The sequence below is a fragment of the Pecten maximus genome, chromosome 18 (genome assembly GCF_902652985.1).
Source record: "Pecten maximus chromosome 18, xPecMax1.1, whole genome shotgun sequence".
Lineage (NCBI taxonomy): Eukaryota > Metazoa > Mollusca > Bivalvia > Pectinida > Pectinidae > Pecten > Pecten maximus.
In genome coordinates this window covers 7772265-7833212 of record NC_047032.1, presented here as the reverse complement: position 1 = coordinate 7833212, position 60948 = coordinate 7772265, and the positions used below count along the sequence as shown (strand labels likewise).

The 60948-nt window shown below is 35.3% G+C and overlaps 2 protein-coding genes across 2 annotated transcripts in view; both read left to right on the top strand.

Moving 5' to 3' along the window:
- The first annotated feature begins 3820 nt into the window (after positions 1-3820).
- Positions 3821-30601, top strand: LOC117316810 (cadherin-23-like). The gene is given in 16 exon segments (XM_033871587.1): positions 3821-3994; positions 12768-12945; positions 14087-14245; positions 16281-16351; positions 16353-16422; positions 17104-17226; positions 17936-18118; positions 18860-19050; positions 20209-20306; positions 20877-21027; positions 21385-21524; positions 23377-23802; positions 24356-24394; positions 24793-24836; positions 27047-27089; positions 29283-30601. Coding segments are annotated over 16 exon segments (2109 nt in total). The 5' UTR covers positions 3821-3928; the 3' UTR covers positions 29410-30601.
- Positions 30602-54917: 24316 nt separating this feature from the next.
- The window catches only part of LOC117317006 (protocadherin Fat 4-like), a 7381-nt gene continuing 1350 nt past the window's right edge, over positions 54918-60948 (top strand). The window contains exons 1-6 of the mRNA XM_033871783.1: positions 54918-55309; positions 55513-55706; positions 57057-57305; positions 57727-57972; positions 59629-59936; positions 60452-60490. Of these exons, the coding sequence (XP_033727674.1) occupies positions 55036-55309; positions 55513-55706; positions 57057-57305; positions 57727-57972; positions 59629-59936; positions 60452-60490 (1310 nt within the window). The 5' untranslated portion in view covers positions 54918-55035. The remainder of the gene's footprint in view (positions 55310-55512; positions 55707-57056; positions 57306-57726; positions 57973-59628; positions 59937-60451; positions 60491-60948) is intronic.

Sequence of the window (60948 nt, the reverse complement as noted above, 5' to 3'; positions counted from 1 at the left end):
AGTACCCATAATTTCAGTTATTTTTTAAATCCTATAACGTGGAAAAACGTATACAGTATACAAAAATCAATTAACAAAACTCAGTAATATATACAAATAAAATATGACTGACTGGCTGATTTGTGATAATAGATATGATTATATTATTTGTGATTTAAGATTTGATTATATTTTTGTGACTTTAGATATGATTACATGTTTTGTGATTATAGATATGATTATACTTTTGGGATTAGGTAGGATTATACATTGTATTTGTGACTTTATATATGATTATATTTTCTGTTATTATAGATATGATTTTATGTTTTGAAATGGACAATTATCAACGTTTATAACCTCGAATAGATTAATTTTGAATCTAGAAGTACACACATTCCTTATAGAGATGGAGAGCCTATATCTGTCAGTGTTTCCTAACTATTTCCGTACTTTTGTGTTCTTTCCGGATTCCGTACCGGAAGTAGTTATAAGGCTTATTAGAAATTATGTCGTCTATACCCTAGTCAAAAACGGGAAAGGAGGAGCATAGTTTTATGTCGACTATAGTCGACAAGGGTACTAAAAGAGCTAAGGACCAGGTGATATGTACAAAACTGCTATCTTACTTAGTCACCGTCAGCCCAAACACACAGTGATCCGTTAAATACGCGTAAATATTTAAGAAATGTCGGTCGGAAATTGAATGTATGTATTTGCACAACTTTAGACAGAATTTGGCCTATTTCAACGACGCAAACTTATTGTTCAATGCCTTAAATGTGACTTTCAAACATTTCATTTCATAACACAAAAGCAGAAGTCGTACAGCGCGAAATTTGGCAACATATTGACGACATGTCGGTGCCTCCGAGAAAACATAATAGAGAATAATTGATTTTAATGCTGAATCATGCCATCATCATATTCAATATGCTGTGTATTATGCTGCTACGTATTTCAATAATATATATGTGAGATGTTTCATCCTGCAACTTTCCTATACGTGGAGCAGTTGCCAGGTACTGACCGTAGGCCGGTGGTTTTTCTCCGGGTACTCCAGCTTTCCTCCACCTCCAAAACAGACACGTCCTTAAATGACCCTGGCTGTTAATAAGACGTTAAACAAAACAAACCAAAATCAAACTATGGTTCTGGTTCCGGTTTCATGAACATTCTTTGACTCAAAGGAAATAACACAGACAGTCATTACTTGATTAGAAATAAACATCATAGTTCAGGAACTTTCCCTAAAGAGGCTTCACTGTCGACGGCGTATACACAGTTTGTCACAAAATGGATGATTTGAAACCAATGGTATATACCAAATTAACACCAAGAAGTGAAAAACAGATGATAAAAGCGTCCTACAATGGTCGTTTATAGAAGCCGAGACAATGGAATGCAGTTAATTATCAAATTACTTTGGAATTTAAAAGATCTAAAGATACAAAAAAAAATCAAAGGAGGGATGTCGAAGTGTGAATGTAATGTTGAAAACTGTATAAAAATTACATTTTCTTGTTTTCAATAGATTGTAACTATTCTTTGTCGGATATGCAGCACGTAAACTACTTATTTCCCTGGAAATGTTTAGGTTATTTTTTTGTTTAATTGATGAAAATTAATTGTAACCAACTATTTCATTGATTTTTCTTAATTATATTCGATTGATCAATCCCGATTTTCATGTTCAGTCAGTGGATATCGTTTATGACGTCATCGATTCGGCTGACAAATACGCGTCACAGATTGTTTTTTTATTTGTGTTCGTGTAATGGGAACACGTTGATTTACAATAAAAACAAAACAAAATCTCGTTATTAATCGTCGTCAAGCAGTATCCAACGTTTCAATCCTTATAATTAGATATTCGGAGTTAATGAAAAAGTTACAAATATTAAAATATTAAGAAAAACAAATCAATATATGAAATTGATAGAAATACTTCACTTGTTAAGAATATACACATTGTATCATGGACTTAATTTTTTTTTTTTTTTGTAATTTAGTAGCTACCTGAACAGTTTTCACCCTTTCAACAACTTAGGAATTATATCGGTCACTAAACCAAGATGATATTTTAATGGCATGCAAATTTGAACATGGCCAGAAAACAAAGAAGAGGTCAAAATTTGGCCCGAACTTAATTTCTTTTATGTTTTACAGTGTGAAGAGGCATGCAAATGGACCAATTCCACATAAGTGATTATCCATTATTACTTCTAAAGCCATATGGGACCTCCTTGTATAACACTAACTTGAGTGATGGGGGTACCCTAACAAAATTGTTAATAATTTTCACAGAGCCCCTCTCGATTTGCACTCTTCTCCTTCTAGAATATATCTTCCGGTCACTCGATTTGTAGCTCTTCTGCTTCTGGAAGATCTTCTATCTCTTCTGTCTCGAAGCTGGAAGATTTATCTTCCAAGATGGCGACGACCATGTTTTAAGTGTGCGAGTGATGAGTTTCAATAGAGAAGGATTTATGACACATACATGCACGTGTTTGTGTCATAGTGTTTGAGAAAACTCAAAAACTTGTTTATTTTGGGTTATATTCTCCCGGTTTACTCGATTTACATATAACGGAATGCGATCTTCTTAGAAGGCTTCTCTTATGAGAAAACATATGGTGAAAAATAATAAAAGAAATTGCAGTGTTGGCCAGTGCTAATATTAATCCTCCATAGGCGATGATCCCAACATTAGCACACTAGCCCTTCGGTGAGCATTTGTCGTGGCTCGGCGATCGCGGTCTGATCTTTAAGATCCTTCTTTTTAGGAATAGAGTTGGTCCATATTTTGTCCGGAGCATTCTTGGGTAAAATTATAATCATTATTTACCCACGGGTACCAGAGTCGTTCAGCCAAATAGAAGAAAGAAAGCGAATTCTTTAAAATCTTTCTTTTAAAAGAATAAAAGTATTTGTTTCACATTTAGTCTACGGAATCCATGAGAGAAGAGAGATCTTTTTTTTTTATAAAGATAGGTCTGGTCCTCTGCAGACCCGAGAGATGGAGCCCAATAGAAAATGTCGCAAATTATTTCAAATCTTTTCTATTTTTTACAGATGTAATGTATTTTCCAATAATCACTACAATATTCGGGTGACCGATAAAAATTATATGGGCCTCGTGTTTGTGTGATTTCAAATCTCTACCCGACACATTTTTTTTTCATATAATCACATTAACCCCATAACTGTGTTATCGGTTTTATTATACGAGAACCAATCTAGTAAAAAAGTTTATTCTGAAGGTATTCAGATGACCTTCAAAATTGAATGTGGGATATTAAGTTATTTAAAAGTTTAATTACACCGTACAACTCCATGATAGAAATGCATGTAATCATATACAGAATATGTTTACTACCTTATTCTAACCAACGAAGGCCATCTCATTCACACATACCTCTTCAAGTCCCCAGCTCCTAACATAAGTGCATTGTTAGGTTGTCAATCAAAATCTTTCAGGAAACTAACATATCACTTAATTATATTTTCCCCTCAGATTTAATGAATACGCAATTTCCATTTCGTATAAATAAAAGCAAAAAACCGTAGGTTTTAATTATATTCATCAAATTGGTTTTATTCTATCTACAACGTACTTCGTTAAGCTGCTGGATGTGTTTAATATCACTCAATGGAACACGTGAGGGAACTTCCCCTTATAATACAACATTTCTATTGCTCTGGACAAACCGTAGGAAGCTATTATTCGCTGAGAAAGGACATATTTTGTTAACAAGAATAAAAGCGCGCTTTATAGAGCCAACAGCTACCGTTTAAGGGGTGATTAGTTTCTATGTTATACACATCCTACTTAATCGTAATAGTTTATCATTAATACCGTATCGAGAACTTGTCTTGTTAAAGTGACTTTATAACAAAAGATGTGAAGAAGACATACCGTTAATAGAAATAAGTTTGTTACTGGAAAATGACCGAGTTCTGGATATATTTTACAATTGTTGTATTCCTTCATATCTCTCCGAGTCATGCTGTTGTAAGTATATCTTATAGTGTTATCAGTGATACGTTTTGCGGCCGATAGTTTCTCTAGTTCGCCCGCTATGATAAAACAATTATTTCATATCTATCTATCTATCTATCTATCTATCTATCTATCTGTCTAATGTATATTTCGTTCTTTTTACAGCCGCTGTTTCTGCTACTTTCAAAGTCAATTGTATATTACGAAACAATTATTCTTTGTCTATGATTTTGTTTTTCATTTTAATCACAGTCGATGTAAAGGGTTAATGTTACAAGCACACTTGAAATTACATACAATTGTATATCAATATATATAATACAAAATTACTTGTCCCAATATAGAAATAATTGATAAATGATCAAGTAGGCTTTAAAGGAATATATCTTTTTGCTAGGTCTTCTTAACTTTATATCTAGACGGTGAAATTTAAACCGATTTTCCTTTTTTGGTATTGTTTATATTTCTACAGCGAATAAATATCAAAATGCGTTAAACTTAGATAAATTTGAATAGTTTTATAGTTTTCATGACAATATAAAAGTATGTTAGTCCTATAAAGCATTGCTTTCTGGTTATTTCTCCAAAGAAATTGTGATCGGTTTATTAAAACGAGATATGATATCGTTAAAGCCAACTTAGAAGTTGTACGCTAATGTTTGGTGTTTCTAGTATAGCTTATGACGTAAATACAACGTCTTACGACATTGGATCCTTACGTGACTTGTTATCGAAAGCATGATAACAACAGACGAACATATTATAATTTTAATTTTCGAGGTGTCAAAAGTTGGAGATATAAACATTTTGATTTTAAAATGTAAAAGCGTTCTCTGAAATTAAACGCATTGTTATAATGTGGTATTTATTCATTCATAATGGCCAATCAATACTTTACAGGTCATTTGGACCAACAAATGGGGACCACAAAAGTTATCAAAAAAGGAATATCAAATAGAAATATGAAAATATATTTATATATATTTATACATAAAGTTATATATTTTTAAAAGATAAATGCGGCTGTGGTTATTCATATCTTGTGGTATAGGCTGACGGTTTCATGATTGATAATTTTGTTAACAGTTTCGAATATAAGTTTTAGACATATTAAACTATTATCATTTTGGAGAAGAGCATCAAGGGTGACAATGATTTGGTATACATAATAGAAACATTTTAGAAAATGCGTACATGTATATATATTGAAACAATGTTTAATGGCTAATAGAAATAAAGTATGTAGATACTTAGTAACTTATCATTGAAAACATTTCCATTACAAATAACAATTTGAAAATCGTATCAGGTGACAGGGTGGGGTGTCCTGCTGGGTGTCTTCGGCTGTATACTTCAGTGAGGTAGCACTATAAATCTGCAAAAAGTCCCGGCCTATCACAATGAGACATAACACAAACATACCGCAGCCTCCCAAAACACACATACGCACTCACCACACGCATATCGCACGCACGGGAGGCCGTCCTTAGATGACCTTAGCTGTTAATAGGACGTTAACAAATAAAACCAAACCAAATTGAAAATGGAATGAGCAACTGCAGCAATCTAAATCTGAATGTTACTAGTATGAGAAAATTGTGTAATCGTTCATTTCTAACGGCAATATAAGATTTTATTTGAATAGTCCCGTGTTTTTTTTCATTTTACAAAAAAAAAAGGGAAAAAAAGAAACGTCAGTGAAGGATTAAGTTCATAGTAATTTATTAATGTCATTTCCATGTTCTCAAAATGTGTTGTATATTCATGCAATATTGTTTTCCCATTTAAATGTATCTTATAATCCTTGCGAAATACATGTGAAGGTTCATTCCCCAGTCCAACAGCTATCCTCTATTGTACGTCAATGACATAAAAGATGGATGCCTACTCGATATTACTATTGTCTGCCAATATACAGAGTATACATATTTTTTTTAAAAAGTAGCCTACATATCATTGATTCCTGCTTTTGTAAAACATTGACATGATCTCTTTAAGTAATGTCCTTCTGACTGATTGCACAGATTTCCACACGAAACCTTGAATATAAGGAATTCTTCAAGTTTTCATTCCAAATTTGTTATGCATCATGTGGTTTAGTGATAATATTAAGTCAGTGTCCGTGCATAAAAATTGATAGAAGTTTTGTCAAAACAATAACATTGTCCCGTCTAAACGAATGTACACTCTTTTCAACGCCATCTAGAAGTGGCATGATATTTCAGGGGGAAGGATTGTCTCGTATTGTTTACTGTCAACATGTGTGGTATAACAGTTGATGTGTACGACGTTTTAAAGAAAGCTAAACATGGCAACAGCATATAAATATTGTATTATTATGCTAATGTGGTAATGCGTGTTCTAACTAGCACTAGCAGCAATCATTATACTGAACTTTGAAACATTCATCAGACTATACTCTGCCAGAATTTAGTCTGAATTTGTCAACTATGAGTTCATACAGTATAAGTCAAAATTAACACAATTGCTTCCACGTATGTCAGTTCTTCATTTGTCAATTCATTCAGCAAACAGAAATCCTCGCGGAAAGTGATTTGAAACATAGTGATATTTAATGAGGAAAATGAAATCCCAATGAAAAAAAATTGAAACATAAGGATAATTAAATGAGAAAAATGAAATCCCCGCGAAAGGCTTTGAAACATGGTCCGGAAAAACATCAGTAATCCTAATAATGACTTCATTGTTATAGCAATTCAGACATGATTTAAAAATTGCCAATGTTGTCATTTTGCTATCTGAAGAGAAAAGCGTCAAGAAGTATGACGAATATAAATGTTCATACGTTACAACCGCCATTGTGCAATGTAACTACAATGGCGTCGCTATGGAAATCGGACCTCAGTGGTTCTAAATAGCAACGAACCTTGTTCTTAATTAACACATACTTAATATGTGTATTTTTCCTTTTTTGTTTTAATAAAAACGCATAAAATCAATTCATACTCTTTTTCATTACATGACGCAAGATTTTTACGTCATAAAAGGCTGTCAAATGTCCTGCGAATTTTTATTATAATTAAAAACATGTGATGCCGTTATTTACACCAAGAGTTATTAAAGCTTAACTCCAATATCAATAATTCATTTACCCTAAGTACTATCCCATAAATTAAAATTCTTCGTGATAAATTTCAATCTAGAAGAGGACATTTAACCCGGACTGACATGTTGATAGGGTGTGAAACGTATTATTGTATAGAGTATGATCGATGTTCTACACAAGTGTCAAATGGTCCATGTTTTCTGAACACCGACATTTCAAACTCAAATGGTGTTAAGTGATATGCTATATAATTGGTATTTATGACATATCAATGCTATATTTCACACTTTCATAGATGAATTGAATATCTTAACAAGAGTTTTCGTGAGAACTTTTATACTGTTCTTTCATTAGTTTAGATATAATCAAATTTTGTAATTAAAGGGAAAAGAAAAAAGGGGGAATTGATTAAAAACATATCACGCACGTTGATATATGCTTAGGTTGGATTTAAGAAAAGAACTAGATAGCGTACATAAAATCATTATACATATACATCATACATCTATATATAGCACCTTCGGTGATATAATATCATATCTCAGAATCCAGTCAGTTAAGGGCCAATATCTTAAAACATAACATGAGTCTAGGAAAGTATATCTTCTTTAGATAAGCAATACCATTATGGGGGGTGTCATAGATTGCATGAATCTATGACAACATATATTTAATGATGTTTTGTTTATCGACCTTTTCCATTAAATGATTCGGACAGCAAAGTACTATAGTTTAACCCTTTGAGACTGGATAAGTATTGCCCTTTACGAAAAAGTAGTGATTTACACTGGAAATGTATCAATCAAATGATGGGAAATTCCTTCCACTACCTATAGGTACTTCAAAAATAAACAGGTACAAATACCGAGACACGCGTTGTATATGCAGAAACGTTAACACGTTTTGTTATCAAGCCAGAACGATGTTGATAGTATTATTTACCTATCGGCTAAACATTTGTGCGATATAATACGTCACGCGATTACGAATGTCACGTATGTCAGTAGATACACGTTTTCAAGTGTTTCCAAGATCGGAAATGTAGAATTTCTGCCCCTTATGATATAAAACTAGGCCCCAAATCTTATTATATAGATGTTATAAAGTATTCATAATGAAAAAATCAAAAACCCTTATTTTCACTATAATCACCAACATTCAGATTATTAGTAAAGAAATATTAAGACGGAGAGGAATCCAGGAATTTAAAACAGGTGTTTCGTATTCTTTATTAACTTCATCGACACACTGGCTGTGTCGAAGTCAAGTTATGTAACATTTCAGATGAAATTGGCATCCATACGAAGGATATAATCGTCAAAGAGTATTGAGTTGTTAATGATATGTATTAAAGGGGCATATATACAAGCAGTTCGCTATTCACATCATGTTATGTCGGATTGCTCAACACTTGATGAAAAGAAACCCTCATCCTATATACGTTTTATTTGATAAATGATCATTCATTAAGTTATGAAATATTTGTAAAATACATGTTTTCTTTTCTTTAGCCTTGTATTTACAATAAGCAGGCATATATTTACTTCGGCTTGTATTTTGTGAGGTGATAGGTCCTAATATTAATGGACTTGTATTATTCTCTTTTCTTTACTTTCATGTTAATTTCTTATGGTTATGTGGACACGGTGGTCTAGTGGTAGGATGCAGGGCTACGTGACCGATTGGTCGCTAGTTCGAGTCCCGGCACTGTGTTGCTTCCTTGTACAAGATCCTTCACTCCGTTGTGTAACGGTGACTCAGCTCTTAAATATAACAGAACAAGAGATGTCTTGTATAAGATGTTAGCGGAGAAATAGCAGTCCCGGCTGTATGTTCCCCAGGGAGTCGCGAAAGACATGGCCAGGTTGCTAAATGTCTAATAACCACAGATGGAAATTTGTGAACCGCTTCGTTCGTGTGATATTACGATATATAAAACTCCAAATTAACATTCTATATCATTATATACTGCATATTTTATGTGGTAATGGTATCAATGATACGGAATTCATTACAATACTCCGTAGGATTGATCCCAATCTAATTAAAATATAGATGGTCATTCTCACTGAACATTTTACGACATCGCATAGGGGTCACGTCAGGATGAACCTTTTTATTTTCCGATCAAATTACAACTTACAGAATCTTAGAAGTGGATTTCCTATGTGCGAAATAGAATAGCATGATTAGAGCGCAATCCTTGCACAATCTGTCAATCTGTTTCAAGTTATTTCGCCCAACGACGCATATAGCTATATACATGCTATACCGAAATGGTTCGCTTACGATGCATGGTGTAACAAATGGGTGAGATCAATGACATCGAAAAATTAACAATTCGATCTGAAAATAGAATATAGAGAAAACAAAGGTCACCCTGACGTTAGATACTTATGTAACGTAGTGAGAATGAACATCTATATTTTAATTTGATTGGAATGATCCCGCCTACCCCTTTAAATAATATCATGTTATCTAAAATTTATAATTTTCAGTTTTGAAATCTTTTTTATTCATCCTTTTACATATAGTATACATACAGGTACATTATATTGCATGGTATAATAATACAGACATATCATTACAGCAGTAAGATGTACAATACGTATTAAGTGATGAATAGAAAAAAAAGGATTTTTTTTTTTTTTTTGAATACAGAGACAAACAAACAAACAACCTTCCACTCACGCTTTCTCTCATTTTAATATATTGTGTTTAAAGGTATAAAAAAAGAAAAACTTTTGACTTACTTTTAAGTACATGTTATGATATGTGTGAAGAAGATCTGAAAAATTATTCACTTATATAGACCATTTTTCCACAAAACTATCATACTCCATGTTGTTTTTGTAAATTACCTCCTCTGTTTTTAGATACAAATCTAGTTCTTTTATGAATCCATTAATACAGGGGAGACAATTTTTATTTTTTTGTTTATAAATATGGAATTTTGCTATTAATACTAACGTATTGAGATATTTGACTTCTTGATCTTTATGTAACTTTCCCAAGATTACATCCGTAACATGTAATTGTAAATTAGTTAAAGTATCATCATATAGCCATACTTTGAAATCTTCCCAGAAGATTGCTACTAGTCTGCATTCCCAAAAAATGTGGACTATAGTTTCTGTATGACGGTTACAAAAAGTACATAATGGAGAGTCCTTTAGGTTTATCATATGTAGATATTTGTTTGTACTTATAATCCTGTGTATTATTCTATATTGAAACCATCTTAATTTACAGTCTATAGTGGATTTAAAAGGGATTATGTTTATTTTTTTCCACCTTACTGTACCTTCTACCAAATTCAGTTCTTCTGACCATTTTGTAATGTATTTATTGTTTGTTTTTAAGTTTTTAATAAATAAATTATAAACAGAAGGACCTCTTTGCTTGTTTGTGAGTATATAGTATATATGAATTGGACAATGTGGTAGAGAAAGGTGTGGTGTCTATTTTGAATAGCATACCAAGTTGCTCTGATGGCGTTACGTAAACCATAAAATTGAGTGATTGGAGGGTAAAAATTGTGTTTGGCACAAAACATGTCGTACGATTGAATTCGACTACCATTCTCATCTAGTAGATCATATACGTAAAAAATATCTCTATCTGCCCATCTCTTGAAGTAAATAGGTTTGCTATCTTCTTTTATGTTATTATTGTACCATAGGTGTTGATATATGTTGTCATCTTCATCGACACAATTTGAAAAGATGTATAGATCAGAAAGTACCTCCTTCCAAAAAATATTTTTAATTACATTTGCCTTTTTATTTAAAAATTCTTTTCCGAATTTAAATATGGAGTTAATATTACAACCAATAATACTTTCGAAGAGGGCTTTAAAATTTATAATGAAGTTAAGCAGTATTTCTTGCAGACGGAATAAACATATGTTATCATTCTAATGCTTCAGACTTTCGTTTATCAGAAATATATAAAACTGTACATGTATATACATTGTATGTTAAAAGTGAAATATATAGGTATAAGACATTTTTACCAGGATTTCTTGAAGTCTTTAGGTATTCGTTTATTGATCCTCGTTTATTTGCTTATATGCTTTAAAAAAAAACCTTTATAGAATCTGTAGAATTTCTTGTGAACAATTTGAAATTAAATGAAGCTGAATAACAGCGAATTACACCAGTTCATGTCACCTATCACCTTCCAACATAGAAACATCGATCTATCTGTCTTTTATCCCCACGTCTATCGAAGTATTCAAAGGCGCCATTTGGGAATAGATTAAGGAGAACTGTGATTTATGTGGTATATAAACTTCAATCCTATCTTTGTTAGCTCAATAGCCTTATTAAAAGAATATTTATATGATATTTGCATAACCAAACGTATTTCTAATGAAAAAAAAAATTCATTCGTTCGACAAATATATTTCCACTTTTAATATGTTCTATTGAAGAAATTTATTAAAATTTTCCAATAGTAAGTTCATTCTAACTTGACCGCAAAGACGATGTCTAGGTCACATACACAATTAAAAGTAATTATATATCATTGCGAAATACTTTTTTTTCTTTTGCGTTAAGAACTGTCGAAACGTGTCAATATAATCTGTAGTTCATTCGTCATCATTCATTTTCTATTTTGCTGTAAAAGTAGAAATTTTCTCTTCTGTATTACCATTTTTTTCTGGTGCGTTCTAGGGGTTTCGATGGAAATATATTTTCTTCATACTTTTACTTCGGCAATTTTGAGTTTTGTCGTTACGTTTTTGATGACATGTTGCTTTGCTTTGTCTTATTTCCCCGTCATTTTAAGACTTTGCTTTTTAATCATGTGGATTAAAAAACAGATTACTGTTTTAAACAAGATATATTTAGCAGATAACGAAAGATCATCAAATATGAATCATGGAGATGTTCATTGTAAGATAGCTCTTGTGATAGTGTGTCTCAGTTATGCAACTAGGAGTGTGTGTTGTTCGACTTCCACCTAGAGCGGCTGATATGTAGCAAGAAGCTGAACATGTGCTGCCGTGTGGTTGTGTTTAAGGACAATATATGTTTCTCCGGTTCCTTTAAATATCATGTTATGGACTTCCTGTATGTTGTTCAATGAAGACGTCATCAGCATCTAGACGGGTACTTCTAACTTAATTTCATTTTGGCTGTAAAACTCACGATAGATAATGTGGATCACCATAAAAATTATTCAAATATTACACCCCTAATGAAGCGCCTCCCTCAATCGAATTACATCTCTGAATGGAGATTTATAGGAGAGAATTTATATAGGCTTGTTATTTGATCCTAACATATACCATCAAAGTCAATACAATTTGTTGAAATGAAAAATGGAGATTTACCAACATCACTGCAGTTTCCCAAGTGGAGAATACCGCCCTGACGATAGTAATTATTACTAAGGGAAACATTAAATTCGGAATTAACCCTCTCTGAATGTTAAATTCGCAATAAACAGCTTATAAATGTTAATTTGGAAACAGAGGGGGGGGGGGGGGGGGGGGGGGGGGGGTGGGGGGTGGGGGGTGGGGTGATGGTATTGTCTTACGCCTTATCATTTAGGGACGGGGGGACTTCTCTGTGTGCGGTATGAGTGCGTTTAGTGTATGGTTGGTTTTTTATGCTACCGCGGTATGTTCGTGTTGTTTTCTTGTGATAGGGATGTCAGTATAAACACTAAATGGTATCACTATCTATGTTAATATTTTTTCAATTACAGGCGCCCGTTATATCTGGTCTTCCAACCTCTATCAGCGTCGGTGAGCTTGAGACGGCAAATAGACTTATATACACAATCACTGCGACTGATGCAGACAATGACGCCTTCGTTTGTGACGTCGGCAGCACCGTTCCGGCTAATGGACCTTTTGTGGGCATAAAAGATGCAGATACCAACAGTTAGTCATTCATAGGCACAACTAATTTGAATCTCTTTTATAATGGCATTTATATAAGTATATTTACCATTGTATGGCACTGCCACTATATAACCCTACCAATTCAGTTGCGAGTTCACCAGCTTATTAACTGCCAACTGAAATTTGAATTTGAAAATTTCAAAAAAAAATCGCACGACAAATAAAAAATCGCAGATGGTAAATATAACCATTGAACGGCTTTCAGTTGGCATTCATAGTCAATATGAATGACAACTGAAAGCCGTTCAATGCTTAAATGAACAGCAGGGCATTTTGGACTAAAGCAACCCGAGGTGTGTTGCTCTATTGGAGGTAAAAATGTGACATTTTCAGGTGAAATGTTACAACCAAGTTACATGAACTACTTGTTGATGCTGTTCTTTATTCAATATTCGTCATGATAATTTGAGGTGCAGTTCCCTTGACTTGTATACAGCCCGTCGAATGATAAAGAGCCTATTAAAACAATGTATTTATTTTTTGATTTCGTGTCTATGTTTTGAGAACAGTTTATACCCAAGTTAATTCAAATACATGTATGGTACAATAAAAACAACTGAAACAAAAATGGAAAGAGGTTTTCCTTCACAGTTAAGCGATATACATGTATGTATCTGTGTAGCTAATTTTAACTTGCATTATTGATACTGTGTAGCTAATTTTAACTTGCATTATTGATACTGTGTAGCTAATTTTAACTTGCATTATTGATACTGTGTAGCTAATTTTAACTTGCGTTATTGATACTGTGTAGCTAACTTTAACTTGCATTATTGACACTGTGTAGCTAATTTTAACTTGCATTATTGATACTGTGTAGCTAATTTTAACTTACATTATTGATAGAGATCTGATAATCGTGATAACGTGATCCGGTGTAACGTCACGAGCTTAGGATGGATTTATTGACACTCTCGGTGGAAATTTTAAAATCAATATCTATATAAGACGGGCAAATTTTGACTTTTGCGATATTCCTTCCTCTGCAGAAAAAATATGTGACGCCATATACTTATTGTATGTCATAAATACGTAATTTCGTTAAAATATTGTAACATGAAACTCTTATGATATTTATGATATGACCGTATCATATGGTGTTGTTTCATTCCTGTTACAGAGTACGGCATCTACACAAATAGTCCGACATTCAGTTATACCACTACTACAGTCCACACAGTTAACATTGATTGTAGCGACACCGGAGGATTGGTAGGGAATGGAGTTCTAAGTGTGGACATCATAGCAGGGGACGCGCTTACTTTCAATAATTTACCAGGTAAGTTTATATATACATGAAGTTGGTCGTAGGGGCGTGACAACCTATACCGACATATGTAGGATATTTGATCAAGTTTAAATGTAATCTGTACATTTTGACTTATACATATTTGGTTTGATTCCTTGATACGGCGTGATGTTTTATCAGCTAATCGAATTTCATTGGTCGGGTGGCACAGTCAGAACACACTTGTCTCTCACCAAGCAGGCCGGGGTTCGATTCCCTGATCGGACTAGAAAATGGGGTCGCATTCCATACCACGTTGATTTTCCCCGAATACTCCGGTTTCCTTCTAGAGAAACCGAAGGAGACCGGTTCACATCCATCCGGGCCAATATTAGTGATAAATACAATCTTATTAAAATCTTGATGGTCATTCTCACTACGTTACATGAACATCTAACAACATCCCATAAGGGGTCACGTTCCAATGACCTCTGAGATGTGTGTATTTCACTTTCAGGGCGAACTGGCATTTTGTCGATGTCATCGAAGCAAAACATTTCGTCACAGCATGCATCTGAAGCAAACCATTTCGGCACAGTATATAGCTATATGATTTATGGGACGAAATGACTTGAAACAAATTGACAGATTATATAAGCTATGCACTCTAGTCATGCTAATTCGGACATAAAATTCACTTCCAAGATTCTGGAAGTAGTCATTTGATTGGCTAATCCAAAAGGTCACCCTGACGTGACCCCTTATGGGATGTTGTTAGATGTACATGTAATAATGTATTGATAATGACCATCTAGATTTTAATTAGATTGTGATAAATATAAGTTGGTATAACTTCTTTCCCTTATTTTGTAAAACAATTTAAAACTATACATTAAAGGCAGTGTTATATTATTGACACTGTTGTACTATTGATTACGCTTAGTTAATTATATTAACCAGATTTTCTGATATTCGAAAGAAAACGTTAAGTGCTTAGAGTCTTAAGTTTAGTTTTGTAATTATTATACGAAAGAAAGTAAAATTCAATTTGACATCATAATTTGAAAAATGGGAACTGAGACCAATCAAACCGAATGAATAAAAGATGGGATGTGCCTGTACATTAAAATGATTATCTATTGAAACTACACAATTCACCTTTGAGTACGCAAAAGTAACTATACTATTATATGGCTTGTCCCAACACCGTAGGTATGTTGCTTCTATGACATTAGTGTAATGGTAAATACTGTTTCAGAAATTATATTATGTATTGAACTCATTATTAATTAATTCTGCTGTTGATAGAACTAGACTATTTTCTAGAATGATAGCACGATGGAAAGGAAGGTTAGGGTTTGTACAGTTTAGTGTCCTTTCAACAGATAAGATCAATTGAGGATGGTTGCATGATGGAAAGGAAGGTTAGGGTTTGTACAGTTTAGTGTCCTTTCAACAGATAAGATCAATTGAGGATGGTTGCATGATGGAAAGGAAGGTTTTGGTTTGTATAGTTTAGTGTCCTATAAACAGTTAAGATCATTTGTGGATGGTTAAATGATGTAAAGGAAGGTTTGGGTTTGTATAGTTTAGTGTCCTATCAACAACTAAGGTCATTTGCGGACGGCCTTTCCCTGTGTGCAAGATGCATGTGTGAGGTGAATGTTTGTGTGTTTTGGGAGTCTGCTGTATGTGTGTGTTTGTCTCCTTGTGATAACGCAGAGAGAGCTTATACTGACTATATAAAATAAGAACTAACAACTTATGCTGTGTTATTCTCGGTACCTGTCCTGCTGGGTGTCTTCGGCAGTATGCTTCAGTGAGGTAGCACTATAAATCGGCAAAAAGTTCCGACCTATCACAAGGAGACTTAACCCGAACATACCACAGCCTCCCAAAACACACATACGCACTCACCACACGCATGAATGTCGCACGCACGGGAGGCCGTCCTGAAATGACCCTAGCTGTTAATAGGACGTTAAACAAAATAAACCAAACCAAACCAATTCTCGGTACTATAAGACGTATTTCCATGTTAATCATTTTACATATTTGAACTGTATTCATTTTCTTTTTATCTCAGCATCCACCACTCACGACGCATCCACTACCCTGAATGGTGCTTCAATCTATAGCCTTACGACAACTGACGCGTTTGGGACATACTACAAAGACGTACACCATGACATCAACTCCCTCTACGACGAGCTTCACAATTGACACAGGTAACTTATGTATCCATGGCTATGGAGGAACCTGCTTTTAACAACCTGTTTTTCTTAAGAACTTGAACAAATTTCCCATCTGGATTTCCTAACAACCATCTTTTTTTCCCTCAAAAATGTTAACATCTTTCTCATCTGAATTTCTAATAATGGTAGTTTTGCAATATTCTGGTGGATTTTTTTATATACAGGTGTACAATTATTTGTATTATGTTAATGTAGATGAAATGAAACTGTTGTATTGAAAATACGTTACTAACAACTGAATAGGTATTAAACTGTTCAACGACTGTCTTCAAACGTGTCCTATATAACAGGTTCTCATTTTGAGGATTTGAACTAGATTTTCATGGCGGGTATTTTCGATGAAACAGAAGACTTTTTCTCTCCTGAGATACATGGTTTGATTCTTTTCTTAGTTATTCAACGCATATATATTTTGTGCTTGTATTTTACCCTCGGGATATCGATTTTGCTGATGATTAACATATAAAAATCATACTTCTTTCTTAATAATCTATCATTCAGGAGAAGTTGCACATTGATTTTGATTGATAAAGGGAAAATTAAGAAATTGAAAACGTTTTATAAATAATAAAATATCGAATAGATATAATAAAAAAGGAGGTCCATATATCATTTGTAAATTTGACACTTATGCATTTATAACTGTTTGTATAGGGTCAGGAGCAGTGACAGCCGCTAGGGACCTGACATATGAGATTTACACCAGTATTAAACTGTACATCACTGTATCTGATGGAAGTATTTCGGCAGTAGAGGTTCTAACGGTACAACTCACAAGTAAGTCCTATCTTGTTATCATATTGTTTAACGATATAATGATCTCGATATATCGTACTCAGAAGTAAGCCCCGAGTGTCTCATCATATTTAATAATATAACGATCTCGATATATATCGACCTCAGAAGCAAGTCCCGTTTCTCATCATTTTCAATAATATATATATCTCGATATGTTGTATTTCCGTTTAGAATCATATAAAAATACCATTAACTCGATATACCGTACCCCTCTCAAGTAATTCCCATTCTCATCTTGTCTCGATATACCGTACTTCCTAAATGCAAGGCCCGTTGACATCTTGTTTCCTAATAAAATTATATCGATATACCGTATTCCTCAAAAGCAAGGCCCGTTGACATCTTGTTTCATAATAAAACAGTTTCGATATACCGTGCTCCTCACAAGTCCCGTTCACATGACATGACATAATCTCGCATGCATATCGCAAACACGGGAGGGCGTCTTAAATGACCTTAGCTGTTAATAGGACGTTAAACAAATAGAACCAACCCAAACCGAACTATGCACTGACACTGGCCCTCCAACTTACTAGAACCATTGTCAATAAAACACGGCGGCACAAAGATTTGGCTATGCAGTGTTTATGATGTTTACTCCAGTCTTATATATTTGTATACCAATCAGAAGTGTGGTATTATGATTAGGTGTCCTTTCAGCATCTCACTGGTTGTTTTATCTCTACAGATGTTAACAATGTCCCCACGTTCCTTAATCTTCCGGCGTCTATAGATGTTTCGGAGTCGATTGCAGCTGGTACCGTCCTCATAACGTTGACTCCGGACGACGCTGACGCCGGCGCATCTCTCACCTACGCGATGGCAGTGAGTCCGATAGCGTATGCCGACCTGTTCGCCTACAATACAAACAGTACGTCAATTATTCAAGCTACTGTAAACACGTGTCTAAACTAGTGCAAATTTAGAGACAAACAATGACACATAGATTAGGATTAATGCTAGAAGATGCCTTTACTTGTATATAATTATCCCAAAGCACGATATCTATAAGGTTTTGAGTAGCAAGCATTAGTATACCCTGGCTGTTAATAGGACGTTAAACAAAAACAAACCAAAAAAAAATAGTATACATATAATGTTTCATGTAAAAACTGCAGATAGGTTAAGCATTGTAATTGTAATTGTAAATATTTTAGAACGACACTAGTGTCCTTATCCTGATAAAGCTAAAAGTCATCTTATCGAATTGTCTTCGGCAGTATGCTTCAGTGAGTGAGGTAGCACTAAAAATCAGCAAAAGTTCCGGCCTATCACAAGGAGACTTAACACGTACATACCGCAGCCTCCTAAAACACATATACACACTCACCACACGCATACATGTCGCACGCACGGGAGGCCGTACTTAAATGACCTTAGCTGTTAATAGGACGTTAAACAAATAAAACCAAACCAAATCAATGGTGTCGGTGTCGAAATATTCCGGAGATAATATATATCACACAATAGATAGCATACATTGTTCCCTTAAAATCGTGCTAGACTTTGATGGCATCAATAAATGTTTACGTCATCATGTTTTCGCTGTTTTGTGATCTGCACAAGGGTTTTGTCGTTGCATATTGACGACTACTTTATATTCTACTTTCAGCTCAACAGGTGACACTCGCTACTGGTAAAAACTTCAACTATGAGGCTGTGATCTACTTCAATGTAACTTTCACAGTATTTGACCAGTACGCTACTGGCGGTCCGTTTGTGTTGGACGTTCACATCAAGAACGATGATGAACCCTGCTATTTCGACAAGACTTTCTACTCATTAAGCACGAACGAGGGAGCGGTGAGTTATACAATTGATTACTTAGTTAGACTTCTCAACCGACATATATAAAGTTTGAATGTTTGTTTCGGTGTTATTTACGCTGTTCCATACGTTTACTTGGTGCAACACAATATCGCAGAAAAACTGTTTTTGTTTCCAAGATAGTCTGTACATCACACATTTTCTGTAAAATATATTGCAGCCTCTATTATTAAACCTGCGGTAAAAAAAAATTATAACATTATAATTGATGTGCTTTTACGTATAATATGCTTCGAAAATTCATAAAATTAGCTATTATCGAATTTTTCGCTGTCGCAAGGATGCAAACACGAATATACCGCAGCCTCTAATCATGCTGTTTATAGGACGTTAAACAATACAAAACCTACCTCACCTTCAGAATCTGTCATAACACTCAGCACTTAGTCATGCAATTTGGATACGCCTTAATTGTTTGATCGAATATACAAAAGTAAAAAAAAAATTTTAATTGATTGATTAAATATTTGATTTAAAAATTGTAATTGGTTAGTTTTTCTATTATAGGAGCTGCCTCGCACTATTGTTATAGTCAAAATATTGATGTCGTAAAGTAAATCTTAGTTATAGCATTTTGTATTCTTGTAAAAATAATGGTTTAAACCAAGTGTGAACCAAATCCTCTCATTCTCAGAGAGGAAGATGAAGAAAAGGAATGAATTAAAAATTAAATATTTTTTTATTATCAAGACAAAATTTCATCGAAATCCATTCAGTCGTTCAGGACTACTAGTATTAGTGATTTAAAGGATTTACCTCCATTTCCCCTATTTGGCCACGATCCTCCGTCCCCATGGGAGCTACACACCCCGTTATGTTATGTTAACTTTGCTCAATATTACTCCGGACTGAATTTCATCAAAACCTTTAGTCATTAAGGACAGGTAGGGATTTAAAGGATTTACCTCAATTTTCGGAGCTACACCTTTGGCTTATACCACATTGAATCTACCTTGCCCAAAAACGCTTCAGACAAAATTCATCATGATACATTAAGGCATTCAGGACAAGTAGCGATTGAAAGGAAAGATTGTCGGACGAAGGATGCTGCGCCATGTTATAAGTTTATCGGCCCTTCTGGCCATGTAAGCAAAAACATGTGAATTGAAATCAATTTGTTCCTTTTATTGGCAGAGCGGAAGCATCAGTATCAACCCAAATTTTATTATCAGTGACTATGATGGAATATCTGCCTACTCGCTGACCTTCACCACAGCAAACAACAGCGAGAGGTAAGTTTTTACATTTTCTCGCTCATCTAGCACACAGTGATGAAGTGGGCTTTTCCATTTTCCTTTCTTTCAGTCGGATATCTCACCATCGAAAGGTAGGTCCCGCATACCTATTCTCACACAACATCTCCATAGCAGTATTTACTGTAATCATCTAAATCATCCTAGGATATCCATGCAAAATACGTAATTATCTTCTTTCTTTTTAAATTGATCAAATTTTCGAAAGATACAAGATGATGAAAACCATAAAAAGCTTTTATGATCGACATCATGCTCTCATTTAGAATGGTTTTCGTGCAAAAGACAGACGCGTTTGATGTTTGTTGATACGCCTAGTGGATCAAATGACACCACACTAAGTCTCATTTGATATTGTGACTTTATCCGGTTGGCCTCGATGGAAACGCTTACTTTGCTGGATCTTCTGGTCTAGCATCCTTGTACTTTTTTCCGTGAGTCTCCATGCAAATCTGTTTCGTTTTTGTTAATGTTTTCTCCTTGTTTATTGTAGTTTGAGTTTAAATTATCGTATTGTTATTTTGTCGCTACTATTTGTTGTTTTAATAGATTCACTATTGATGGCTCTACAGGAGTGATAGGGTTTGCCGTGGACTATGATATAGACAACAATGCCATGTCGTCCACTGTCATTCTAACTGCTGTATGTACAGATGCTACTGGCCAGACGGGCACGACCAACGTCGAAATCGTTATAGCGGTCAGTTTTCTTTAGTGGCTCAGTTTTTAATAATCCATTAGTTCTTTCACCCTTTACTGTTAGAAACTGTCAGCAGTGTTACAGACACCAGCTTTGGTTTTTAAGCCATGTTGATTAAAGCCATGAGATAGGTGTGCGCATGTCCATGTAGGTAGTTCGAAGTGTACAAAGGAATGCTTGTTTCTGGATATGAAGCTGTGACTGTATCGATAAGGATTACTTTGTTAGTTGTTAAAAACATAAACGTCTGTCAATATATAGGCATGGACAGTCCACAATGAGTAATGGGTAATCAATTTTGAGTGGATTGTGTAAACATTTATATTAATTTTCCAATTACGTACTTTTGTTTTTTAGGACGTTAACGACAACGCGCCAACTTTTGGCAGTGCTAGCTATACCCTGAATGTTGATCAGTACACAAGTCCGGGGGCACTGATTGGCTCGATAACGCCAACTGACATCGACTCTGGTATTAATGCGGAGTTCACGTGCAGGTCATTATAACAATATTAAATCAAAACACTATATGTTATCAGTGTAATATCACTACCCTATTATCAGTGTATTATCACTACCCTATTATCTGTGTAATATCACTACCCTGTTATCTGTGTAATATCACTACCCTATTATCTGTGTAATATCACTACCCTGTTATCTGTGTAATATCACTACTCTGTTATCATTGTAATACCACTACCCTATTATCTGTGTAATATCACTACCCTGTTATCTGTGTAATATCACTACTCTGTTATCATTGTAATACCACTACCCTATTATCAGTGTAATATCACTACCCTGTTATCAGTGTAATATCACTACCCTATTATCTGTGTAATATCACTACCCTATTATCTGTGTAATATCACTACCCTATTATCTGTGTAATATCACTACCCTGTTATCAGTGTAATATCACTACCCTATTATCTGTGTAATATCACTACCCTGTTATCAGTGTAATATCACTACCCTATTATCTGTGTAATATCACTACCCTGTTATCAGTGTAATATCACTACCCTATTATCTGTGTAATATCACTACCCTGTTATCAGTGTAATATCACTACCCTATTATCTGTGTAATATCACTACCCTGTTATCTGTGTAATATCACTACCCTGTTATCTGTGTAATATCACTACCCTATTATCTGTGTAATATCACTACCCTGTTATCTGTGTAATATCACTACCGTATTATCTGTGTAATATCACTACCCTGTTATCTATGTAATATCTCTACCCTGTTATCAGTGTAATATCACTACCCTGTTATCAGTGTAATATCACTACCCTATTATCAGTGTAATATCACTACCCTGTTATCAGTGTAATATCACTACCCTGTTATCAGTGTAATATCACTACCCTGTTATCAGTGTAATATCACTACCCTATTATCAGTGTAATATCACTACCCTATTATCGATGTAATATCACTACCCTATTATCAGTGTAATATCACTACCCTATTATCTGTATAATATCACTACCCTATTATCAGTGTAATATCACTACCCTATTATCGATGTAATATCACTACCCTATTATCAGTGTAATATCACTACCCTATTATCTGTATAATATCACTACCCTGTTATCTGTGTAATATCACTACCCCATTATCTGTATAATATCACTACCCTGTTATCAGTGTAATATCACAACCCTGTTATCAGTGTAATATAACTATTGTGTTATCAATATAATAACTTCCAATACATATATATGTTCATTTTCTATATCAACACATATAAAGTAATTACCTGAGGAGTTTAAAGTAAGCTTTTCATATTTCAAACACGATTTTATAACCTAATTTGACCACGCAACAGAAAGGTATACAATTAATTTAGATATCACATCAGATGAGAATAATAAAGCAAATGTTTGTCAAGGTATACATTCTCAGTCACGTCTCATAAATGAATATGCAATGGCAGATTCTGCAAGCATTCCTATTTTCTCCATGTTAAGTAGGGTACTGCCACATCTGATCTGTAGACTGAGACTGTCACTCTAATTCTATTCCAATCGTAACGGATTTCCCAACCATCATCTTCACGGTGAAATATTATTACATATACAAGTGGGTTAGGCAAATTAGGCGATTAAAAACGAAACCTTCATTAGCAATATGCTCCACTGCTATTTTTCTAATGAAGGGTGACAGCGAAGTAATCAACACGTATAGCGTAAAATCAGTTATTGTGTATGGTATACCAAAATGTATTGATATACAACATATAAAACTGAAGAAAGTGAAACATTACAATCTGCTCTGAAATTCGACAGTTCTGGTAAAGAAAATGTTATAATTAGTTGTATGTCTCTTACAGCGCCACTACAACATCTACCACCGGGTCTACCTATTATAATATCGGGTCGGACTGCGGTGTATACTTGACAGCATCCCCAAGCGGAAACTTAGATTACGGGACTATGATTCGCTTTACCGTGACCGCCACGGACAAGGGATCTACGCCACTCAGCGGGACAACGTTCGTCGACATCATATACAAGGAAGCAACTACGACGACAACGACGACGACGGCAGCCACAACAACTGACTCCAACTTTTTTGATGACCCCGGAAGTCTTGCCGCTTTTATCATTGCGGTGGTGCTTGGAGCGATTTTGCTTGGACTGTTGTTGTATATGTGCCTGCGCTGGTATGTAACAGGCGCGTGTTGCGGCCCAAATCCCTGTGATTTCTGTAACTTCTGTCGGGGTGATGGACGTGATAACTGCTGTCGATATAAACAGTAAGATTTTTTAAGATTCAATTTAAGGTTATCTGCATTGAGGAAAACAAACTCAATGCAAAGTAGGAATCTCTATTAGATCATATCGAACACAATAAGATTTGTTAAGAATCAATTTATGGTTAATTGCATTGAAGAAAACAAAATCAATACAAAGTAGAAAACTCTATTAGATCATATCTAATACAACAATGTTTATTTAGTTATTTTACATTGGATCTGCATACATGTATTTAATTTCATACTTTATGCGGAATATAAGGAATATAAGGGATGTCGTGAATGTGTTGTCCATCTATATCATCTCTTGTGTATTATCTTTCATCCAATATTTCTAAAAGATCACAGATGAGCTACAATTTATGTTGCATCAATATTCACTTTCAGCAACAGTATATCAAATTCGGCACATAGTCCTCGATCAGTAATTCAAAGTGCTATGATTTATGGCCACATTATAAAAACACCTCAGGGTCATCATACATGTCGATGGAAATTCTAGGGATATGTGACATATAGGGACAGATTTCATACTTATTTTGTTTTTCTTCAGACGGCGACCAAAGAGAAGAGTGGTTACCCCAGAAACACCGTAAGTCAAATAATAGTATTAGTGTCGTTTTACTTGATACTCTACAGTGGCATTTTCAGCTTCCTTTCTTTAATCTTATATAAATAAACAAAATAATGTGTAACCTAACAGTTTAATCATTGATGTCATACATCTTCCAATACCACAAACTCTATGACGTCAACGACACTTAATACGACTTGGTTTTGATGGTCGTTCTTAAAGCATTGATTTAATAATCACAGCTTCAATATTTTAATCGGCTCTCATCAGTGCAGTTATAATCAATGGATTGTCTTTCATATCTGACTGTTATACTTCACTGTATGAAATGTCGTCATCATCGTTAAGAAAATGTCAATGTCTTCAAGCTGTTGCTCATATGGAAGTTTTACAAGGTTCTGTAATCTTCTTTTCAGACCAAAGAAAAGAAGCAAGGATGAGTTTGAGTATTGGAAAGAAGGTAGATATTAAAAACATACGTCAGGCATAATACCATAAAATATCAGCATATGTGATATCTTGCAATACAAGCCGCGATATCACTAGAGAGCCATATCCAAATTGATATCTTCCTATCACATGATTACCATGTAGTAAGTATGATATTTTCATGAACACGCGTACATCAATAGCTAGCGGAACTTTGAATGGCTTATAGAATTTGATGTGGGCCAATACCGAGGATATCTCAACCCGAGTTTGGCTGGCTAGTAGGCGGCTTGCCGGGTGCTGGCTAGCAGAATTCTTATACGTAGGCTGAGATATCGCTGTGAAGTATGTGCAAAAAAAGGGTTCCTATGGGTGCAAATGTGACACAGACACATAAAGATGGAGCGCAATAATTGAACTAATGTATAATTATTTCAATATATGATAAAAATAAAATTTCGATTTGTTCCCATTTCATTTGAAGTTGATGAATCTGTCCAGATTCCCGTTGAATGGAAATAAATATAACTTTTTAAATTTGCATACATGAGCTTACTTTTCTTCATATAAACTATTTAAAAGCTTTGTTTTGGCAAAATCATAACTTACCACTAAAGGCCCTGATGTTGACCGATATTGACTGTAAATCGAGAATAATGGGCTTAAAGTGAATGTTCTTTTAATATTAACTACTTACGTTACACTTCGTTATATGACAAGTTTTCTTCGGCTGAATTTCAAAGGCGGTAGTTACAAAAATATTTCCTCTATATGCCGTGCTATAGCCGGTGATACAATAAGGCTGATTATGACGCAAAGATATTAACTCGAAAAAAATAGGGAATGCGATAGTGAATTGGGACCTTGTTGCATTTAGTGTGTTGGGAGATGTTTTTCTTACTCTATATTATAGATGATGGGCCGTTAAGAAAATCGAAAATTATCCGCCACTATTATGATTAAAGGGAGGTAACAAGCATGTATGTATATATTTATTTTTGTAAGCATTCTACTGTATCTTCGATATGAATTCCATTATCGAACAATGTAATATTGTATTCATATTCTCGTAAGGTATCTGATAAACTGTATATCAGTTAATGAACGACTGTGACTGCCTGTGTTATTTTGAGACGGTATTTCTAAGTGTGATAATGTAATTCGTTAAGCTACGTCAACGTATCGTCTGAAGTAACACTAAGTTTCCTCAACGTCTTCTCACAAAAACTAGGAATACTTTTACTTAAAATGCACCACATTAACAATTTGAGACTTTATCTATTCAGTAAACATATTTTGAGTTCGTTTTGTTTGAGCTGTTACAAATAATTGATTTTATATGACTAAATATCATTTTAACCTTATGATTATAATGCCAATTATGGAACATTTTATAAATATTTATAAGTGATAAACGCATAACAAATAATGTATCAGTAAAATATGAAACAGTAGTTACAACAACATTACAAAATTTTGAAGCCAAACTGTTGTTTTTTGTCGGTAGCAATGCAGGATTTTAATTTATATTTTGCTGTATGGGCTTTTAAAATATGTACATAACAAGTGATTGTATGTTCCTAATATCAAACCGTATGGATCAGACAATATAACTGAGATTAAATTTAATTTTTTGATAACAAATTGTCGGATACCATTTATACGACACGAAATTATCGAGGGCTGTATTTTGCAGTCATACGATTTAAGTAAATGGTAATCTATCTTTTCGAACAAAGAAGCTTGATTTATTCTGTAATCGCGATTTAGATTTTTAATCCATTTATACAGAAAATATTTAATTGCATAGTCGAGATCTAGAGGGCGTACGCTTGTAACATATTGAACAAATGACACAGGTACATTGTATGAAAAAAGTCATAATACCTGGGCGTCCTATATGAAGTGCTATCATTGCAATTACTTGTCAGACTTGCTGTCGAATGCATTACCAAATATATTGTAACTGGAAATTGCTGGTGTCCAATCTCCTTATAAGATTGTTCGGAGTAACATGTATTGTATCTCTAATTTCATAATCATCCAGAAATAACAAAACGCATCCTAGATACATCGTGTATATGCTGTTACCCAATATAAGTTTACTTTGTACCCTGAGGTATTCACAAAATATCTCTCTACATTATCAGCCGTCCAAGAAACACCCGGTCCTTTTGTACATCATCGAAATGTTGATCATTAAAATCATACATCTTGTTTTCATATTTTTCTTTGATACAGATAGCGAATATGGGTCACAGAGCAGGGCTAAGCTGGGAAGAAGGTGTGTACACTTACTTATCAAAGAAAACATGTACTTTGTTTTCCCAATGCTGTTTTAAATGTATTGATTTTCTTTCATGTTGCATAAAAGGTTTGGATATAAGTTACATTGACGCATTTAGGTATATTTTCCCACTGGCAGTAAAAGCTTTATCTATATATGAATATGTAAATAGGCGATGTGGTATATTCCGTAAATGTGCACGGAGGTGTGACGACTTTGTCAGCTGAAGATAACATATGTATTCTTGTAGTGAATGTCTTATATGTTTCCTGATATTATGTATTCACATAATTCATGGCCTATCTGGCACTTTCTTCTAGCTGTCATGTCTTTCAGACGCGATATATAATTTTTCTATTCCTTATATAATCCAACTGGGTTTTTAGCTCTCCTGCCTGAAGGGCAAATGAGCTTATGTCTTGGTGCAGCGTCCGGCGTCAACTGTTTCCTTCAAACAACTTCTTCTCAAAATCAAAGAGGCCTAGAAACCTGATATTGGTCATGTGTCATTCTGGGATGAAGGGCTACCAAGTTTGTTCAAATGAATGACCTTGACCTATATTCAAGGTTACAGGGGTCAAATATGCTGAAATCTTTAAAAAAAAATCTTCTTAATAACCAAGAGGCCCGGGGACTTGATATTAGCCCTGAAGCATGCCAGGGTGAAGGACTACCAAGATTGTTCAAATGAATGACCTTGACCTTCATTCAAGATCACATTGGTCAAAATGACTAAAATATTTAAACAACTTTTTTTCAATAAACAAGAGCCCCTGGGCCTTAATATTAGGCATATAGCATGCTTTGGTGAAGGGCTACCAAGTTTGTTCAAATGATTTACCTTGACCTTCATTCAAGGTCACAGGGGTCAAAAATGCTGAAATCTTTAAACAACTTTTTCTTAAAAACCAAGAGGCCCAGGGACTTGATATTGGGCCTGTAGTATGCTGGGGTGAAGGGCTACCGAGTATGTCCAAATGAATGACATTGACTTACATTCAAGGGCACAAAGGTCAAATAGGCTGAATTCTTCAAACAATGATTTCTCGATAGCATAGAGACCTGATATTAGGCCAGTTGTGTACTGGAATGAAGAACTAGAAAATTTATTGACATGAAGAAACCTAGCCTCACTGATATTTGAATAAAGTGGTTATCAGCAGAAATAACCTAAATCAAGTTCATAGTTGATGAAGTGCCAGGTGAACGATGCAGGCCCATTGGGCCTTTTGTTTTATTTAATTTTTAGTAATTATAGCTGATGTATTTGGATATACATTCTTCTAAATTATAACTACGATGACGTCAATTTATTTTTATACAAAAATATCAAAAAAAAACAATCATTTACTTTATTATATCATAAAATAACCGAATTAGTATATGTAATAAAAAAACAAATGAAAATGATCAGGATAGTTCTGAAGGCCAAATACATATTTATTTACATAATTGTTACAAGAGGAACGCCTACAAATGTTCCTTTCGTCAACTTATTTTTCTTTCATTCCACAATATAACCTTCTTGTAAACAAATGAACCTTAAAAAATCATAACAGATACAACATTTAAATTCACATTACTTGTCAACACCCTAGTGTACTCGTTTGGAGGTCGGAGCATCTATATATAAATAGTTAATGTTCTTGATGAAGCAGTAGACGCTTATCATCAAAGAACACCTGGTCTTATTATTCTGTAGTTTTCAATGGTCTCCGTGTAAGTCTATACTTTGTTCATTTTTTGTTCTCGTGTCATCGGTGATTTTGTGATATTTGCGATATCCCTTTACAAATCGGCAAAAGTTCCGGCCTATCGCAAGGAGACTTAACACGAACATACTGCAGCCTCCCAAAACACACATACGCACTCACCACACGCATGCATGTCGCACGCAGCCACCCTAAACACACATACGCACTCACCACACGCATGTCGCACGCACGGGAGACCGTCGTCCTTAAATGACATTAGCTGTTAATAGGACGTTAAACAAAATAAACCAAACCAAACCAAACGATTCCGTTTACATGTTGTTATCTATTTTTTTAAACAAAGGCCAATAACGACGAGATACAATCAATGTATTATAACAATATTGAAGTTACTTCTAATGAGAAAGAAGACCTATCGTTATACGACAAGCATACATGCGAAGCCAGCTAATATGTTGTCTTTTGTTTCTTGTAGTTCTCACCTAAGTAGGCATCGCGACTACCCGGATTTTCCACAGGCTGTAAAGACAATTACGCCAACTGATATTGGTATAGGATACGGTCGGCCGGGTACAAGAGTTATTCGTAATGGATACTACTAGAGAAAACGGCCAGGTGTTCTGCAAGGACATAATTAGCTGGCTTGACTTTTTCGTGCTTCAATTACAGCTGATAAAACCGTGTGTTTTTCATCTGATGTCTTGAATTCCACCATTGCGTTACTGTCTGTTAATGAACCATGTGTCTTTCCACTGGTGTTTTCCATTATTTCATATCGATACTGATCAGAGATTGAACTGCTGTTATAATCGATCAAACAACAATGTATTACATTTTATCATTGTGTTATATCGTACTTTTTGTATCTGTAATTATTCCTCTTGGTACCTACCGACATGTTTTTTGTGGAGCGCATCATTATTTATTACACTAGTTAAGACTTATATATTGATAATGTAATTACGAGTAGTGACACACTTAAATTAATTTTCTATTGACGTCTGATATACAGGTAGTGACACTTACATTGGTTAACTATTGACGTCTGATATACAGGTAGTGACACTTACATTGGTTTACTACTGACGTCTGCTATACAGGTGATGACACTTACATTGGTTTAATATTGACGTCTGATATACAGGTAGTGACACTAACATTGGTTAACTACTGACGTCTGACATACAGGTAGTGACACACTTACATTGGCTAACTACTGATGTCTGATATACAGGTAGTGACACACGTACATTGGTTAACTACTGACGTCTGATATACAGGTAATGACATTTACATTGGTTAACTACTGACGTCTGATATACAGGTAGTGACACTAACATTGGTTAACTACTGACGTCTGATATACAGGTAGTGACACACTTACATTGGCTAACTACTGATGTCTGATATACAGGTAGTGACACACGTACATTGGTTAACTACTGACGTCTGATATACAGGTAATGACATTTACATTGGTTAACTACTGACGTCTGATATACAGGTAATGACACTTACATTGGTTAACTACTGACGTGTGATATACAGGTAGTGACACTTACATTGGTTTAATATTGACGTCTGATATACAGGTAGTGACACTTATATTGGTTAACTACTGACGTCTGATATACAGGTAGTGACACTTATATTGGTTAATTACTGACGTCTGATATACAGGTAGTGACACTTACATTGGTTAACTACTGACGTCTGATATACAGGTAGTGACACTTATATTGGTTAACTACTGACGTCTGATATACAGGTAATGACACTTACATTGGTTTAATATTGACGTGTGATATACAGGTAGCGACACTTGCATTGGTTAACTACTGACGTCTGATATACAGGTAGTGACACTTACATTAGTTAACTGCTGATGTATGATATACAGGTAGTGACACTTACATTGGTTTAATATTGACGTGTGATATACAGGTAGCGACACTTACATTGGTTAACTACTGACGTCTGATATACAGGTAGTGACACTTACATTGGTTAACTATTGACGTCTGATATACAGGTAGTGACACTTACATTGGTTAACTACTGACGTCTGATATACAGGTAGTGACACTTACATTGGTTAACTACTGACGTCTGATATACAGGTAGTGACACTTATATTGGTTAACTATTGACGTCTGATATACAGGTAGTGACACTTACATTGGTTAACTATTGACGTCTGATATACAGGTAGTGACACTTATATTGGTTAACTATTGACGTCTGATATACCGGTAGTGACACTTATATTGGTTAACTATTGACGTCTGATATACAGGTAGTGACACTTACATTGGTTAACTATTGACGTCTGATATACAGGTAATGACACTTACATTGGTTAACTACTGACGTCTGATATACAGGTAGTGACACTTACATTGGTTAACTATTGACGTCTGATATACAGGTAGTGACACTTACATTGGTTTACTATTGACGTCTGATATACAGGTAGTGACACTTACATTGGTTAACTACTGACGTCTGATATACAGGTAGTGACACTTACATTGGTTAACTACTGACGTCTGATATACAGGTAGTGACACTTACATTGGTTAACTACTGACGTGTGATATACAGGTAGTGACACTTACATTGGTTTAATATTGACGTCTGATATACAGGTAGTGACACTTATATTGGTTAACTACTGACGTCTGATATACAGGTAGTGACACTTATATTGGTTAATTACTGACGTCTGATATACAGGTAGTGACACTTACATTGGTTAACTACTGACGTCTGATATACAGGTAGTGACACTTATATTGGTTAACTACTGACGTCTGATATACAGGTAATGACACTTACATTGGTTTAATATTGACGTCTGATATACAGGTAGTGGCACTTACATTGGTTAACTACTGACGTCTGATATACAGGTAGTGACACTTACATTAGTTAACTGCTGATGTATGATATACAGGTAGTGACACTTACATTGGTTTAATATTGACGTGTGATATACAGGTAGCGACACTTACATTGGTTAACTACTGACGTCTGATATACAGGTAGTGACACTTACATTGGTTAACTACTGACGTCTGATATACAGGTAGTGACACTTACATTGGTTAACTACTGACGTCTGATATACAGGTAGTGACACTTACATTGGTTAACTACTGACGTCTGATATACAGGTAGTGACACTTATATTGGTTAACTATTGACGTCTGATATACAGGTAGTGACACTTACATTGGTTAACTATTGACGTCTGATATACAGGTAGTGACACTTATATTGGTTAACTATTGACGTCTGATATACCGGTAGTGACACTTATATTGGTTAACTATTGACGTCTGATATACAGGTAGTGACACTTACATTGGTTAACTATTGACGTCTGATATACAGGTAATGACACTTACATTGGTTAACTACTGACGTCTGATATACAGGTAGTGACACTTACATTGGTTAACTATTGACGTCTGATATACAGGTAGTGACACTTACATTGGTTTACTATTGACGTCTGATATACAGGTAGTGACACTTACATTGGTTAACTACTGACGTCTGATATACAGGTAGTGACACTTACATTGGTTAACTACTGACGTCTGATATACAGGTAGTGACACTTACATTGGTTTACTATTGACGTCTGATATACAGGTAGTGACACTTACATTGGTTAACTATTGACGTCTGATATACAGGTAGTGACACTTATATTGGTTTAATATTGACGTCTGATATACAGGTAGTGACACGCAATGGTAAACTACTTACGTTTTATATGCTAGTAGTGATACACTTACAACAGTGCTAATTAGTGATTGTCACACACGTATTTATGCAGATCATCTTGAAATATACAATGATTGTGTTCATCATGCAAGATAATAGCCAATATATTGAATGATGTTAATTATATTAATGTTAATTACTTAATTGGATTTTTCAATTACGATATCTCCTTATTTATTTTGGGTTTAAACCTGTTTATATTATCATTTATTTATACTCATGCCTCATGAAAAATTCAGGTAGTTAAATATAAAACAATAATTCTTCCTGGACATAGTTCTTTCTTTACAGAAAATACGAATGCCGTTCAAAATGTTCCAAAATACAAATTCCACGCACGTATATTTTTCCGAGTAAGGAAACATGTTTATCATGTCTTAATGTGTTCCGTTTCCTGGCTTTCAGGGTCTTTTCGACGTTTACTAATCTACGAACATTTGTACAACATATTCGAAAACAAATGTTACAAATACGTCCTCATTACACTCTGTTTTATTATATTGATGGTTTGTTTTTTATTTGTTTTATCTCTTAACAATATGCAATTGATCCGTTAATCTTAGTTAATGCACCTCTTTATATTAAAGCATTGAAGTAATTGCCAATTGTTTTCAAAATACTGAATTCAAAAGACGACTTCAGGACAAAAACGATTTCCTGTTAAAAAAATGAAAAGAAATCTCATTTATTTTTTAACCAAAAAATTGTAAGAAATTAACAACTTGATGAAAACTCATCATCACTGTGGCTATATAACCTCTATTTTGAACCAATCAGAATATAATTCATCGCATTAAAACCCTCTAATTTTTCGAAAGAAGAGTTTATCTTGCTGCAACATCCTCATTTAACAATTATTATGCAAGCAAAACATCCAATTATACTCAGTCGTGCGTATAATTAATGTTGTAGCCATGGTTTACGTACGGGAGGCTACATGTATAACACTGACAACAGGATAAAATGATATGTTTTATTTCATCAACATTAAACAAACCATCATGATATTAAATTTCGACATGAATATGCCCACTTCACATAGATAATCTCGCGTATAGTCCTATGCAGAACCTCTAAACATAACCTCAAATTAAAGGAACATTTAAACGATTACAATAAAAACCTCTGCAATGTCAAAGGAATTGGTTTTGATTTTTGTTTTACCTCCTATAAACAACTATGGTAATTTAAGAACGGTCTCCCCTTTGCGCGACACGCATATCCGTATCCAATCTAGTTAAAATATATATGGTCATTCTCACTACGTTACGTAGTGAGAATGACCATCTAGATTTTAATTATATTGATCCGTATCTGTCTCCTTATGGTAACGATAATCGATGTCGAATTTATAGGACAACCCTACTGAAGTATTCTGTTGAAAAAAAATATTATAATTGACAACGGGCAAAGCGGTCATCCTAATCCAACAATTTTGAGGGTTAAGCGAGAGCATTAAATGCCATTTTATAGACTCTAGTATGTCATGACCAGTGAATAGAACCCAAAGCCTTCCTCACAGTGGTCAACGCTCAACAAAAGGCAAAAAAATGAGGAAGTGTCAAGGAGGACAGGACGAAGAACGTTTTACAGAAAAAAAACAGAAATAATAAGATCCGAAATTAAGTAACCTAGCGTCAAAGGGATATACACTATGGTGTAAATTTAACCTTTTTTTGAAGACATCAGCGTACTTGTGTACTTATTTCATTAAGTTAATAACTGGAGACGGGATATCTCGACATTACACTTACTGAACAAATCGTATGGGTACACAATGCGATGAATAAATCACGCCGGGTTGTACTGAATGGCATCCGCCATGAGGAAATATCTTATCAGTGAACTATACCACCGGTATTATGTGTGTATTTCCATATTCTAAGCTATCTCTGATTACCCTGATTCTGTACTGGTGTATGAATAACCGACAGTAAAGGCAGGTCACTACACAGTAGTTCTACAATCGATTAATGACCCATATGTACCTAAGAGTTTGTCTCCTGTGTTAGGAGGGGGAGGTTCACAATTATTTCTATTACGGGTTTACAACCTCGTTTGGTTTTAGTGCAGTTTGTTTGTGAAAAAGAGGAGCAGAGAAACGTATTTAGGAATAACCATTTATTTGATTAATTGGAGGCAGTTGAAAGTTCATGTAATTATGAAAAAGATAGGAAGTTTTGTTTATTGAATGCTTCTATTCCTCCATACATAGCTAAGGTGAATGAACCTTTCTAGTCTCATGAGAAAGTGTTTTATCCTGGTTTTCCCAGTATTAATAGTTCCTTACAGTACACTTGATCATTAGCCATCCACCTCTGGGTTGCGAGATCGAAACCCGTGTGGGGCAGTTGCCCGATACTGACTGTAGGCCGGTGTTTTTTCTCCAGGTACTCCGGCTTTCCTCCACCTCTAAAACCTGGAATGCCCTTAAATGACCCTGGCTGTTAATAGGACGTTAAACAAAATAAACCAAATCACAAGTTAATATTGCAATTTTATCATTCGACTCTTACCTTATCAATAATTCAGTTCATATCTAATTCATCTATTTACTGGTGTATCTTCATTGAAGACCGTTACGACATAGAAAGTTATTATGTGGCTAATCGGATAAGTCTCTATTAACATGCGTGACTGTTTCTTGTCTTGTTGGTGTGTGCTTACATTTCTATAGTCAACGCACCTTGTACTCGTTCAATTCGGATAAAGGATATTTATATATGGAGGTAACATCCCGGACATGACATGCGATTCTAATCCATACTTTGGCAGATTCAAAAAATAAATATCTGAATCACATGCATTTGGCGCTTTACAGATACAAGTTTACAAGTTTCGAAACAAGTTGTGCAACCGCGCCTGTTTTCCTTTTTGGCAACAATAACGCTTGCATATCTAATTTATGAATTGGTATGTCGTGTTTTGAATTCCTAACGCAATGGCACGATTATAGAATATATAATTCATATTATTTTTGCTTGAAGTACTATTAAACTATTTATATATATATATATATATATATATATATATATATATTATGAATACAATGTAGGTAGTTTAACTATCGCTAGAAGGTGAATAACACATGAAAAACCTTTACATAGAAGGGCAGCATTTGGTATAAACTTATGTTTCAGATCCGTTGACAAAATGCACGAAACAATTCTTTTCTCTCTATTGATCAAACAGATTAGGAAAAGTCTCCATTTACGAGAGAATAGTGTACTTACTGTTTATGTTTGATGTATATTTTTCCATATTATAGTAGTCCACAAATTTTCTCTTTACACTTTTAAACATGAGGCGTTCCCCTTTAACACGGTGTATATAGATATATTGAAATATGAGTATATTTACCTTTTTCTCCATACAGTATTCGCTTTTTGGTAGATTAAAATACAAATAGAGTTTTTTTTCTTTCAAATATCCAATTTTCAAGTAATATCTATAGCCTCTCAACGTGTTCAGAATCATAATACATAGTTTGTTTGCGTAAGTGTGTGTGAACATTGTCTTAGTTTCTTACTGTATAATGTGAATAGTTACGTGGAAAATCTGTACATATATATATTAATCTATTTCTAATTTGTTTTTTTTTTTAATTTGTTTGGATTTTCCGTCCCTCGGGAATAATATGTTTTGTATTGTCTCTTGCGCATCAATGGAAAGGGAAAATAGGCTTTATGATGTTTATTCAATTTGCTTTCAGCTTGCTATTCTAGCAAATACCTAATTTATATTCAATGAGTGCTCCTATGTTGTGTCTTACTCAGATTAAACATCCGCCTATTTTCATTTCAAATCAGCAATATTGTACGATTTCAGTCGTAAAATAGAAACGCACCTTTTAAATAAACATTAGATGAGTATCATGGAACGTATGCCCATATTTTATCGTTAAATGATATTACAGTGACTATCTTCTCAAACCACGTCAGAGCTTAGGTCAACTGCCCTCAAAAATAACACTTGGTGATTTCTTTTATTTAAATCACTGCTGGATTCGTTTGAACATTTTCCTTATTGATATAAACAGTTTCACTACAAACAAATCTCCTGATCGAATGTATCATCCTGATCAGCTTACGTTTATACCAAGTCAATCAATTTTTTTCAAGAATAAAAACTTATTAAAACTTATTAGAAGTTTTTATTATATGATGAGGGTGCACTATCATGTCTTCGATATATATTGAAAACAACATATCATTACTAATTATCTAAAAATAGATATAATAAATAATAAGAATTCCAGTTAAGCACTCCTGATTTAGTGTTTCGTAGTGTAGATTATCGTGACCGGCTAACTTTGGTCAAACTATGTTCCTCTCCGCGTCAATCTAGTAATCCTTTCAGAGATATCAACATACTCCTTATGCTTGATACTCACATCATCAATGCAGTTTTGACGGAAATCAACAAGGTTCATATACACGTTTATGCTTCATTAATTACATTTGCTTTAACTAAATATTCTTTTGAAAGATGATCTTGTCAACATGTATTTCCCGTGTCAATATGTTTGCTGAAGATATACACTTCAATGTAGAACGTAGGTATACCTATCGACATCATCAAATAGTGTATATTATCACCACACGCCGAGAAGTGTCAAAAGATGTTCACCTGAGTGAAAATTGCTAATGAATAGATGCATTTCTTCTTCAGTAATAAATATTACACGATAGGAGTTCATGAAGTTTATAAACACATAAAATCCGGACATATCAAATTTCGCTCCGAAGCGACTAGTGAGGACGGAACCTGTGAAAACTACATACACAAAAGACGATTAAGATCATTCTACGCAGAAATATTGATAGTGTCGTATTTCATCCCATCTTCATCTTAAGTTATATGTTTATATATATGTAAATTCTAGAGACAGGGACGTAATATATTGATTGTACCGGATTCAGTGCTGATTGAATTACAAAGGTGAGATATAAGAGACGAATAACTCGGAGGGAAGGTTACGATATAAACAGAGATACTCATTCAAAAATAGAGCCCGGATATACCGTACAGGCTTATATTGACGATCAAGCTTTGAACAAAACTGCATATTTTTTACTCGAAACAAATTTGTGTGGATTGACCATGGAGCACTTACTTTGGTGGAAGATGGCTACAATTTTAATTTTAGGTTACCATTCTCGTCTATCAAACGTAGATGCTGCGGTGAGTATGTTATATATTTCTGATAATATTTAGTAGGTTTGAAAATTTAACAGCAGAGTAAAATCTTAATGCTAGATTATTTAAATTGTTTATTATTGTTTAATATAGAAAGAGTTAACCATTATGTTTCATTACATTTGTTTGTTGATACACAAATTGTTGTATCGAAGCAATGGTTTAAACAAAAAATATAACAAATAAATTAAACAGGTAGAAGGAAAATAGTCTTGGATACTATACTGTACCGTCGTAACATATTGTTGGAAGACTATAGTCTACATAATACCAAGCTCCCACTTCACCACTGTCGACTATATGACATATCGAAATGCGTTCAAAACCTTCGAAACAAACAATTTGGTTGATAAATTCATGTTTATTTCGTTTGGGTTACGTTTTTTTTCCGTTAGAGTATTAGGTGATAATTTCAGAATCAGATTTCAGATCAGAATTTAATCAGAATCTAGGACGTTTCAGAGTGTTCAATCTGACACGTTGATCTTATTTTATTTAATATTTCTTAATTAAATGTATGTACGAAAGATAACACTAACCTTTCTGTTACTATATGAAAAAACAACACATTAAAAATGCACATGTAGTCTGCCATTTTGTTTAAACTTCTGACGGCGAGCCTAATAACTACTTCCAGAAAGAACACAAAGAGTTATGCTATACTTATAAGGTGGATGTTGTCTATGAAGTAGAGGACGCTTACCCTTGAGGAATACCTGGTCATTTGGGCAAAAAAAAACGTGTAAAAAATGAAAATGAAATAGGTCAACACTGTAAAAGAATTGGTACACTCAAGTATATAGATTAAAATGAAAATGCGGCTATGGTTACTCATATATTGAGGTACAGGCCAACAGCTTTTAGATAGTTTATAGTCTTACATATAATAACTGTTTCGGATATAAGATTTTAACTTGTTACAGAAACTTTCTCTTGTAGGTTGTCGATAAAGGCAATCCAATAAAAAGTGTTTGACATATTTCTTAAGAATTTGTTTAATACTTTCCCATAGGTGACAGATTTTATGATAGAATACTGACTGTTTTATTATTTCAGTATTGCGTGTCTTTTTTCTGCTATTCTAATATTCTGACATAAATGTGTTATAAATAATGGCACTTTCTGAATAAAACGTAAATTGACTTATATGCGTTTACTGAGAAATAAGAATACAAACAGAAATTAGGTGTTAGTAATTTCGACTCATGCTATCTTCTTCGAATATGTTAAAACAAAATAATATGAAGAATGCTTTTGTGTTATATATTAATTTTGACGGCAATGCAACGAGTAAGATAGGATACACCACAATGAAATATAAAGGCAATATTTTATATCAAGGGATATTTCTCTTAAAAACTCGCCCTTTGTTTTGACCTGCTTTGTAGATGTGCTTTTCCTGAATGGGTTCATAACAACACCTAGTGTCGTTATAAGTGACTGTTATTTATCCGTATTTGTAACACCAACAACAACAACAACACCCCCTCCCCGTGATGTAACAGAAGCCAACATGGACATGTTTAAGTAATAAGATTTCCGGACTAATTGTTATTAATCCATCTAAACCTTCACCAAAATGAAACCTTTAATATTTCGGCTTAGATGAATATGATAATCAGCTATTATTTGGACAAACTAAAGATAGTTTGATCGGGACACTACATAAAAACATGTATCTGTCCAACTTCTTTGTTTATTTGAACGTTATCGCCCTCCCAATAGCTGAATTTAGAAAGATATTGCAAACGATAACAAGAAGTGTAAACGAACCCGTAATTCAGGCAGACCAGGTGTTCCGGAAGAGAAAAACACTTTTCCGTGCAAATAGATTTCAAATCTAAATAGCGTAACCAAGTTCGCTGACAACTAATCAACCAGGAAAGTGTCAGTATGTGTATTGATACAAAAATTAAGCGCGGAAATCAATTGTTAACCGGGAAAGTGGTTTTTTTTCTTGTTCTAGAGGTTTAACGTCCTAAAAACAGCCAGGGTATTATGAGGACGGGTGTCATTATGACACCTAGAGTAAGATAACGAACAGAAGGAGCAGTAAGGAAAGAAGGAAAGTTTTAAGATAGCATGTGATGTAATGTGTGCAGTAAAATCTATTTTTGTTTCTTCAATAAAACTATCACGCTTCAACATGTTATAATTGGGACTGTTGATCTATTTCGATCCTTCAATGTCCAAAAGAGAGGAAAACAAAACAAATTAAGAAACGATTCTGTAGGGGACATTATCTTTTGATTACATAACTGTTTTATTATTTTTGTTAAAATATTGTGCTTTAAAATTAGTGGACCGCTCCACTTCACTGTGTTTATTGGTAGTATTAATCTAAGATGCGGCGTGTAATTCTGAATCTTATATATGTTGTTTGGCATCTTTTGATTACCCTTAATTTTAGCTCTTTTGTTAAATTCTCGAATGAATATATTTCAAAACAGCCAGCTTGAGATAAAAGTGTTGATTATATATAGGTAAATATATCAAACCAAGCAGCCTGAATAAAACGTGGTGATTGTATATAAGTATATACCAAGCTAACAAGCCTGAGTAAAACATGATGACAAGTAAAAAGCAAATTGTTTATTTATTCGCTGTCTATAGTGACCCGTGTTGGTATTAAAAGTGTCAGAGGAAATCGTCTGAAATGACATTTGCCGCCGTTACACACACGAAAACGTGCCAGGGTACGGGGTATACATATTAATGTCATATTTTCTATGTTAGCTTATTAACCCAAATACACCCATCATTGAAGGAAGTCGTACCAATGCTATCGGGATTATACGATGATGAATAAGATTTTTCTTTCAAAAACATTCATACATTTTCACTGCTGATGCATGGTCTCCTTTAGCATCGGTAGTGTAAATAGGCTTGACATTTACAGTTTCATAGCAGACGTCCTTATATTTACGTCCACGTACTTGCAGTGCGTACGCGACACCGGCTTATTATAAGAAACTAGAAATCATACTGATTTTATCAGTTTATATGGGAAACCATAGCCATACGTTAGCTGGAAAGATATTTCTGAAACTTTGCGTTTGCTCCTCTGGCGGCTATCACCGATAGGTTTTATTTTTGTACCTATACATACCTTGAGGTGTCCTTCCTTATTTTGCCGTCAGATCAGGAAAACAAAATAACCCACAGGCGTTGATCTTGATTTGCAAATTCTTGAGGAGTTCTGAAAGGACTTTATATACATAGAGATTTCCATTATCCCATTGTCTTGTCTGCTTGATTCTAAGACTGACTAGGGCAACTTCATCGGGATTTATTGATGTTAGTTATTGTTGCTCAGAAATTCCTTTATATGAATTTTGATATGCTCTACGAAAATAATAATATGGTACATAACTTTGTCCGAAGATCTATCTCTAACTACATATATTTCGACCGATCTCTTTGATACTTGGAATTTCTGATAATAATATACCCAGTGGGCACACAACGTCTGGAGAACGTTGCAGTTACGTCAGGATGCAACGTTGCATTTAGGTTGTAGTAATGTTGCAAATGAAAGTTTGGGGAACGTTTTCATACAACGTTCCCACAACGTTACTGAGTTACGATGTGGCAACGTTTTATTTACGTTGTATAGACGTTGTCACAACGTCGTATTATTTTATTTTCTACTATTGTTTTTTAAACATTATTTTAATGTCTTTATTTCCATGTGTCCATGTGCTTGCACTCCTCCCATCACTCATATCTCTGATGTCTCCGATTACCTCGGTGCATCCAGTTATCACCATTTAATCTGTAAATAGAAAAATAATCAAACAATTATTATTGATATACCGTAAACTTTTCCGCAATATATCATAACGTGCTCGGTTAACAAATATGCGTGAAACTAAACTTATGCCCGGTGATACCAAAAACGTACATCCGTTGTACGTACGTACGTGAAGATAAATCATAGCATGCCTGATTTGTTTGTAAATAAACACAAGTCAATTTCAAACGCAGTGTAATTAACAAAATACGAATCATATAGAACTTACCTTGAATTACTGATCTGTATTCGGGAAGAAAGCTGATTCCATATGTTATTTTGAAAGCAAATACATAATCCAGTATAGCAAGTCAACAGTCCGATTGAAATGTGTGTGTGTACGGCCCACTTGTGTTTGCAGAACAAAGAACCGGAAGTTAAAATTACCGCGCAAATATCAATACTCTTTTTTCTTCTCTCTATTTCTTTTCCCGAAAATAATTGCAACGGTTTCAACCAAAACACGATATTTTCATGCAGTTAAAACTGAAATTAAAGTCGTTTAAAAAAAATGTTTTTGAAATGAATGCGAATGTTTGCATTGCCCCCTGGCGGATAAATATTGCAACATAAAGGGAGGTAACACCGATTTGTTATCGTAACCTTGTAAGTTCGTTTGATCACATTTATTTGTATAAAAGGAGGTCTTACAGCAAAATTGGATCAGGAAAGGATCAATGATCGATATTATATAATTAGGGCACATTATAGGCGACGTAGGTTGCTTTTAAACTAATCTAAACATATTCATTATTGAAAAATAAAATTTCGAGCAAATTAGATAATTAAATTTATCTTTATCATGAAATTTGATGTTTTCGTTCGGTATGTCTTTGGCATTTATGTAAAATTGCAAGCCGTTTAAAATTAACAACAAATACACAAAGTTTGCATTTAAACCTTATTACAACGTTGTCACAACGTCAAAAGCTAACGTTGCACTAACGTTTGACATAAAACGTTCTCACAACGTTGTAGAAAAGTCCCGGACGTTGTGACCTGAATAGGACGTTTTCCGGACGTTCTCCGAACATTTTGTGTCCACTGGGTATCTGTTTCCCTATACGGGATTTTGAGTCGAATATTTTGCCATTGTACTTGCCCTTTATTTTGACTAGTCAAATAATCTTGGATTTCAATATTTGTTTTCACTTAAAATAATGTACAACGTTTTGTATGTTACCGGCGTAAATTGTTTTGGCTCTCAGCACTCCTGCTTTCAGATTACAAATGTAAGTTACAATTGTCTTAAAACGATTAGGAGGAAAAGAGGAAAACGAGAATAGCAGAAAAAAAATCACATTTACATAAAGTCATTGCCAATAAAGTTAAAATGATGGTGGACGTCATTATTTTCATAACTATGTATTATTTATTCATACTTATCTGCTTAGTCTTTTGTACATTCATTTTTCCTTTGCAGAGGAGGGGGTCCTACTTTGCATGTGCACATATTCATGTAATATTTGGCTACCATTTACTCGTTTAAACTAACGTTCATATTTTCCTATTACTTGCATTTGTTAAGAAATCATTTCCCGTTGTCACTTTAATAGGTCTTTTAAACATTACAGAATATATTACAATAAATCAGTTCCAGACATTTTAAATAAAATCCATCGGAAATGTTTTATTGCAGCAATCTTAATTTACAACTCTATGGAATCTTCATCTTTTTACAATAGATATATTTCTGTATTTTGTAATCACATAGCAAGGAATTAATGGCCTGACTTGTTGAATAGACCGTTATGTACAGATGAAAGTTATTGCTTTAGCTGACGAATTAAAGGAACATTTAAGACAAAATGTATTGAAATGCATTATGACGAAATTTAAAAATGAGATCTACTGAATACCGAAATATATGGTAACTTTTGTCATGCAATTCATTTGAATGGCTCAATACATTACACCGTTTTACAAATTCACATTAATAATCATTTAATTATTATTCAAATTTTGCAATAAATTCAAATTAAGGAGGGTAATATATTTAAACTGCGAAGCTATTGATGAAAAGTAAACCTTGTTTTGTTCGCGTTATTGCAACATCACGTAAAACGTTGTTTGCGCTGAATTTACGGAATACCTGTAAAAAATAATAGAGTAACGACGTACATGAATAAAATATACTAAATTACCGACGTTAATATATGAATATACTAAATTAACGACGTAACTGTATAAATTTACTTAATTACCGAGGTACCTGTATAAAGTTACTAAATTACCGACGTACCTGTATAAACATGCTAAAATTACCGACGTACCTGTATAAACATACGTAATTACCGACGTACCTGTATAAACATACGTAATTACCGACGTACCTGTATAACCATACGTACTTACCGACGTACCTGTAGAAACATGCTAAAATTACCGACGTACCTGTATAAACATACGTAATTACCGACGTACCTGTATAAACATACGTAATTACCGACGTACCTGTATAAACATGCTAAAATTACCGACGTACCTGTATAAACATGCTAAAATTACCGACGTACCTGTATAAACATACGTAATTACCAACGTACCTGTATAAACATGCTAAAATTACCGACGTACCTGTATAAACATACGTAATTACCGACGTTTGGTTTGGTTTGGTTTCTTTTGTTTAACGTCCTATTAACAGCTAAGGTCATTTAAGGACGGCCTCCCGTGCGTGCGGTGAGTGCGTATGTGTGTTTTGGGAGGCTGCGGTATGTTTGTGTTAAGTCTCCTTGTGATAGGCCGGAACTTTTGCCTATTTATATTGCTACCTCACTGGAGCATACTGCCGAAGACACCCAGCAGCACACCCCACCCGGTCACATTATACTGACAACGGGCCAACCAGTCGTCCCACTCCCAATATGCTGAGCGCTAAGCAGGAGTAGCAACTACCATTTTTAATGACTCAACTAAAGGCCAAAAGTGAGGTATTGTCAAGGGAGACATTAGGAAGAAGAAAGTTGTTCAGAAAGAATAGAAAAGATAAGATTACCGACATACCTGTATAAACATACGTAATTACCGACGTACCGGTATAAACATACGTAATTACCGACGTACCTGTATAAACATTCTAAATTACCGACATTAGCAGTGTATATTAAAAATGCCCAATTCTGAAAAATATGGTACATGTTTAGATATGTAAACATTGCCAGTTAACCCTACATATTACCTCTAATAAAGTATATATATTTGTAATCTGTACAATATTTGCAATTTTAATACAGCTCTGAAGGATAAGTAAATTTATATTTTCTGTAATTTTTAGAGCTGTGAATACCATGGTAACAGCTTAAAAAATGCTCAAAAATTGGCAAAATAATTATGATATTTGACCCAAAATGACACAATTCTCTACACAATTTTTTTTCTGAAACCTATTTGAAATGAAATATCTCTATCGCAAAGACCGAATTAATCTGGTTTTGACGTATGTTGTAAATTAAGTTTTCCTGCTATCTTACCTTTTCGGTGGGCTTCCATTTTTCGCTGTAGGCAAAACTAAATTTCCTGTGTAAACACACTTTCGGAAAATCCAGCAATTTAAAATCCTGAACCATTTTATTAATTTTTGTTTTAACAAATGTGAAGCCTGTATGTACTACTTCATACTGAATATACCAATTATAGTGTACATTTATTTTTTTCATTTGTTATGCATATCATAATACAGGAGTTATTTGCTTAACAAAAAAAACGAACATGGCCAGGCTGTCCTACTATAGTGTGCTACCATAAACACACTATATATATATATTACCGACGTACATGTATAAACGCACACTATATATATATATTACCGACGTACATGTATAGACATACTGTGTATATATATATATTACTGACGTTCATGTATAAACATGCGAAATTACCGCGTACATGTATGTTAAACCCAAAGAGGGGGAAATAGGACAATGGATAGACTTATACGTTGTAAAAAGTGCATGATGAAAAAGACCCGGATCCGTTTAGTTAAGTATAGTTCATTATTTTATTAACAAATAAAGTATTTCAAGGAAAAACTCTTCCCAAGCCTCCGCGCGTGCAAGATGCATGCGTGATGTGAATATGTGTGTTTTGGGAAGCTGCAGAATGTTCCTGTTTGTCTTCTATGAAACTGTATTATGTTTCCTGCATGAATCATACAACTTTCAGATTTATCACCAAATCTATTAAAGCCTGGGAGGAAAATGTGTATTTGAGCACGAGTACGGTTTAATGAAAATATTGGTCCAGATGTTTCTGAAGAGTAAGCGTCTTCTGCTCCATAGATAATGGTAAACGTGCAGTTTCCCTCGACACCGATATTTCCTACGGAGTCTAAAATCTAGGTAAATCTTAACATGCTATTTATTGTATCTAGGCGCCACAATTCCAAAGCTTACCGACATCAGTGAATGTTGGCGAACAAGAATATGAAGGCCGACTAATCCACATTCTGACCGTCACGGACGCTGAATCCTTTGTTTGCACTCTCAATTCAGTAACAGAGATTAACTCCGACAAGTTTCGGGTGCTCATCGATCCTATCACTGGCTGTACGTATTACCTATTTCTACTATATATCCCTTCTGTGTGAAAGACATTAAATAACACTTTGTGGTGAAACGTTTGTATTTGACATTTCTCGGTCGTTATGTTGGTCTTACCTAGACTTGACACATATTTGGATAAACATTACTTAAGTATCAATTTTATCAAAATATTATTCAAGTATTAATTTTAATCTTTAGTTTCAACTTTATTAAAATTAACATATTTATAATACAGGAATACATAAACGTTTTAGAAATTATCGATAAACTTTACGTATGTGGAAAAATAATACAATATTTGTCCAGCAAAATCGAAATCCTTCAATATGAGGCTCACAATATATAAATCAGCCCTCGTAACTGTATATACATCTGTATGCAATGATCAGCGAAGCAGTGCTTCATATTTCCTCACTACTCGGAAGTGTATAACATAACATTTTCAGTAGTAAACTATTAACGATGATTAATAGCTCAAGCTATCATCTAATATTAGATTTAAGTTGGATAGGAACATCCCATATGCACACAAATCAGTTAACTTGTTTTCCGACAGATTACGGTGTGTATACCCACAATTCCGTCCCCGGAACTTTAGCCGCTCCTAATGTCCTGTTCGACTACGCAGCAAACAAATCCTGGACGGTTGACGTAGACTGTGAAGACAAGGGCAACCTAGTTAATACAGAGACTCTTACGGTCAATATTGTCGATAATGACCGCCTGTCTTTCACAAACCTTCCTGGTATGCAATTAACTAACACAACCTAGTATGAAATTTAAGATGAAAATCGGCAATCGTTATTTATATTGTCACGCCACATGCAAAAGTTAAATTGTGAAATTTTCTATCTTCTTGTAGCTTGGTTTGACCTAATTTATTGGCAAATCATTCATGAAAAATTGAAATGTCTGCTTTCTTGTTTTCGACACGCGAAGATTCGTTACTAACAACTGAATAAAACTTCTAATTGATATAAAGTATATAGTTTACCTTGAATTTACGATATAAATTTCTACACACAATATGTTCGGATTATATACTAAAAGGAAAAAGAAACGCAAAATGGGAGTTTAGCATGGCCTATGATATTCATTTGTATAGATATAGCATGCCATAAGCCCAATATCGGGTATCTAGGCCTCGAAATTATTAAGACGAAAACATGTTTTTTTAACGAACGGACGAGGCATATCAAATACTTTTAAATAGTATTATGTAATGGGAGGGATATAATGTTATATACTGTTTTGAGGTGTAGTTACAGGTATTAGTTTTTTTCAGATACGACAAGTCCTATAGACGCATTGAACACTGCATCTGGTGTACCGCTGTTCACAGTGGACGCCGGAGATTTGCTCAACCATCAACCATTGTCGTTTTCCTACACAACTATCCCGGCAACCACCAGTTTTTCATTAGATACCGGTATGTATTACACAACCACCAATTCCTAATCTGAAACCGGTATGTATTACACAACCACCATTTTGTCATTAGATACAGGTATGTATTACACAACCACCAGTTTGTCATTAGATACAGGTATGTATTACACAACCACCAGTTTGTCATTAGATACAGGTATGTATTACACAACTACCAGTTTGTCATTAGATACAGGTATGTATTACACAACTACCAGTTTGACATTATATACAGGTAATTATTAGACAACTACCAGTTTGTCATTAGATACAGGTATGTATTACACAACCACCATTTTGTCATTAGATACAGGTATGTATTACACAACCACCAGTTTGTCATTAGATACAGGTATGTATTACACAACTACCAGTTTGTCATTAGATACAGGTATGTATTACACAACTACCAGTTTGACATTATATACAGGTAATTATTAGACAACTACCAGTTTGTCATTAGATACAGGTATGTATTACACAACTACCAGTTTGTCATTAGATACAGGTATGTATTACACAACTACCAGTTTGTCATTAGATACAGGTATGTATTACACAACTACCAGTTTGACATTATATACAGGTAATTATTAGACAACTACCAGTTTGTCATTAGATACAGGTATGTATTACACAACCACCAGTTTGTCATTAGATACAGGTATGTATTACACAACCACCAGTTTGACATTATATACAGGTAATTATTAGACAACCACCAGTTTGTCATTAGATACAGGTATGTATTACACAACTACCAGTTTGACATTATATACAGGTAATTATTAGACAACTACCAGTTTGTAATCAGATACAGTTATGTATTACACAACTACCAGTTTCTCTTAATACTCCCTGTGGCATCAGTTAAATAGGTCCTGTCTATAGGCTCCCTCGGTTTAACTCTACTTTCTCTTTCTTCCTGCATGTATGGTTTTCATACAAAATGTATTAATAATAATCCACTACTTCATTTTTCTAAGGTTCTGGAATTGTGACTACTGCCCGGGCCCTGAAGCATGAGATTTACAGTTCTATCGATCTCTTGGTTACAGTCAGTGACGGCTACATCGCTGTCAGGGAGACGCTTAGGATAGATCTCACAAGTAAGATTGAACTCGCAAGTAAAATAAGCCGGTACATTTACATCACCCATATATGCCTGAAGTTACCTTACAAGTACCATATATCCAACATATTCCTGTATGTACCTCACAAACGACATATACCTCCACATATGCATGTAGGTACCTTACAAGTAACATAAACCTCCACATATGCCTGTATGTACCGCACAGATAACATATACCCCCACATATGACATATATATTAATATTTCATAAATATACATACATAATACGTGATAAATACAATTGACAAAAATGTATCGCTGCAATCTAACATGTGCTCTAACAGAAACTCTCCCATATTCAAAAAATGACCTCCCCATCTTAAACCATAAACCTGCCGCCAAGGAAAAACTGGAGCTGCCCCGGAAACCTATGTCATATTGCCGAGTTGCAATAATGAAGGCAGGAGATCTATTATAGTCACAAAAACATGCCACCCAGGAACAAGGGCCCAATGGGCCCGAATCGCTCACCTGCAATGCATTGATCTTTTCATATATGGATCCTGCAGTAATTTGAAAGCATGCTTCAGGACCAATATAATGTCTCTTGGCACTTAAGCTATTCACTAAAAGTCATTTTAAGATTTAAGCATACTTGATCGACGTGACTTTGAATGTGAGCCAGGGTCATTCATTTGAATAAACTTGGTAGCCCTTCACCCCAGCATGCTAAAGACCCAATATCAGCTCCATGGGACTCTTGGTTATTGAGAAGAAGTCGTTTAAATATTTCAGCCTTTTTGACCCCTTTGACCTTGAATAAAGATCAAGGTCATTCATTTAAACAAAGTTGGTAGCACTTCACCCCAGCATGCTACAGACCTAATATTAACTCCCTTGGACTCTTGGTTATTGAGAGGAAGTCGTTTAAAGATTTTAGCCTTTTTGACTCCTATGACCTTGAATGAAGGTCAAGGTCATTCATTTGAACAAACTTGGTAGCCCTTTACCCTAGCATTCTACAGACCCAATATAAACTCCCTGGGACTCTTAGTTATTGAGAAGAAGTCATTTAAAGATTTTAGCCTTTTTGACTCCTGTGACCTTCAATGAAGGTCAAGGACATTCATTTGCACAAACTTGAGAGCCCTTCACCCCAGCATGCTACAGACCCAATATCAACTCCCTGGGACCCTTGCTTATTGAGAAGAAGTCGTTTAAAGATTTTAGCCTTTTTGACTCCTGTAACCTTGAATGAAGGGCAAGGTCATTCATTTGAACAAACTTGGTAGCCCTTCACCCCAGCATGCTACAGACCCAATATCAACTCCCTGGGACTCTTGCTTATTGAGAAGTCGTTTAAAGATTTTAGCCTTTTTGACTCCTGTGACCTTGAATGAAGGTCAAGGTCATTCATTTGAACAAACTTGGTAGCCCTTCACTCCAGCATGCTACAGACCCAATATCAACTCCCTGGGACTCTTGCTTATTGAGAACAAGTCGTTTAAAGATTTTAGCCTTTTTGACTCCTGTGACCTTGAATGAAGGTCAAGGTCATTCATTTGAACAAACTTGGTAGCCCTTTACCCCAGCATGCTACAGGCCAAATATTAGGTATCTGGGACTCTTGGTTATTGAGAAGAAGTTGTTTAAAGATTTTAGCCTTTTTGACTCCTGTGACCTTGAATGAAGGTCAAGGTCATTCATTTGAACAAACTTGGTAGCCCTTCACCCTAGCATGCTACAGACCCCATATCAACTCCCTGGGACTCTTGGTTATTGAGAAGTCGTTTAAATATTTTAGCCTTTTTGACTCCTGTGACCTTGAATGAAGGTCAAGGTCATTCATTTGAACAAACTTGGTAGCCCTTCACCCCAGCATGCTACAGACCTAATATCAAGTCCCTGGGTCTTTTGGCTATTTAGAAGTCGTTTAATTTTTTTTAAGCATATTTGACTCCTGTGACCTTGAATGAAAGTCAAGGTCATTCATTTGAACAAACTTGGTAGCCCTTCACCCCAGCATGCCACAGACCCGATATCAACTCCCTGGGACTCTTAGTTATTGAGAAGAAGTCGTTTAAAGATTTTAGCCTTTTTGACCCCTGTGACCTTGAATGAAGGTCAACTTTATTCATTTGAACAAACTTGGTAGCCCTTCACCCCAGCATGCTACAGGCCCAATATTAGGTCTCTGGGCCTTTTGGTTATTGAGAAGAAGTTGCTTGAATGGGAAAGTTGACGCCGGACGGACGGCCGGACGGACGACGGACGCCGCGCCACGGCATAAGCTCACTTGCCCTTCGGGCAGGTGAGCTAAAAACTGAAGCTGCCCCGGAAACCTATGTCATATTGCCGAGTTGCAATAATGAAGGCAGGAAATCCATTATAGCCACAAAAAATAACAAAACAAATCAAACAAAAACTTTCGAATCCATCTCATCACCCCTTAAAAATCACAAATACTGAAACCCCGAAACCGACCTATAAACAAGAGGCCCATGGGGCCTGTATCGCTCACCTGGTTGGATTTGACCAAATGTCAAAATAATGTTCATGTTCAATTTGTTAATACATTATACAAAAATGTACTCTCTGAAAGACCATATGGATTATTTTTTACAACATAATGGTGTTTAAAGAAACTAAGTCCCTTAGGGTGGGGAAAACCCTTTGGCCTATGTTTACATAAGAATTGTGTTTATCCCTTAATGCCCAGCGTTACTATACATAGTTATGGGATTGAGGGTCACAGTAACCATTTATGCAAAATCTGTTCCCCCATCACCACGGATGTTTCTGACCAAATTGGGTTCAAATCCATTTAAAACTCAAATCTCTATTTCCCCTATTTGGCCCCTCCCTTCAGGCCCCTTGGTGGTCAGAGTCAATATTTATATAAACTCTCTTTCCCCCTTCCCCTAAGAATATTCCAGACCAAATTTGGTTCAAATCCATTAATAACTTTATGAATAATAGCGATTTAAAGGATAAACCCCTATTTCCCTATTTGGCCCAGCCCCTCAGGTCCCTAGGGGTTAAGAGTAAAAATTTATACAAACTATGTTCCCCTTCTACCAAGGATGTTCCTGACCAAATTTGGTTCAAATTCATTCATAACTTTATGACTAGTAGCGATTTAAAGGAGTTACCCTATTTCCCCTATTTTGCCCCGCCCCTCAGGTCCCTAGGGGTTCAGAGTAAAAATTTATGCAAACTCTGTTCCCCTTCTGCCAAGGATGTTCCTGACCAAATTTGGTTCAAATTCATTCATAACTTTATGACTAGTAGCGATTTAAAGGAGTAACCCTATTTCCCCTATTTGGCCCCGCCCCTCAGGCCCCTGGGGGTTCAGTGTAAAAATTTATACAAACTCTGTTCCCCTTCTGCCAAGGATGTTCCTGGCCAAATTTGGTTCAAATTCATTCATAACTTTATGATTAGTAGCGATTTAAAGGAGTAACCCTATTTCCCCTATTTGGCCCCGCCCCTCAGGCCCCTGGGGGTTCAGAGTAAAAATTTATACAAACTCTGTTCCCTTTCTGCCAAGGATGTTACTGACCAAATTTGGTTCAAATTCATTCATAACTTTATGACTAGTAGCGATTTAAAGGAGTAACCCTATTTCCCCTATTTGGCCCCGCCCCTCAGGTCCCAAGGGGTTCAGAGTAAAAATTTATACAAACTCTGTTCCCCTTCTGCCAAGGATGTTCCTGGCCAAATTTGGTTCAAATTCATTCATAACTTTATGACTAGTAGCGATTTAAAGGAGTAACCCTATTTCCCCTATTTGGCCCCGCCTCTCAGGCCCCTGGGGGTTCAGAGTAAAAATTTATACAAACTCTGTTCCCTTTCTGCCAAGGATGTTACTGACCAAATTTGGTTCAAATTCATTCATAACTTTATGACTAGTAGCGATTTAAAGGAGTAACCCTATTTCCCCTATTTGGCCCCGCCCCTCAGGCCCCTGGGGGTTCAGAGTAAAAATTTATACAAACTATGTTCACCTTCTGCCAAGGATGTTCCTGACCAAATTTGGTTCAAATTCATTCATAACTTTATGACAAGTAGCGATTTAAAGGATTAACCCTATTTCCCCTATTTGGCCCCGCCCCTCAGGCCCCTGGGGGTTCAGAGTAAAACTGTATACAAACTCTGTTCCCCTTCCCCCAAGGATGTTCCTGACCAAATTTGGTGAAAATCCATTCAATACTTTATGACTAGTAGCGATTTAAAGAAAAAGTTGACGGACGACGGACGCCGGACGACGGACGCTGCACCATGGCATAAGCTCACCGGCCCTTCGGGCCAGGTGAGCTAAAAATGATCACAAATACTGCTTCGCTACACTTTATATATATATATCTCTTAACCCCCTGGAAACTCTACCACTCCCTTAATACCCATAACTTTGTAAAACTAAATTTGATCTGCACTGCTCGGTGTCTGACTAGAGAATGGCTATACACAGAATAGACCGCGTGACCATGCGCTCACGCTCGTGCGTCACATTCTAATTCCCGTTACCGCATGGTTCCTTTGTTTGAGTACAGTTAGTAATGGACGTATTACCCCATACAGCGCACGAGCACATGTTAGTATCCAAATACCAACCTGTTTTGAGCACGTGCGCAGGTTAGTATTTGGTTATCACCTCCGCTCGTGCGTGACAATCAGGTAACGTACCATCCTGAACTCATCGGGTATTGTCCCTGATATAGTTCATTCTCCGAGGAGTTCCGGATGGTAACGTTCATACCCAAATGAAATCCATCAATTCTGAACCAACAATTTTTTATTCCAGTAAGTCTTACATTGTAAATCAAACGTAACGTTAGTCATATCCATTTTTGCTTTTGATAAAATTCCAGGAATGTGTATCATTATTTATACTTAATTATTTAAACTTCCTTGTGTTATGATTAACTCTCACATGAAAAAAAAGACAATAAGTGGTGAGTGCGTATGTGTGTTTTGGGAGGCTGGGGTATGCTCGTGTTAAGTCTCATTGTGATTGTCCGGATTTTTTGCCGATTTATAGTGCTACCTTACTAAAGCATCCTGCCGACGACACCCAGCAGGGCACCCCACTCGGTCACATTATACTGACAATACACTTCAAATAAACCCCCGTCTGGTTAACACAATGTGGTCAAGGTTAACATTTGTTAAAAGTGATGCAAAGGTCGCAGTGAAGGTCATTTGGACCGCAAATGTAGTACCAATGGAAATTTGCTGTCACAAGAACCACACATATCAAATGCGTTAGCTGGATCTGTATTGATACAACACTGTTTTATAAAAAAAACTAACTTTAACCTGTCTACAAATGACGCCAGGAGTTTAGCAATAGCTCTCAAGGAATTCGTCCCGGCGAGCTAAGTAACTATGTTATGTCTCATTCATGACAAAACGTATGCATTAAACAATGCTGATAGACACTGAGAAGATACAGTCTACCCTCGTTATATAGCCACATTTCGTCCACGCCAGTTATGGTTTGGTTTGGTTTGGTTTATTTTGTTTAACGTCCTATTAACAGCTAAGGTCATTTAAGGCGGCCTCCCGTATGTGCGACATGCATGCGTGTGGCGAGTACGTATGTGTGTTTTGGGAGGCTGCGGTATGTTTATGTTAAGTCTACTTGTGATAGGCCGGAACTTTTTGCCGATTTATAGTGCTACCTCACTTAAGCAAACTGCCGAAGACACCAAGCAGCACACCCACCCGGTCACATTATACTGACAAAGATCGCATTACCAACGTGAACCAGATAATCTCGCCGTAACAACGTTACATGATTTACAATATACATGTACATAATGTAGATTTGTTAGTCAGTTATTCTATAGGCTATGTATTTGATTTAAGTCACAACTTTCTGGAAATAGTCATTGATCTACTTTTGCCGCATGTCATCCGTTATTATCTGTCGATCTTTATGCAAAAGTTTTCGGCGGTGACTTTTCTACCTAGACTGGCGAAGCCAAATGTTCATACCATGCACAATAGGATCACAAAGTGAGAAGAAATCAGTCATGCTTTTATTCAAAACCAAACCATTAATGTCAGTGTATGTTACATAATATAAAACATCCGAATATCGATCTACCTCAGCCATAGAAAATCATCCAAGCGTAAAGATGTGTTACCTGTACAGTTTACAAGTGAAACAGGAAATATCCTATGTCTATAAATAGAACAAAGTTTCTTGATCATCAAAACCTGAACAAAATGGCGATATCGTCGAGGGAAATATATAGCGATTCGGGGAGTTTGTACTTTAACAAACATAGCGGATGGCGGTATGTGAGGTTGGCGAACTTCACGAGGGGATTACATAGGAGGGAAGTCCGTTTCAGAGCTTAAGGTGGCGGTATATCCGGGTGGTGATATGTCGAGGGTAGACTGTAGAACATATCAAAACACAAATAACAAATATGTGCATGACGTACCAAATAAACATTTGTGTATTTGTTACATAGATTTGAACAGCATTCCCACTATAACCAACCTACCAGAAGAGGTGAGTGTGCTAGAGTCTCTAGCCAGTGGATCCGTCATCTACACACTTACCGTTAACGATAATGATGCTGCGGACGTACTGTCCTACACAGTAAATGTCAACCCTGTAACGGACGCCGCACTCTTCACTCTCGATACACTCAGTAAGTATATGGTAAAGACAATACCACTCATCTGTATTAAAGAAGTAAGGATAAATCTGTGTTTAAAATAACCGGGGAAATAGGAAAATAGTTATAAATAAAATAAAATGTTTAATATCTATTTTTGTTCTTGGTACCTCATTTTTTAAAAGTTTTTTTGCGAGTTTAAGTCATTTTTAACATATGAATTAAATACATTGCAGCTATGGAAGTGAAACTTAGCACTGGGAGTACCTTTAACTATGAACAGGCAACACGGACGTACAACCTCACGTTCCTTGTCTCTGATACAAAGACGGAGACAGGTCCTTACTCCTTAGTTGTTAATATATTAAACGCCAATGAACCATGTTACTTCCAGAACAGTTTATACTCTGTGGCGATGAACGAAGCCGGAGTAAGTATTTCACTCTATAAGGATCCTAGATTTGACCTTATTTATCTAAATACCGAAATTAGTATATTACATAGCAAACCCATTCCATCAATCTGAAAATTGCATGTCCACCAGATCAATAAAATTTGAATCCTTTTATTCACAAAAAATCACATATTTATAGAATGTCGCGCTTAAATATATGTTCTAATTATCTGGGGGAAAACCGATCCCATGATAATTGATTTTCAAAGAATGACTTCAGGTGAAAATACTAGTTTTAATGATACTGCTAAAATGTATATTGTTTGATCACTTACTCTTTTGATAAGTAGTATATGTGTTTATTGTGATTGGTAACATATCTGTTTATAGTGATTGGTAGTATATCTATTCAGTGATTGGTAACAGATCTCGTTATGGTTATTGGTAGTATATCTGTTCATAGTAATTGATAGCAAATCTGTTTATAGTGACTGGTAGCAGATCTGTTTTAGTGATTAATAGCATATCCTGAGTAACTGTTTATAGTGATTAGTAGTATCTCTTTAATGGCAATTTACACCAAGTTAAAAGTTGTCAGTGGAACAGGTTAAAAAGGGGGCTACATCCAATAAGCCATCAACTCGAAAACAAAAAAGTTTTTTTTCGAGTGCCAATAATCTAAAAATCGGTTGGAGTTTTAAGGAAAGGAACCGACAAAGTGTTATTATTTTTTGGTATTGTCAAAACCTCAATACGGCCGCCACAATGGTCATTTCTTAACATGATTGCACAACCGTGGTTTTCTTGAACACCGCTATTGTAAAATTCTCTGGTGCTTCAGACGACAACGGATCAAATCTGCCTGAAAATATCCTTAGAAGGCCCTAACGAAGTGTTTTGCATGGGTCTGTTAAAAAAAGAAGATGGCTACGATCACCACCACATTTTAAAACACTTTTATTTATGTAATAGTATTTAAAAAAACAAAAACACAAATTCAGCTTCCCATTTACATATTTGTTGACAATTTGATATTAAATTACAGTCATTCGGATACAATGAAAAACGGGTACATTTCTTCTTGTGGATAATTTTCATAAACCGGCAGTGTCATATTGTAACAAGCAATAATGCAAAAACCAAACCCTATCAAATGTCAATTTCTGGTGTGGAATATCGTCTTATTCACGACAGTTCCTACTTTGTTATTTTTTGCTTTTGAATTCTTCTTGTACGGAAAATGCTTAAATTGCATTACTCCCCTGATTCGTAATGGTTTATTATCCTGATAAAGTAATGTTTGGCTCCTTTTTCCTCTGTAGTGGTCAAAATATTGCAATATAATGAAAAAAAATGCTATTTATATGTTTTCCTTACAAAATACAGATAGGCGGCTACCCAGTTGACCCGAACTTTGTTGTAAACGATTACGATGGAACCTCAACCTACACGCTTGGTCTATTAGCCGGAAACAACAGCGGCCGCTTCAGTATTGATTCCAACTCAGGAATAATCAATTTCGCTACTGTCTATGACGTCGACCAGAATGCCATGCCTTCAACGGTGCAGCTAACTGTCCAGTGTGTTGACCCTACGTCACTCACGGGTACAACACTCCTTCTTATCACTATTGCGGTAAGAGCACCTATATTGATGTTTATAATCAGGAACCAGAAGAGAACACAGGCATGTTAACTATGCTTTATTGATAACTAGGGCAAATATAGACACCTTTGAAAAGTACAGGAGGAATAGGACCCATAAAAGTATAGTTTTGAACAATATTACTTTACGTGCTATCAACATCTAAGTTTATTTAAGGACGGATTTCCTTGTGTTCGAGATAAATTCGTGTATTATGTATGTTTCGGAAAGGAAAGCGTCGTCTTGATCATCGACGACATATATCATTTAACAATAAATTAATTCAAAGTAATGCAATCTTCTAGATAGGAAAACAGAACTACTAGCATTATAACTAATTATATCCTCTAATAAGGTGCCTTGAATTATGTAATATTGCATTGATGTGTTATATATTTATTTATATCTTCAGGACGTGAATGATAACGATCCAGTCTTCAGTCAGGGCTCCTACTCCTTTTCCGTCAACCAAAACACCGCTCTGGGTACTCAGTTAGGGGTGTTGGTGGTTACCGATAGCGACTCTGGGACGAATGCTGAATACACATGTAGTGGCACGTCCACCAACAACGCCCTGGGATCGTCCTATTTCAGCATAGGTACGTCAGACTGTGGAGTCTACGTATTATCTACCACTGGCCTAACGGACAATCAAATCGTAAGTTGTTGTATCAGTTTAATGGGGGCGTATGCAATGTATTCTATATCAGTGTTTTGGCTAAGTGACAACATTTGACCATTACTTTGACGACAAAAAATAATTACATGATAATTTCATGTTGAGACGTTATGGTGCGAATTTGAACTAATATGTTTAGGGGTACTAATGCACAATATATGTACCAAGTGGAAGTATAAAACCATAATTTCAAGGTGATCATGGCATGACGTTATTGAATAAATACGCTGTGGTAAAGGAGCGGGAAATCCTCAAAGTTACTTCAGACACTCTTTTAATGTAAACGATATCTCGTTCTAAAAATGCACTTTGTTTTGCATTTATTCTGATTGCATATTATCATTAACGCCCCTACAACGCATTAATTCACCCTACGTATGAAGGTCGTACACGGAGAAGGCCGTCCTTAAATAATTATAGCTGTTGGAAAGACCTTTAGCGATATCAAACCAAACCTAAACCTCATAACCGGAATTTGTAATGCATAAATATAGTGCAACAAGAGGCACAGAGGACCTATATCGCTTACCAGGTTATTTCAATGATTACACTATTGGATCCAAATGACCAAGACCTTTGGTCATTTGACTCTTTGTTTAGCATTTCAAACAACAAAATATCAATCATTGAAAAAATACAAAACCCTGATTGGTTTGGTTTGGTTTAGTATTGTTTAACATCCTATCAACAGCTAAGGTCCTTGCCATTTTGGCCTAATGACCTTAAACTTTGACCTTTATTTATATGTGGACTTTAAATTATGACAAAAATCCTGCCATTCAAACAGAAGAATTAGTTATCATTCCAATATATATCAACCATCAGCCTCCTTTGGATCAGCCCCACATTGACATCATTTTGAATGATAACTACCTAGGGATGATACCATTCAATCATGGTTTAAGAGAAGTCGTTTAAAGCAATAAAGCAAAATTGCCCCTACTCCTCAACTCCCTTGGGGTCCAGCCCAACTCCTTGTACAATTTTGAATTCACCCAGTGATACTTCCAGTCAAACATGAATGACATCTAGTGCATAATTCTAGAGAAGTGTTCATATCAAAACAACCCCCTTTATGCCCGCCCCAATCATTTGTACAATTTTGAATATAAAATTACCTGTTCCAATGTATCGGCTCTTTCAGGTCGATTCCCTCGATTGTTTGTATGTTCTCAAATCGTTTATGCTGTCTGTCACTTTGATAGGGAACAGTAGCTAATGATCGTAATCGGATATATTTTTGGGTCTTGTCATCGAATTGTTAGAGCAAAAGGGTATAATTCGTGATATGAAGTCACAATTACACTATTACGGAAATATCCTGTTTCCGATTGAATTGTATCTAATGATGGGACTGGTGACCAGAGTAACTTTGACATTATGTTTGTAAAAGTGGTTGTTTTATCAAAACTAACTAGAGAATATTTTATTTAACCACGGTCTGCATGACTGCGGTTAAACTAATCAATGACGATCAAAATCTTTGTTACTTTGAACGTAAATTTAGGTGCTTAAATGCATATTTTTATATTGATGATGACATGTGACGTTCAAAGATATGAATGTAAACTGATGTTGCTGCACATTAAGTCTTAAATGAAATGCACAGTATTCTCCACGTGCACACTTTTACAGGTAACGTTTGCAGTGACTGCAACAAACAAAGGTTCGCCTGCCCGGACAGGTACCACCTTAGTTAGTGTAACATATACCATAGTTACCACGACAACAACTACCACTACCACAACTACTACTGCCACTACCACGACGACGATGGACCCACTCACACAGCCGGGAACTATTGCCGCTATCGTCATAGGATCTATCGTGGGTGCCATTCTGCTTGGACTGCTGATTTACTTCCTGTGGCGGTGGTGTTACACTGGGGCATGCTGTGGACCTCATTCTTGTGATTTCGCGAATTGCTGCCAGAGGACACAGCAGTACGTATATTTTTCCTCTTGTCGAATATGCCTCGTTCAGTTTGCCAGAATATGCCAGATTCGATGTTTTTGGCACTATCATACTGTAAGGCAATAAGGTAATACAAACATGTACTTGTTTCAAAGATCTACGTTCAGATACCATTCATTAGGGCCTACAAATAGTGAGCAAAACTTCATTAAACAAAAAACGTCAAGAAATCAAAATGTGCTGGTACATGTATTAAAATGATACATGTGAGTATGTTGTGGTATGGACTGGCGGCTTGCAGACTGTTAATACTTTTGTTTATGTTAAGTTTCTAATAGACGTTTTAGACACGATATACTGCTATACAAACCATTTCTTGTAGGTTGTAGATGAATGAAAGTGTGTTTGATGGTAAACTGCGCATTGCATGCGATAATTGCATTCAAAACGGGCAATAAATGATAATCAGTGCTAACCGTCACAAATGTACACATTATCACAAATCATAGTACTTTTGTACCTGGCTGTCCTTTTTGTTTTACAGACAAAATTTTCCGCGCCGCCAAGTTACACCCCAAGAGAGGTATGTATCATACATCGTGTATTTCTGTAATGCACTATGAATCAAGTAATCACAAATGTACACGTATGTACAAGGTCTGTATCAACTATTTTTATGACAATTTTTGATACATAGTCATCATAAAGTTTAAGCACGAAGTAACTTACAGCGTTCGATGATAAAAAACAATCAAAACATGCATTTTTTCTTACCTTGATTTTTATGTAAATATAACGTGTATATATATCTGTTCTCACTCTGGCAACATTGTTCCAACATAAACAATCGTTTAAGCTTTTATAGAAATTCATTTTCAAGTGAAATGTAAGTCTGCACCATCAAAATGTTCGATATCTTTCTTTTTTTTTTAACCTATAAATACATACCCTACAAACCTACCTACAGATCTTACTTTTCCCAACAAATATGTTTGGTTTGCTTTGTTTAACGTCCTTTTAACTATAGTCATTTAAGGAGGG